General features: G+C 44.0%; 5 protein-coding genes, 1 long non-coding RNA gene and 1 pseudogene across 25 annotated transcripts; 2 read left to right on the top strand and 5 right to left on the bottom strand.

Moving 5' to 3' along the window:
• Positions 1–30928: 30928 nt before the first annotated feature.
• On the bottom strand, positions 30929–33516 carry LOC109750391 (hydroxyphenylpyruvate reductase-like; annotated as a pseudogene).
• Positions 33517–36219: 2703 nt separating this feature from the next.
• On the top strand, positions 36220–48872 carry LOC109750393 (uncharacterized). 20 transcript variants are annotated; one of them, XR_012182599.1, is made up of 16 exons: positions 36220–36667; positions 36946–37046; positions 37759–37862; positions 38070–39159; positions 39512–39582; positions 39832–39982; positions 40064–40135; positions 40414–42574; positions 42979–43050; positions 43298–43448; positions 43530–43601; positions 43880–44793; positions 46441–46511; positions 46779–46932; positions 47014–47085; positions 47364–48872. It is a non-coding gene; the product is annotated as an uncharacterized lncRNA (long non-coding RNA). The 20 variants fall into 20 exon arrangements; XR_012182613.1 differs by lacking the exons at positions 36220–36667; positions 36946–37046 and having other exon boundaries at positions 37053–37862; positions 38070–38709; positions 38799–38864; positions 39046–39107; XR_012182608.1 differs by lacking the exons at positions 36220–36667; positions 36946–37046 and having other exon boundaries at positions 37053–37862; positions 38070–38709; positions 38799–38864; positions 39046–39159.
• Positions 48873–49748: 876 nt separating this feature from the next.
• LOC109750392 (defensin Ec-AMP-D2-like) lies at positions 49749–50252 on the bottom strand. The gene has a single exon (XM_020309355.4). The coding sequence runs from the start codon at positions 50213–50215 to the stop codon at positions 49967–49969; it is 249 nt and encodes an 82-aa protein (XP_020164944.1). The 5' UTR covers positions 50216–50252; the 3' UTR covers positions 49749–49966.
• A 3289-nt stretch (positions 50253–53541) lies between these two features.
• Positions 53542–54074, bottom strand: LOC109750387 (defensin Ec-AMP-D2). Its single transcript, XM_020309350.4, has one exon. The coding sequence runs from the start codon at positions 53974–53976 to the stop codon at positions 53731–53733; it is 246 nt and encodes an 81-aa protein (XP_020164939.1). The 5' UTR covers positions 53977–54074; the 3' UTR covers positions 53542–53730.
• Positions 54075–55715: 1641 nt separating this feature from the next.
• Positions 55716–56469, bottom strand: LOC109750363 (defensin Ec-AMP-D2). The gene is made up of 2 exons (XM_020309329.3): positions 56288–56469; positions 55716–56186 (listed from the first exon to the last, which is right to left on the bottom strand). Exons 1-2 carry the CDS (start codon positions 56349–56351, stop codon positions 56002–56004), a joined length of 249 nt encoding a protein of 82 aa, XP_020164918.1. The 5' UTR covers positions 56352–56469; the 3' UTR covers positions 55716–56001.
• A 7801-nt stretch (positions 56470–64270) lies between these two features.
• On the top strand, positions 64271–66022 carry LOC120962612 (uncharacterized). The gene is made up of 4 exons (XM_045227264.2): positions 64271–64744; positions 64822–64887; positions 64978–65043; positions 65158–66022. Exons 1-4 carry the CDS (start codon positions 64400–64402, stop codon positions 65572–65574), a joined length of 894 nt encoding a protein of 297 aa, XP_045083199.1. The 5' UTR covers positions 64271–64399; the 3' UTR covers positions 65575–66022.
• Positions 66023–68349: 2327 nt separating this feature from the next.
• LOC109750389 (trans-cinnamate:CoA ligase, peroxisomal) lies at positions 68350–70582 on the bottom strand. The gene has a single exon (XM_020309352.4). It carries the CDS (start codon positions 70446–70448, stop codon positions 68697–68699), a length of 1752 nt encoding a protein of 583 aa, XP_020164941.1. The 5' UTR covers positions 70449–70582; the 3' UTR covers positions 68350–68696.
• Between the last annotated feature and the right edge of the window lie 972 nt (positions 70583–71554).

The raw sequence follows: 71554 nt of genomic DNA, 5'->3' as shown, positions 1-71554 counted from the left end.
GTGATGTGGTATAGTGGGGTGGTATCCTCCTTTGAATGATTTAAGTGACTCGACTTGGCACATGTTCACACATGTAGTTGAAACAAATCAACATAGCCTTCACGATATTTATGTTCATGGTGGATTATATCCTACTCATGCTCGTACTCAATGTCTATTAATTTTAATGCATGTTCATGACTGTTGTCGCTCTCTAGTTGGTCGCTTCCCAGTCTTTTGCTAGCCTTCACTTGTACTAAGCGGGAATACTGCTTGTGCATCCAATCCCTTAAACCCCAAAGTTATTCCATATGAGTCCACTATACCTTCCTATATGCGGTATCTACCTGCCGTTCCAAGTAAATTTGCATGTGCCAAACTCCAAACCTTCAAATGAAATTCTGTTTTGTATGCTCGAATAGCTCATGTATCAACTAGGGTTGTCCGTATCTTCCATGCTAGGCGGGTTATTCTCAAGAGGAGTGGACTCCGCTCCTCACTCACGAGAAAATGGCTAGTCACCAGGATGCCCAGTCCCATGCTTTATGCAAACTAAATCAAAATAATTGCAAACAAAACTCCCCCTGGGACTATTGCTAGTTGGAGGCACTCATTGTTTCGAGCAAGCAATGGATTGATGCTTGTTGGTGGAGGGCGAGTATAAACTTTACCATTCTGTTTGGGAACCGCCTATAATGTGAGTAGCATGGAAGATATTGCCATCTCTTGGTTGTTATGTTGACAATGAAAGTATGCCGCTCAAAATATTATTTATCTCTATTTCAAAATCGAGCTCTGGCACCTCTACAAATCCCTGCTTCCCTCTGCGAAGGGCCTATCTATTTACTTTTATGTTGAGTCATCACCCTCTTATTAAAAAGCACCAGCTGGAGAGCACTGCTGTCATTTGCATCCATTACTGTTAATTTATATTGGGTATGACTATGACTGGATCTCTTTTACCATGAATTACAATGTCTAGTCAGTCCTTGATCTTTAAAGGTGCTCTGCATTTATGTTTTGCGGTCTCAGAAAGGGCTAGTGAGATACCATCCTATTATATATATCATGATTGTTTTGAGAAAGTGTTGTCATCCGAGATTTATTATTGTTGCTCGCTAGTTGATTATGCCATTGATATGAGTAAACATGAGACCTAAGAGTTATTGTGAATGTGGTTAGTCATAATCTTTGCCGAAAACTTGAATGCTGGCTTTACATATTTGCAACAACAAGAGCAAACCGAGTTTGTAAAAGTTTTTCTTTATCACTTTCAGTTTATCAACTGAATTGCTTGAGGACAAGCAAAGGTTTAAGCTTGGGGGAGTTGATACGTCTCCGTCGTATCTACTTCTCCAAACACTTTTGCCCTTGTTTTGGACTCTAACTTGCATGATTTGAATGGAACTAACCCGGACTGACGTTGTTTTCAGCAGACTTTCCATGGTGTTATTTATGTGCAGAAACAAAAGTTCTCAGAATGACCTGAAACTCCACGGAACATCTTTTTCAAAAATATTAAAAATACTGAAAGAAAAATCCACGTCAGGGGGCCCACACCCTGTCCACGAGGGTGGGGGGCACGCCTGCCCCCCCAGGGCGCGCCCCCTGCCTCGTGGGCCCCCTGAAGCTCCACCGACCTCAACTCCAACTCCATATATTCACTTTCGGGGAGAAAAAAATCAGAGAGAAGGATTCATTGCGTTTTACGATACGGAGCCGCCGCCAAGCCCTAAAACCTCTCGGAGGGCTGATCTTGAGTCCGTTAGGGGCTCCGAAGAGGGGAATCCGTCGCCGTCGTCATCATCAACCATCCTCCATCACCAATTTCATGATGCTCACCGCCGTGCGTGACTAATTCCATCGTAGGCTTGCTGGACGGTGATGGGTTGGATGAGATCTATCATGTAATCGAGTTAGTTTTGTTAGGGTTTGATCCCTAGTATCCACTATGTTCTGAGATTGATGTTGCTATGACTTTGCTATGCTTAATGCTTGTCACTAGGGCCCGAGTGCCATGATTTCAGATCTGAACCTATTATGTTTCCATGAATATATGTGAGTTCTTGATCCTATCTTGCAAGTCTATAGTCACCTACTATGTGTTATGATCCGGCAACCCCGAAGTGACAATAATCGGGACCACGCCCGGTGATGACCGTAGTTTGAGGAGTTCATGTATTCACTATGTGCTAATGCTTTGTTCCGGTACTCTATGAAAAGGAGGCCTTAATATCCCTTAGTTTCCATTAGGACCCCGCTGCCACGGGAGGGTAGGACAAAAGATGTCATGCAAGTTCTTTTCCATAAGCACGTATGACTATATTCGGAATACATGCCTACATTACATTGATGAATTGGAGCTAGTTCTGTGTCACCCTATGTTATGATTGTTACATGATGAACCGCATCCGGCATAATTCTCCATCACCGATCCAATGCCTACGAGCTTTTCATATATTGTTCCTCGCTTATTTACTTTTCCGTTGCTACTGTTACAATCACTACAAAACCCAAAAATATTACTTTTGCTATCGTTACCGTTACTTCCATATTACTTTGCTACTAAATACTTTGCTGCAGATACTAAGTTATCTAGGTGTGGTTGAATTGACAACTGAACTGCTAATACTTGAGAATATTCTTTGGCTCCCCTTGTGTCGAATCAATAAATTTGGGTTGAATACTCTACCCTAAAAACTGTTGCGATCCCCTATACTTGTGGGTTATCACATAGCAACGAGTGGGAAGAGTGTGTCCATGTACCCTCATAGACCGAAAGCGGAAGCGTTTAGTAACGCGGTTGATGTAGTCGAACGTCTTCGCGATCCAACCGATCAAGTACCAAACGCACGGCACCTCCGCGATCTGCACATGTTCAGCTCGGTGACGTCCCTCGAACTCTTGATCCAGCCGAGGCCAAGGGAGAGTTTCGTCAGCACGACGGCGTAGTGACGGTGATGATGAAGTTACCGGCGCAGGGCTTCGCCTAAGCACTACGACGATATGACCGAGGTGTAAAACTGTGGAGGGGGGCACCGCACACGCCTAAAGATCAACTTGTGTGTCTATGGGGTGCCCCCTGGCCACGTATATAAAGGAGGGGGGAAGAGGAGGCCGGCCTAGGAGGGGCGCGCCTATAGGGGGAGTCCAACTAGGATTCCCAATCCTAGTTGGAGTCCCCTTCCTTTTCCAAGAGGGGAGAGAGGGAAGGAGTAGGAGAGGGAGAAGGAAAGAGGGGGGCACCGCCCCCTCCCTAGTCCAATTCGGACAAGTCATGGGGGGCGCGCGGCCTCCCCTTGTGGCCCTTCTCTCCTTTCCACTAAGGCCCATGAAGGCCCAATACTTCACCCGGCGAATTCCCGTAACTCTCCGGTACTCCGAAAAATACCCGAACCACTCAGAATCTTTCCGATGTCTGGATATAGCCTTCCAATATATCGATCTTTACGTCTCGACCATTTCGAGACTCCTCGTCATGTCCGTGATCTCATCCGGGACTCCGAACTACCTTCGGTACATCAAAACACATAAACTCATAATACCGATAGTTATCGAACGTTAAGCGTGCGGACCCTACGGGTTCGAGAACTATGTAGACATGACCGAGACTCATCTCCGGTCAATAACCAATAGCGGAACCTGGATGCTCATATTGGCTCCCACATATTCTACGAACATCTTTATCAGTCAAAACGCATAACAACATACGTTGTTCCCTTTGTCATCGGTATGTTACTTGCCCGGGATTCAATCGTCAATATCACTATACCTAGTCCAATCTCGTTACCGGAAAGTCTCTTTACTCGTTCCGTAATGCATCATCCCGTAACTAACTCATTAGTTACATTGCTTGCAAGGCTTATAGTGATGAGCATTACCGAGAGGGCCCAGAGATACCTCTCCGACAATCGGAGTGACAAATCCTTATCTCGATCTATGCCAACTCAACAAGCACCATCGGAGACACTTGTAGAGCATCTTTATAATCACCCAGTTACGTTGTGACGTTTGATAGCACACTAAGTGTTCCTCCGGTATTCGGGAGTTGCATAATCTCATAGTCATAGGAACATGTATAAGTCATGAAGAAAGCAATAGCAACAAACTAAACGATCATAGTGCTAAGCTAACGGATGGGTCTGCTACCTCTTGAGCACTGCGTTGGTTTCCCCTTGAAGAGGAAAGGGTGATGCAGTAAAGTAGCGTGAGTATTTCCCTTAGTTTTTGAGAACCAAGGTATCAATCCATTAGGAGACCACGCACGAGTCCCTCGCACGTACACAAACAAACAAGAACCTCGCAACCAACGCGATAAAGGGGTTGTTAATTCCTCTACGGTCACTTACGAGAGTGAGATCTGATAGATATGATAAGATAATATTTTTGGTATTTTTAGGATAAAGACTAAAAGTAAAGAAAGCAAAATAAACGGCGCAAGAAATAACTAAGTGTTGGAAGATTAATATGACGGAAAATAGACCCGGGGGCCATAGGTTTCACTAGTGGCTTCTCTCAAGAGCATAAATATTACGGTGGGTAAACAAATTACTGTTGAGCAATTGGTAGAATTGAGCATAGTTATGAGAGTATCTAGGTATGATCATGTATATAGGCATCACGTCCGAGACAAGTAGACCGACTCCTGCCTGCATCTACTACTATTACTCCACACATCGACCGCTATCCAGCATGCATCTAGAGTATTAAGTTCATACGAACAGAGTAACGCTTTAAGTAAGATGACATGATGTAGAGGGATAAACTCATGCAATAAGATATAAACCCCATTTTGTTATCCTCGATGGAAACAATACAATACGTGCCTTGCTGCCCGTGCTGTCACTGGGAAAGGACACCGCAAGATTGAACCCAAAGCTAAGCACTTCTCCCATTGCAAGAAAGATCAATCTAGTAGGCCAAACCAAACTGATAATTCGAAGAGACTTGCAAAGATAACCAATCATACATAAAAGAATTCAGAGAAGATTCAAATATTGTTCATAGATAAACTTGATCATAAACCCACAATTCATCGGTCTCAACGAACACACCGCAAAAGAAGATTACATCGATCTCCAAGAGAATCAGGGAGAACATGGTATTGAGATCCAAAGAGAGAGAAGAAGCCATCTAGCTAATAACTATGGACCCGAAGGTCTGAGGTAAACTACTCACACATCATCGGAGAGGCTATGGTGTTGATGTAGAAGCCCTCCGTGATCAATGCCCCCTCTGGCAGGACGCCGGAAAAGGCCCCAAGATGGGATCTCACGGGTACAGAAGGTTGCGGCGGTGGAATTAGGTTTTCGTGGATGCTTCTGTTGGTTTGGGGGTATGTAGGTATATATAGGAGGAAGAAGTACGTCGGTGGAGCAACATGGGCCCCACGAGGGTGGAGGGCGCGCCCTGGGGGGTAGGTGCCCCCTGCCTCGTGCTCTCCTGGTTGCCCTCTTGACATAGGGTCCAAGTCCTCTGGATCACGTTCATTCCGAAAATCACGTTCCCGAAGGTTTCATTCCGTTTGGACTCCGTTTGATATTCTTTTTCTGCGAATCACTGAAATAGGCAAAAAAAACAGCCATTTGGGCTGGGCCTCCGGTTAATAGGTTAGTCCCAAAAATGATATAAAAGTGTATAATAAAGCCCATTAAACATCCAAAACAGAATATAATATAGCATGGAACAATAAAAAATTATAGATACGTTGGAGACGTATCAAGCATCCCCAAGCTTAATTCCTGCTCGTCCTCGAGTAGGTAAATGATAAAAACAGAATTTTTGATGTGGAATGCTACTTTAGCATAATTTCAATGTAGTTCTTCTTATTGTGGCACGAATGTTCAGATTCGATATGATTCAAGATAAAAGTTTAATGTTGACATAAAAATAATAATACTTCAAGCATGCTAACCAAGCAATTATGTCTTATCAAAATAACATAGCCAAAGCAAGTTATCCCTACAAAATCATATAGTCTGGCTATGCTCCATCTTCCCCACACAAAATATTCATATCATGTACAACCCCGGTTTTAGCCAAGCATTTGGTTCATACTTTTTAATGCGCTTCAGCCTTTTCAACTTTTACGCAATACATGAGCGCAAGCCATGGATATAACACTATGGTGGAATAAGGTATAATGATGGGGGTTATGTGGGAAGACAAAAAAGGAGAAAGTCTAACATCGACAAGGCTAATCAACGGGCTATGGAGATGCCCATCAATTGATGTCAATGCAAGGAGTAGGGATTGCCATGCAACGGATGCACTAGAGCTATAAGTGTATGAAAGCTCAAAAAAGAAACTAAGTGGGTGTGCATCCAACTTGCTTGCTCATGAAGACCTCGGGCATTTGAGGAAGCCCATCATTGGAATATACAAGCCAAGTTCTATAATGAAATTTCCCACTAGTATATGAAAGTGACAAAATGAGAGACTCTCTATCATGAAGATCACGGTGCTACTTTGAAGCACAAGTGTGGTAAAAGGATAGTAACATTGTCCCTTCTCTCTTTTTTCTCATTTTTTATTTGGGCCTTTTCTCTCCTTTCTTTATGGGCTCTTTTTTTTAGTCCGGAGTCTCATCCCGACTTGTGGGGGAATCATGGTCTCCATCATCCTTTCCTCACTTGGGACAATGCTCTAATAATGATGATCATCACACTTTTATTTACTTACAACTCATGAATTACAACTCAATACTTGGAACAAGATATGACTCTATGTGAATGCCTCCAGCGGTGTACCGGGATATGCAATGAATCAAGAGCGACATGTATGAAAGAATTATGAACGGTGGCTTTGCCACAAATACGATGTCAACTACATGATCATGCGAAGCAATATGACAATGATGGAGCGTGTCATGATAAACGAAACGGTGGAAAGTTGCATGGCAATATATCTCGGAATGGCTATGGAAATGCCATAATAGGTAGGTATGGTGGCTGTTTTGAGGAAGATATAAGGAGGTTTATGTGTGATAGAGCGTATCATATCACGGGGGTTTGGATGCACCGGCGAAGTTTGCACCAACTCTCAAGGTGAGAAAGGGCAATGCACGGTACCGAAGAGGCTAGAAAATTGCGGAAAGGTAAGTGTGCGTATAATCCATGGACTCTCATTAGTCATAAAGAACTCATATACTTATTGCAAAAATTTATTAGCCCTCGAAGCAAAGTACTACTACGCATGCTCCTAGGGGAAGGGTTGGTAGGAGTTAACCATCGCGCGATCCCGACCGCCACACAAAGGATGACAATCAACAAATACCTCATGCTCCGACTTCGTTACATAACAGTTCACCATACGTGCATGCTACGGGAATCACAAACTCCAACAAAAGTATTTCTCAATTTCACAATTACTCAACTAGCACAACTATGATATTACCACCTTTATATCTCAAAACAATTATCAAGCATCAAATTTCTCATGATATTATAATTAAAGCAATTTGCCATGCTGTTTTAAGACTCTCAAAATAATATAAGTGAAGCATGAGAGATCAATAATTTCTATAAAATACAACCACCGCCGTGCTCTAAAAAGTATAAGTGAAGCACTAGAGCAAAAACTATATAGCTCAAAAGATATAAGTGAAGCACATAGAGTATTCTAATAAATTCCGATTTGTGTGTGTCTCTCTCAAAAGGTGTGTACAGCAAGGATGATTGTGGTAAACTAAAAAGCAAAGACTCAAATAATACAAGACGCTCCAAGCAAAACACATATCATGTGGTGAATAAAAATATAGCTCCAAGTAAAGTTACCGATGGAAGTAGACGAAAGAGGGGATGCCTTCCGGGGCATCCCCAAGCTTTGGCTTTTTGGTGTCCTTAGATTATCTTGGGGTTCCATGGGCATCCCCAAGCTTAGGCTCTTGCCACTCCTTGTTCCATAATCCATCAAATCTTCTACCCAAAACTTGAAAACTTCACAACACAAAACTTAGCAGAAAATCTCGTGAGCTCCGTTAGCGAAAGAAAACAAAACACCACTTCAAGGTACTGTAATGAACTCATTGTTTATTTATATTGGTGTTAAACCTACTGTATTCCAACTTCTCTATGGTTTATAAACTATTTTACTAGCCATAGATTCATCAAAATAAGCAAACAACACACGAAAAACAGAATCTGTCAAAAAGTCTGTAGTAATCTGTAACTAACGCAAAGTTCTGGAACTCCAAAAAATTCAGCCAAAATAGGACGACCTAGACAATTTGTTTATTGATAAGCAGCAATTGGAATCAATATTTACCACATTCTATTGATTTTTAACAATTATTTTCGTGAACATAAAGTTTCTGGAATTTTCAGCAAGATCAAATAACTATCATCCAAGAAGATCCTATAGGTTTAACTTGGCACAAACACTAATTAAAACATAAAAACAAATCTAACCAGAGGCTAGAACAAATATTTATTCCTAAACAGAAGCAAAAAGCAAAAACCTAAAAATAAAATTGGGTTGCCTCCCAACAAGCGCTATCGTTAAACACCCCTAGCTAGGCATAAAAGCAAGGATAGATCTAGGTATTGCCATCTTTGGTAGGCAATCCATAAGTGGCTCTCATAATAGATTCATAAGGTAATTTTATTTTCTTTCTAGGGGAGTGTTCCATGCCTTTCCTTAACAGAAATTGGAATCTAATATTCCCTTCCTTCATATCGATAATTGCACCAATCGTTCTAAGGAAAGGTCTACCAAGAATAATAGGACATGAAGGATTGCAATCTATATCAAGAACAATAAAATCTACGGGCACATATTCCTATTTGTGACAATAAGAACATCATTAATTCTTCCCATAGGTTTCTTGATAGTGGAATCCGCAAGGTGCAAGTTTAAAGAGCAATCATCAAAATCACGGAAACCTAGCAAATCACATAAAGTTTTTGGAATCGTGGAAACCACCCAAATCACACAAAGCATAGCATTCATGATCTTTAATTTTAATTTTAATAGTATGCTCCCACGCATCATAAAGTTTTCTAGGGATAGAAACTTCCAACTCAAGTTTTTCTTCATAAGATTGCATCAAAGCATCAACGATATGTTTAGTAAAAGCTTTATTTTGGCTATAAGCATGAGGAGAATTTAGCACAGATTGCAACAAGGAAATACAATCTATCAAAGAGAAATTATCATAATTAAATTCCTTGAAATCCAAAATAGTGGGTTCATTAATATCTAGAGTTCTGATCTTTTCAATCCCACTTTTACCAATTTTAGCATCAAGATCTAAAGACTCCGAATTTTTGGAATGCCTTCTAGGTAAAGGTGGTTCATATTCAGTCCCATCATTATCAGGATTCATATTGCAAAACAAAGATTTAATAGGGGACACATCAATAACTTTTAGATCTTCATCTTTATTTTCATAAAAGTTAGAAGAACACGCCTTCACAAAGCAATCTTTCTTAGCACGCATCCTAGCGGTTCTTTCTTTGCACTCATCAATGGAAATTCTCATGGCTTTGAGAGACTCATTGATACCATGCTTGGGTGGAATAGATCTAAGTTTCAAAGAATCAACATCAAGAAATTCTATCAACGTTCCTAGCCAATTCATCAACTTTGAGCAATTTTTCTTCAAGCAAAGCATTGGAATTCTTTTGCGAATTCATAAACTCCTTAACACTAGTCTCAAATTCAGAGGGCATCTTATTAAAATTTCCATAAGAGTTGTTGTAGGAATTACCATAATTATTAGAGGCATTACTAGGATATGGCCTAGGATTAAAGTTTCCTCTATACGCGTTGTTACCAAAATTATTCCTACCAACAAAATTCACATCCATAGATTCGTTATTATTCTCAATCAAAGTAGACAAAGGCATATCATTAGGATCAGAAGAAACACTTTTAATAGCAAATAATTTCATAAGTTCATCCATCTTTCCACTCAAAACATTAATTTCTTCTATCGCATGCACTTTTTTATTAGTAGATCTTTCGGTGTGCCATTGAGAATAATTAACCATAATATTATCTAGGAGTTTAGTAGCTTCTCCTAAAGTGATTTTCATAAAAGTGCCTCCCACGGCCGAATCTAAATGATTTCTAGAAGCAAAATTCAATCCGGCATAAATTTTTTGTATAATCATCCAAAGATTCAAACCATGTGTAGGGCAATTACGTATCATTAATTTAATCCTCTCTCAAGCTTGTGCAACATGTTCATGATCAAGTTGCTTAAAATTCATAATATCTTTTCTAAGAGAGATGATTTTAGCGGGAGGAAAATACTTAGAGATAAAAGCATCTTTGCACTTATTCCATGAATCAATACTATTTTTAGGCAAAGACGAAAACCAAGCTTAGCGCGATCTCTAAGCGAAAAAGGAAATAGCTTCGATTTAACAATATCATTGTCCACATCTTTCTTCTTTTGCATATCACACAAATCAACGAAGCTATTTAGATGGGTAGCGGCATCTTCACTAGGAAGGCCGGCGAATTGATCTTTCATGACAAGATTCAATAAAGCAGCATTAATTTCACAGGATTCAGGATCGGTAAGAGGAGCAATCGGGGTGCTAAGAAAATCATCGTTCTTGGTATTGATAAAGTCACACAATTTAGTATTATCTTGAGCCATCGTGACAAGCAAGCAATCCAACAAATGAGCAAAGAAGAAGCAAGCGAAAAAGAGGCGAATGGAAAAGAGAGGGCGAATAAAACTGCAAGGGTGAAGTGGGGGAGAGGAAAACGAGAGGCAAATGGCAAATAATGTAATGCGTGGGAGATGAGTTTGTGATGGGTACTTGGTATGTTGACTTTTGCATAGACTCCACGGCAACGGCGCCAGAAATCCTTCTTGCTACCTCTTGAGCACTGCGTTGGTTTTCCCTTGAAGAGGAAAGGGTGATGCAGTAAAGTAGCGTAAGTATTTCCCTCAGTTTTTGAGAACCAAGGTATCAATCCAGTAGGAGACCACGCACGAGTCCCTCGCACCTACACAAACAAACAAAAACCTCGCAACCAACGCGATAAAGGGGTTGTCAATCCCTCTACGGTCACTTACGAGAGTGAGATCTGATAGATATGATAAGATAATATTTTTGGTATTTTTAGGATAAAGATTAAAAGTAAAGAAAGCAAAATAAACGGCGCAAGAAATAACTAAGTGTTGGAAGATTAATATGATGGAAAATAGACCCGGGGGGCATAGGTTTCACTAGTGGCTTCTCTCAAGAGCATAAATATTACGGTGGGTAAACAAATTACTGTTGAGCAATTGATAGAATTGAGCATAGTTATGAGAATATCTAGGTATGATCATGTATATAGGCATCACGTCCGAGACAAGTAGACCGACTCCTGCCTGCATCTACTACTATTACTCCACACATCGACCGCTATCCAGCATGCATCTAGAGTATTAAGTTCATAAGAACAGAGTAATGCTTTAAGTAAGATGACATGATGTAGAGGGATAAACTCATGCAATATGATATAAACCCCATCTTGTTATCCTCGATGGCAACAATACAATACGTGCCTTGCTGCCCCTGCTGTCACTGGGAAAGGACACCGCAAGATTGAACCCAAAGCTAAGCACTTCTCCCATTGCAAGAAAGATCAATCTAGTAGGCCAAACCAAACTGATAATTCGAAGAGACTTGCAAAGATAACCAATCATACATAAAAGAATTCAGAGAAGATTCAAATATTGTTCATAGATAAACTTGATCATAAACCCACAATTCATCGGTCTCAACAAACACACCGCAAAAGAAGATTACATCGAATAGATCTCCACGATAATCGGGGAGAACATGGTATTGAGATCCAAAGAGAGAGAAGAAGCCATCTAGCTAATAACTATGGACCCGAAGGTCTGAGGTAAACTACTCACACATCATCGGAGAGGCTATGGTGTTGATGTAGAAGACCTCCGTGATCAATGCCCCCTCCGGCAGGACGCCGGAAAAGGCCCCAAGATGGGATCTCACGGGTACAGAAGGTTGCAGCGGTGGAATGAGGTTTTCGTGGATGCTTATGTTGGTTTGGGGGTACGTAGGTATATATAGGAGGAAGAAGTACGTCGGTGGAGCAACATGGGCCCCACGAGGGTGGAGGGTGCGCCCTGGGGGTAGGCGCGCCCCCCTACCTCGTGCTCTCCTGGTTGCTTTCTTGACGTAGGGTCCAAGTCCTCTGGATCACGTTCATTCCGAAAATCACGTTCCTGAAGGTTTCATTCCGTTTGGACTCCGTTTGATATTCTTTTTCTGCCAATCACTGAAATAGGCAAAAAACAGCAATTTGGGCTGGGCCTCCGGTTAATAGGTTAGTCCCAAAAATGATATAAAAGTGTATAATAAAGCCCATTAAACATCCAAAACAGAATATAATATAGCATGGAACAATAAAAAATTATAGATACGTTGGAGACGTATCAGGGTCTTGTCAATCACATCATTCTCTAATGATGTGATCCCATTCATCAAATGACAACTCATGTCTATGGCTAGGAAACTTAACCATCTTGGATTAACGAGCTAGTCAAATAGAGGCATACTAGTGACACTCTGTTTGTCTATGTATTCACACATGTACTAAGTTTCCGGTTAATACAATTCTAGCATGAATAATAAACATTTATCATGATATAAGGAAATATAAATAAAAACTTTATTATTGCCTCTAGGGCATATTTCCTTCATTTGTGCGATATATGTTTGGTATTAGGCTCGGACTATCGGCACACCTTCATCAAGTGGATAGGAGTAGAGACAACTATTGCTAAGATGGTGGCTTCAGACTACCTGATGTACTACTTTGTAAGGTCTTGGTGAATAATTAATAAAATGGCTGCATGCATCGTCCAGATGCAGAGGCTGGGGTAATCCTCCTTTTCTAAAAAAAATTGACGCTATCAGGAACTTTAGCACGATCTGACTCTTTTGGTAAACACGCAGCCTCCGGGCATTTCTACTCCAGCTAGACACACTAAAGTGAATTGTATTTCTGGCCTTGCCCACGACCTGGTCAAGTCACCATTGAACGCCTACGTGGCAGGGGAAACACCGAAGTGAAACGTGTTTTTGGAAACACTCCAGGCCTTGATATTTCTTCCGCAAATAGGCAAGTGTTTGCGGGTGGGACCCAACCCATTCGCAACCCCATGGGGTCGTCTTCCTCCCCGTCGCCATGAAGAACAGGGGCGACTTCGCCACGAAGAACAGAGGCGTCGCCCCTCTCTCCTCCATCAAATACCCCTAAAATCGAGGTGTTTGCCCGCCAAAACTTGTGGATTTGAGCCTCCCAACTTGTTGAGGTATTCTCCCCTATTCCTCCAATTCTCTGCGTTTCAAATATGCTATTTTAGGTGCATTTTTGTGTATTGGTGAAACGCTAAAAGTAGTTTCCCCCAAAATTGAAGATTATTTGGGCTAGATTTGGTTGAGAAGCAACAGATAGTTGAACTATCATGTATTTATCGTGGAATCCTTGCTTTAGAGCGAAAAATTTAGGGATTATCTATGTATATGGCTATGTTTTGGTGAAATATGTATGTGATTTAGAGAGAATTATCATTGGGATTGTATATGATTGTTCAAATGTATTTATGATTGTATATGATTCATCAAAAGTTAGTGGCATGTTAGTAGGATATAGGTATTGTTGGCTGTTTGTTGAGCACTAAAATAAATTATAAGTTTATGTTTAAATTTGTTTGAACTTTGTAATGTCTATGGATAAAAAACTTGTTGGCATATTTATGTGATTTTCATGAACTTCTAGGCATTGGATAAATATGATCACAAATAAATGGACATTTATGATATGGTAGCTTGTATTAATATACCTATATGTATTATGTAGGATGGCGGGGGTTAATAGGTACCCTAGACTTGATGGTTCTTATGAAGCGAAGCATCATGCAAGGGCCATCGAAAGAGGGCAGGTAATTAGATCTACTGTTCAATTGTTGTTATTGAGTAGGAAGGAAAGCAATAGGTTGTTTATTTTTTATAGGTTCCACCACTTCTTTGTATGAAGGGCCACAATCCTAATTGGGCTATGGAATACGACAGTCATACGAGTCTATTTCATGAGATTGGTGATGAGTGATGTTTTTACGCTCATCGCATCGTTGCTTAAAGCTGATAATCTCGAAATTTCGGACAAAATCACTCTGATATTGCCACTAATGACTAATGAATGCGAGATTAGTAAATCCTTTGTTTAATGTGCTTCTGCAGGAAAAGGGCATAAATATGGGAGGATATCATCATATACAAGGAAGTACGAAGTTTAGTGGAAGAGGCATGTCAATAGGAGGTGCAGTAGGCAAAACAGAGCGCAAGACAACACATGGTACAAGCACACCAGCTCGTACCGCCACTCGTACGACATAACACCAGCTTCAAATGGTTCACCTGACCAGCTTCTATAAAGAAGTTGACACCAAAATATCAACAGGGAGAGAACCATTCACTGAACAGAGAACTACTCCCTCCGTTCCAAATTACTCGTCGTGCTTTTAGTTCAAATTTGAACTAAAACCATGACGAGTAATTTGGAACGGAGGGAGTAGAACCCATCTTCCAACCCCTGCTGCCACCATTGCCCACCTCATCTCCATGGCCGACGTCACCATCATCACCACATCCATCCTCTCAAAGTTAGTCATACTTGTAATCGGTTTATCACATCCGACAGTTATTGCAAGCCATATTATCAATCAAACATTCATCTTTATGTCATCTTCAATGAGTTCATCTTGCGACTCGATCGCCATGTCTGAACCCCTATATAGTGTGCGAATAACTTTGAAAGATGGTCATTGGATGAAGCCAATCCGATAGTGCAAAGATGGCAAATCCGAGCACTACTGGCCGTTGGATATCATCTACATTCCACCAGATTCTTCCACATGTACAATCTAGAAGACTCCATGGTTGAACTTAAGCATAATGCACAAATCTCAAAACACACGCACTTCTCCTTTGTTCTAGACTCTTTCGTATCATAATTGCCCAAACTTTTTGTCTAGATGAATTGCCATTATTTGTTTTTACTTTATTCTTTACAACGCACAATTCCATGAATCTTAAAATAGATCAACTTTTTTATAAAAACTAATTGATTTTGAATGAGATGAACTATAAGAATTAAACGAACATCTACATCATGCATATATGACTCAAAGGTTACATGCTATAGTGTGGTATTTATCCATAATTTGGTTGCCAAATCTCATGCGTGCAATGCACGTGTACCTTACTAGTATGAGTAATTTTGTAAGGCAATGGGTTGAGGCAAGGCCTTGCAACCCTATGTATTTGTGCATGGGATTATTGGAATGACTTTTTGTACTTGACATTATTTGTATGTGTCCGATTGCAACAGAGATGTATCTTGTCTTCTTCTCATTCTAAGGCCCTATACAAGTGTTGGAAATATGCCCTAGAGGCAATAATAAAATGGTTATTATTATATTTCCTTATTCATGATAATTGTCTATTGTTCATGCTATAATTGTGTTATTCGGAAATCGTAATACATGTGTGCATACATAGACCACAACATGTCCCTAGTGAGCCTCTAGTTGACTAGCTCGTTGATCAATAGATGGTTACAGTTTCCTGACCATGGACATTGGATGTCGTTGATAACGGGATTACATCATTAGGAGAATGATGTGATGGACAAGACCCAATCCTAAGCATAGCACAAGATCATGTAGTTCGTCTGCTAAAGCTTTTCTAATGTCAAGTATCATTTCCTTAGACCATGAGATTGTGCAACTCCCGGATATCGTAGGAATGCTTTGGGTGTGCCAAACGTCACAACGTAACTGGGTGGCTATAAAGGTACACTACGGGTATCCCCGAAAGTATCTGTTGGGTTGGCACGAATCGAGACTGGGATTTGTCACTTCGTATGCCGGAGAGGTATCTCTGGGCCCACTCGGTAAGACATCATCGTAATGAGCTCAATGTGACTAAGGGGTTGGTCACGGGATGATGTGTTACGGAATGAGTAAAGAGACTTGCCGTAACGAGATTGAACAAGGTATCGGTATACTGACGATCGAATCTCGGGCAAGTGCTATACCGGTAGACAAAGCGAATCGTACACGGGATTGATTGAATCCTTGACATCGTGGTTCATCCGATGAGATCATTGTGGAACATGTGGGAGCCAACATGGGTATCCAGATCCCGCTGTTGGTTATTGGCCGGAGAGATGTCTCGGTCATGTCTGCATAATTCCCGAACCCGTAGGGTCTACACACTTAAGGTTCGATGACGCTAGGGTTATAGGGAATAGATGTACGTGGTTACCGAATGTTGTTCAGAGTCCCGGATGAGATCCCTGACGTCACGAGGAGTTCCGGAATGGTTCGGAGGTGAAGATTTATATATGGGAAGTCCAGTTTCAGTCACCGGAAAGGTTTTGGGGTTTATCGGTATTGTACCGGGACCACCGAAGGGGTTCCGGGGGTCCACCGGGAGGGTCCACCTGCCCCGAAGGACCTAATGGGCTGTAGTTGGGTGGGAACCAGCCCCTTAGTGGGCTGGTGCGCCCCCCCAAGGGCCCAAGGCGCCTAGGGTTGGAAACCCTAGGGGGGCCGCTGTCCCCCTTGGGGGCGGGCGCCCCCCTAGTTGGAAACCCTAAGGGGGCCGCTGCCCCCCCGAGGGGCCGCCGCCCCCCTCTAGATGGATCTAGGGGGCCGGCCCCCTCCCCTTCCCCTATATATAGTGGGGGTTTTGGGGCTGCCAGAAACACGAGTCTCCCTCTCTCTTGGCGCAGCCCTACCCCTCTCCCTCCTCGTCTCTCGCAGTGGTTGGCGAAGCCCTGCTGGAGTGCGACGCTCCTCCACCACCACCACGCCGTCGTGCTGCTGCTGGACGGAGTCTTCCCCAACCTCTCCCTCTCTCCTTGCTGATCAAGGCGCGGGAGACGTCACCGGGCTGCACGTGTGTTGAACGCGGAGGCACCGTTGTTCGGTGCTTAGATCGGAATCGGCCGTGATCTGAATCGCTTCGTGTATGACTCCACCGACCACTATCTTGCAACGCTTCCGCATCACGATCTTCAAAGGTATGAAGATGCACTCCCCTCTCGTTGCTAGTAAACTCCATAGATTGATCTTGGTGATGCGTAGAAAAATTTTTAATTTCTGCAACGATCCCCAACAGTGGCATCATGAGCTAGGTCTATGCGTAGTTTCTATGCACGAGTAGAACACAAGTTGTTGTGGGCGTCGATTTTGTCAATTTACTTGCCGTTACTAGTCTTATCTTGATTCGGCGGCACCGTGGGATGAAGCGGCCCGGACCGACCTTACACGTACGCTTACGTGAGACAGGTTCCACCGACTGACATGCACTAGTTGCATAAGGTGGCTAGCGGGTGTCTGTCTCTCCCACTTTAGTCGGATCGGATTCGATGAAAAGGGTCCTTACGAAGGGTAAATAGAAATTGGCATATCACGTTGTGGTTTTGGCGTAGGTAAGAAACGTTCTTGCTAGAAACCTATAGCAGCCACGTAAAATTTGCAACAACAATTAGAGGACGTCTAACTTGTTCTTGCAGCATATGCCGTGTGATGTGATATGGCCAAAAGGATGTGATGAATGATATATGTGATGCATGAGATTGACCATGTTCTTGTAATAGGAATCACGACTTGCATGTCGATGAGTATGACAACCGACAGGAGCCATAGGAGTTGTCTTAATTTATTTATGACCTGCGTGTCAACATAAACGTCATGTAATTACTTTACTTAATTGCTAACCGTTAGCCATAGTAGTAGAAGTAATAGTTGGCGAGACAACTTCATGAAGACACGATGATGGAGATCCTGGTGTCATGCCGGTGACGATGATGATCATGGCGCCCCGAAGATGGAGATCAAAAGGAGCAAAATGATATTGGCCATATCATGTCACTATTTGATTGCATGTGATGTTTATCATGTTTTACATCTTATTTGCTTAGAACGATGGTAGCTTAAATAAGATGATCCCTCACAATAATTTCAAGAAAGTGTTCCCCCTAACTGTGCACCATTGCGAAGGTTCATTGTTTCGAAGCACCACGTGATGATCGGGTGCGATAGATTCTAACGTTCGAATACAACGGGTGTAAGCCAGATTTACACACGCAATACACTTAGGTTGACTTGACGAGCCTAGCATGTACAGACATGGCCTCGGAACACGGAAGACCGAAAGGTCGAACATGAGTCATATAGAAGATACGATCAACATGAAGATGTTGACCGATGATGACTAGTCCGTCTCACGTGATGATCGGACACGGCCTAGTTGACTCGGATCATGTATCACTTAGATGACTAGAGGGATGTCTATCTGAGTGGGAGTTCATTAAATAATTTGATTAGATGAACTTAATTATCATGAACATAGTCTAAAACTTTGCAATATGTCTTGTAGATCAAATGTCCCACGCTAATGTTGCCCTCAACTTCAACGCGTTCCTAGAGAAAACCAAGCTGAAAGACGATGGTAGCAACTACACGGACTGGGTCCGTAACTTGAGGATTATCCTCATAGCTGCCAAGAAAGCATATGTCCTTGAAGCACCGCTTGGTGAGGCACCTGTTTTCCCAGCAACTCAAGACGTTATGAACGCCTGGCAGTCGCGTAGTGATGATTGCTCCCTGGTTCAGTGCGGCATGCTTTACAGGTTTGAACCGGGGCTCCAAAAGCGTTTTGAGCAACACGGAGCATATGAGATGTTCCAAGAGCTGAAAATGGTTTTCCAAGCTCATGCCCGGGTCGAGAGATATGAAGTCTCCGATAAGTTCTATAGTTGTAAGATGGAGGAGAATAGTTCTGTCAGCGAGCACATACTCAAAATGTCTGGGTTGCACAACCGCTTATGTCAGCTGGGAGTTAATCTCCCGGATGATGCGGTCGTTGACAGAATCCTTCAGTCGCTCCCACCTAGCTACAAGAGCTTTGTGATGAACTTCAATATGCAGGGGATGGAAAAGACCATTCCTGAGGTATATTCAATGCTGAAATCAGCGGAGGTGGAGATCAAAAAGGAACATCAAGTGTTGATGGTGAATAAAACCACTAAGTTCAAGAAAGGCAAGGGTAAAAAGAACTTCAAGAAGGACGGCAAGGGAGTTGCCGCGCCCGGTAAGCCAGTTACCAGGAAGAAGCCAAAGCATGGACCCAAGCCTGAAACAGAGTGCTTTTATTGCAAGGTAAACGGTCACTGGAAGCGAAACTGCCCCAAGTACTTAGCGGATAAGAAGGCCGGCAATACCAAAGGTATATGTGATATACATGTTATAGATGTGTACCTAACCAGCGCTCGTAGTAGCTCCTGGGTATTTGATACTGGTGCGGTTGCTCATATTTGTAACTCAAAACAGGAGCTGCGGAATAAGCGGAGACTGGCGAAGGACGAGGTGACGATGCGCGTCGGGAATGGTTCCAAGGTCGATGTGATCGCCGTCGGCATGCTACCTCTACATTTACCTACGGGATTAGTTTTAAACCTCAATAATTGTTATTTAGTGCCATCTTTGAGCATGAACATTGTATCTGGATCTCGTTTAATGCGAGATGGCTACTCATTTAAATCTGAGAATAATGGTTGTTCTATTTATATGAGAGATATGTTTTATGGTCATGCCCCGCTGGTCAATGGTTTATTCTTATTGAATCTCGAACGTGATGTTACACATATTCAAAGTGTGAATGCCAAAAGATGTAAGGTTGATAATGATAGTCCCACATACTTGTGGCACTGCCGCCTTGGTCACATTGGTGTCAAACGCATGAAGAAACTCCATGCAGATGAACTTTTGGAGTCTCTTGATTATGAATCATTTGACACGTGCAAACCATGCCTCATGGGCAAAATGACCAAGACTCCGTCCTCCGGAACAATGGAGCGAGCAACCAACTTATTGGAAATCATACATACTGATGTGTGCGGTCCAATGATCGTTGAAGCTCGCGGTGGTTATCGTTATGTTCTCACCCTCACTGATGACTTAAGTAGATATGGGTATGTCTACTTAATGAAACACAAGTCTGAGACCTTTGAAAAGTTCAAGGAATTTCAGAGTGAGGTTGAGAATCAACGTGACAGGAAAATAAAGTTCTTACGATCAGATCGTGGGGGAGAATATTTGAGTCACGAATTTGGCACACACTTAAGGAAATGTGGACTTGTTTCACAACTCACGCCGCCTGGAACACCTCAGCGTAATGGTGTGTCCGAACGTCGTAATCGCACTTTGTTGGACATGGTGCGATCTATGATGTCTCTTACCGACCTACCGCTATCATTTTGGGGATATGCTTTAGAGACAATCGCATTCACTTTAAATAGGGCTCCGTCGAAATCCGTTGAGACGACATCGTATGAATTATGGTTTGGGAAGAAACCTAAGCTGTCGTTTCTAAAAGTTTGGGGATGCGATGCTTATGTCAAGAAACTTCAACCTGAAAAGCTCGAACCCAAGTCGGGAAAATGCGTCTTCATAGGATACCCTAAGGAAACTATTGGGTATACCTTCTACCTCAGATCCGAAGGCAAGATCTTTGTTGCCAAGAATGGATCCTTTCTAGAGAAAGAGTTTCTCTCGAAAGAAGTAAGTGGGAGGAAAGTAGAACTTGATGAAGTACTGCCTCTTGAACCGGAAGGTAGCGCAGCTCAAGACGACTAGAGAGGAAGTTAATGATGATGATCAAGGAACTTCGGATCAAGTTACTACTGAACTTCGTAGGTCCACAAGGACACATTCCACGCCAGAATGGTATGGCAACCCTGTCCTAGAAATAATGTTGTTAGACAATGGTGAACCTTTGAACTATGAAGAAGCGATGGCGGGCCCAGATTCCAATAAATGGCTTGAAGCCATGAAATCCGAGATAGGATCCATGTATGAAAACAAAGTATGGACTTTGACGGACTTGCCCGATGATCGGCGAGCCATAGAAAACAAATGGATCTTTAAGAAGAAGACGGACGCGGATGGCAATGTGACCATCTATAAAGCTCGGCTTGTCGCTAAGGGTTATCGACAAGTTCAAGGGGTTGACTACGATGAGACCTTGTCACCCGTAGCGAAGCTAAAGTCTGTCCGAATCATGTTAGCAATTGCCGCATTCTATGATTATGAGATATGGCAAATGGACGTCAAGACGGCATTCCTTAATGGTTTCCTTAAGGAAGAATTGTATATGATGCAGCCGGAAGGTTTTGTCGATCCTAAGAATGCTGACAAGGTATGCAAGCTCCAACGCTCGATCTATGGGCTGGTGCAAGCATCTCGGAGTTGGAGCATTCGTTTTGATGAGATGATCAAAGCGTTTGGGTTTACGCGGATTTATGGAGAAGCCTGTGTTTACAAGAAAGTGAGTGGGAGCTCTGTAGCATTTCTCATATTGTATGTGGACGACATACTATTGATGGGAAATAATATAGAACTCTTGGAAAGCATAAAGGCCTACTTGAATAAGTGTTTTTCAATGAAGGACCTTGGAGAAGCTGCTTATATATTGGGCATCATGATCTATAGAGATAGATTGAAATGCCTCATTGGTCTTTCACAAAGCACATACCTTGACAAGATATTGAAGAAGTTCAATATGGATCAGTCCAAGAAGGGGTTCTTGCCTGTATTACAAGGTGTGAGATTGAGCACGGCTCAATGCCCGACCACGGCAGAAGATAGAGAAAAGATGAGTGTCATCCCCTATGCCTCGGCCATAGGGTCTATTATGTATGCCATGCTGTGTACCAGACCTGATGTAAACCTTGCCGTAAGTTTGGTAGGAAGGTACCAAAGTAATCCCGGCATGGAACACTGGACAGCGGTCAAGAATATCCTGAAGTACCTGAAAAGGACTAAGGATATGTTTCTCGTTTATGGAGGTGACGAAGAGCTCGTCGTAAAGGGTTACGTCGATGCTAGTTTCGACACAGATCTGGATGACTCCAAGTCACAAACCGGATATGTGTATATTTTGAATGGTGGGGCAGTCAGCTGGTGCCGTTGCAAGCAAAGCGTCGTGGCAGGATCTACATGTGAAGCGGAGTACATGGCAGCCTCGGAGGCAGCACATGAAGCAATCTAGATGAAGGAGTTCATTACCGACCTAGGAGTTATTCCCAATGTGTCGGGCCCGATGACTCTCTTCTGTGACAACACTGGAGCAATTGCCCTTGCCAAGGAGCCCAGGTTTCACAAGAAGACCAGGCATATCAAGCGTCGCTTCAACTCCATTCGTGAAAATGTTCAAGATGGAGACATAGAGATTTGTAAAGTGCATACGGACCTGAATGTCGCAGATCCGTTGACTGAACCTCTTCCACGTGCAAAGCATGATCAAAACCAGAACTCTATGGGTGTTCGATTCATCACAATGTAACTAGATTATTGACTCTAGTGCAAGTGGGAGACTGTTGGAAATATGCCCTAGAGGCAATAATAAAATGGTTATTATTATATTTCCTTGTTCATGATAATTGTCTATTGTTCATGCTATAATTGTGTTATTCGGAAATCGTAATACATGTGTGAATACATAGACCACAACATGTCCCTAGTGAGCCTCTAGTTGACTAGCTCGTTGATCAATAGATGGTTACAGTTTCCTGACCATGGACATTGGATGTCGTTGATAACGGGATTACATCATTAGGAGAATGATGTGATGGACAAGACCCAATCCTAAGCATAGCACAAGATCGTGTAGTTCGTCTGCTAAAGCTTTTCTAATGTCAAGTATCATTTCCTTAGACCATGAGATTGTGCAACTCCCGGATACCGTAGGAATGCTTTGGGTGTGCCAAACGTCACAACGTAACTGGGTGGCTATAAAGGTACACTACGGGTATCCCCGAAAGTATCTGTTGGGTTGGCACGAATCGAGACTGGGATTTGTCACTCCGTATAACGAAGGGGTGTCTCTGGGCCCACTCGGTAAGACATCATCGTAATGAGCTCAATGTGACTAAGGGGTTGGTCACGGGATGATGTGTTACGGAACGATTAAAGAGACTTGCCGTAACGAGATTGAACAAGGTATCGGTACACCGACGATCGAATCTCGGGCAAGTGCTATACCGGTAGACAAAGGGAATCGTATACGGGATTGATTGAATCCTTGACATCGTGGTTCATCCGATGAGATCATCGTGGAACATGTGGGAGCCAACATGGGTATCCAGATCCCGCTGTTGGTTATTGGCCGGAGAGATGTCTCGGTCATGTCTGCATAATTCCCGAACCCGTAGGGTCTACACACTTAAGGTTCGATGACGCTAGGGTTATAGGGAATAGATGTACGTGGTTACCGAATGTTGTTCAGAGTCCCGGATGAGATCCCTGACGTCACGAGGAGTTCCGGAATGGTCCAGAGGTGAAGATTTATATATGGGAAGTCCAGTTTCAGTCACCGGAAAGGTTTCGGGGTTTATCGGTATTGTACCAGGACCACCGAAGGGGTTCCGGGGGTCCACCGGGAGGGTCCACCTGCCCCGAAGGACCTAACGGGTTGTAGTTGGGTGGGAATCAGCCCCTTAGTGGGCTGGTGCGCCCCCCAAGGGCCCATGGTGCCTAGGGTTGGAAACCCTAGGGGGCCGCTGCCCCCCGGGGGGCGGGCGCCCCCTAGTTGGAAACCCTAAGGGGGCCGCCGCCCCCCCTCTAGATGGATCTAGGGGGCCGGCCCCCCTCCCCTTGCCCTATATATAGTGGGGGTTTTGGGGCTGCCAGAAACACGAGTCTCCCTCTCTCTTGGCGCAGCCCTACCCCTCTCCCTCCTCGTCTCTCGCAGTGCTTGGCGAAGCCCTGCTGGAGTGCCACGCTCCTCCACCACCACCACGCCGTCGTGCTACTACTGGACGGAGTCTTCCCCAACCTCTCGCTCTCTCCTTGCTGATCAAGGCGCGGGAGATGTCACCGGGCTGCACGTGTGTTGAACGCGGAGGCACCGTTGTTCTGTGCTTAGATCGGAATCGGCCGCGATCTGAATCGCTTCGTGTACGACTCCACCGACCGCTATCTTGCAACGCTTCCGCATCGCGATCTTCAAAGTTATGAAGATGCACTCCCCTCTCGTTGCTAGTAAACTCCATAGATTGATCTTGGTGATGCGTAGAATTTTTTTTAATTTCTGCAACGATCCCCAACAACAAGGACCCAGGATCCGTAGATAGATCAAGAAGAATGTAAAGAGCAAGCCAGGAGTGGAACACTATCCGGAATAGCACTGAGAGAAGGGGTTAGTATGGTAGTGAAAAGCAATTCCCCGGGGACAAAATAGGTGTGGTCATTAAACATTCAATGCTTTTTGGGATACTTTTTCTTAATAACCGAGGTAACCCCGCGCGACTTTCAGGCCCATCGGTTGGACAACTGACTCTTGATGCAGGTTGCGCACCCGGTCCAGACGTGCTTTGTCCACCCCCCCCCCCTACTTCATTGCATCACATGCACATCATAGTGGCTACGTTTATTATCAAGATGAGATCCCACACATAAATATAAGGTCATAAGAGTAAGACATCGTACCCATGCATGTTTTCATAACAACGTTTACACCTAAAAAGGTTGTTAATATCTGGTTGAAGTACTGGAATTTTATTTGCTAACAATAAATTGTCAGACCCTTTGCCGTAGTGCCCATCCACTCCTGGGTTCAATAACCTACGGTCACTCCTTGGGGAAAAGGCACGGGAACCTTCTGCTATCCAAACTGTATCTCAAAGGGCATCATGGGTCGTCTCCCATTTGTCCTCAACTTTAAAGGCACTCTGCTTTTTCTCAACTCCATGGCCCTTACCGCCCTTTTGGACCATTGGAGGCCCGAGACGCACTCCTCCTAGTTGCCCCTTGACAAGATGACGGTCACTTTGGAGGACTTTGCGATGATCAGCGCTCTTTTGATCGAGGGAAGGGATCTTACTGGGAAAATATGTTGCATAATTGATTGGTGTTGAACCTACATTGTGGACTGACCCAACCAAGAATGATCCTAGGCTAGCTAGTGTATTGTACTCGTGGCTACGAGAACATATAGATGGGTTTGTCTAAGAATGTCGGTGATGCGAGTGTGGAGAAGTACGCATGGGCATATTTGTGGCACCTCTTGACTTTGGTTGTGTTTCCAGATGGTTAAGGGGACATAGCCTCATGGATGTACTTGGACGCGCTACTTGACTGGGACATGAAGTCGAGTTGGAGGCTAGTCGGACTGGCTTTCTTATATCGGCAGGTAAAACCTAGAGGCATCAATGTTCAAGGTATGAACTTAATGATTGGGTATCATGGTATAACTTGTCCTTGAATGTACAGATGGATGAGGCATATCGGAGGCGGAAGCCGACCTCCTACGTTGGCGGTTTTGTGTGGGCCCTGTAGGTTTGCATGTCGGAACATATCCATGTTGGGTCATGAACTGATAATTGCTCCACGAGTCCACCAAAACAATGGCAGTGGTCTTATGATGGGGATCTGATCGCGTCCCCACTGTCGTGTACACATGGGCTATTGTGGAGGTGTCCACATCGGCCTCGATGGGGTGATACAAGTCATACATCAACGAGCTCGACACATTGACTCACCATAATCTAATTGTTCATGAATAATAGCCCTCATTGTTCATAAAATACTTTGTGCATAAGTAAAATGATGTGGTGTAGCTCAATTGGAGGTCGTACAAAGTCATGGGACACATCCCTTTGAACGCGATGTGCCTCCACGACCAGCACCTTTGGCGGGTGTAGTACCCAAGATATGTGTTTAATAAACGAGGTGACTCTGTGAGGTGGTAAGGATCATCGGTTGGTGATGACCCACAAGTATATGGGATCAATTGTAGTTCTTTCGATAAGTAAGATTGTCGAAACCAACGAGGAGTAGAAGGAATGATAAGCGGTTTTCAGCAAGGTATTCTCTGCAAGCACTTAAAGTAGTAGTAACGTGTAGTTTGATAACAACATAATCCGTAACAAGTAACAAGTGACAATAGTAACAAGGTGCAGCAAGATGGCCCAATCCTTTATATAGCAAAGGCAAGCCTGGAGTACTTCTTATAGTGAGCAAAATGTTCTCGAGGACACATGGGAATTCTCATCTAGCCGCGTTCATTATGTTTAGTTGATCCGCATTCACTACTATGTTAATTTGATATGTGGGTGGACCAGTGCTAGGATGATTGATATGTCTCCAACATATCTATAATTTTTTATTATTCTATGCTATTATAGTATCAATCTTGGATGCTTTATATGCAATTATATATCATTTTCTGGGACAAGAGAGACCCAAGAAGCTTCGGGAGGAGGCCATAAGGCAAACAAGTTGATGGCAAGGCAGTAGGGCACGCCTAGGGGGTGGCCACGTCCTAGTACATTGTGGGCCCCTCTTGGGTCCGACGGACCTAGTTCCACCTCTATAAATTCTCTAAAATCGGGAAACCAACAGGGAGCCACCCAAAATACTTTTTCCGCCACTGCAAGTCCCTGTTCTTCCACGGTCCCATCCGAAGGCCTTTTTCAGCACTCTGTCGGAGGGGGAATCGATCACGGAGGGCCTTACATCAACCTTTCTGCCCTTCCAATGATGTGTGAGTAGTTTACCACAGACCTACGGGTCCATAGCTAGTAGCTAGATGATTTCTTCTCTCTCTCTCTTTGGTCTTCAATACAATGTTCTCCTCGATGTTCTTGGAGTTCTATCCGATGTAGTCTTCTTTACGGTGTGTTTGTTGGGATCAGATGAATTTTGGGTTGATGATCAGATTATTCATGAATATTATTTGAGTCTTCTCTAAACTCTTTTATGCACGATTGTTATAGCTTTGTATTTCTCTTCAATCTTCCGTTTGGTTTGGCCAACTAGATTGATTTATCTTGCAATGGGAGATGTGCTTTGTAATGGGCTCAATATTGCGGTGTTCTATATCCCAGTGACGGAAGGGGACAAGACACGTATTTGTATTGTTGCCATTAAGGGGAAAACGATGGGGTTTATTCATATTGGTTGGATTTACTTTGTCTACATCATGTCATGTTGCTTAAGGCGTTACTCCGTTTTTATTAACTTAATACTCTAGATTCATGCTGGGTAGCGGTTGATGGGTGGAGTAATAGTAGTAGATGCAGGCAGGACTCCGTCTATTGTCTCACACGTGATGCCTATATACATGATCATTGCCTTGAATATCGTCATAACTATGCGTTTTTCTATCAATTGTCCAACAGTAATTTGTTTACCCACTGTATGCTTTTTGTTCGAGAGATAAGCCTCTAGTGCAAACTATGGCCCCGGGGTCTACTTTTATCATATATAAAATCCAAAAATACCTTACTTCAATTTATATACCATTATTTTATTTTGTGTTTAAATCTATCTATCTATCACTACCAAATTTGATCCTTGCAATTAACCGCCGAGGGGTTGACAACCCCCTTGTTTGCGTTGGGTGCAAGTATTTGCCTTTGTGTGTGTAGGTGCTGCTAATTAACGAGGTTTCGCGTGGTTCTCCTACTGGATTGGTAACCTTGGTTCTTAATTGAGGGAAATACTTATCTCTATTGTACTGCAACATCCTCTCCTCTTCGGGGAAATCCCAACGCAACTCACAAGTAGCATTGATGTTCATACTTGAACAAGCAACCCACTTATGATTACCCCCTCTCACAAGCATCCGTAACTACGAAAGAAGAATTAATATAAATCTAACCATAGCATGAAACATATGGATCCAAATTAGCCCTTATGAAATAACTCATAAATTAGGGTTTAAGCTTCTGGCACTCTCGCAACCCATCATCTACTTATTACTCCCCTATGTCTTCCCCTAGGCCCAAACATGGTGAAGAGTCATGTAGTCGACGTTCAGATGACACCACTACAGGAAGAACAACATACACATCATCAAAATATTGAACGAGTACCAACTTCACATAATTACTTATAACAAGACTTCTCCCATGTCCTCAAGAACAAACGGACCTACTCACAAATCATATTCATGTTCAAGATCAGAGGAGTATTGTATATGATTAAGGATCTGAACATATAATCTTCCACCAAATAAACCAACTAGCATCAACTACAACATGCAATCAACACTACTAGCAACCCACAAGTACCAATATGAGGTTTTGAGACAAAGATTGAATACAAGAGATGAACTAGGGTTTGAGAGGAGATGTTGTTGGTGAATATGTTGATGAAGATTAGTCCTCCTACGATGAGAGGATCGTTGGTGATGTCGATGGCTTCGATTTTCCCCACCCGGAGGGGAAGTATCCCTAGCAGAATCGCTCCGCGAGAGAGCAAAACTGCTCCTGCCCAGGTTCCGCCTCAAGACGGCGGCGCTTCATCCCGAATGTCCTCTCTTTATTTTTTTCTAGTGAAAATGACATCATATAGGAGAAGGAGGGCCACGAAGGCCTGCTGGTGGGCCCACAAGCTCACATGGCGTGCCCCAGGGGAGCGCCACCTGAGCTTGTGGCTCACTGGTGGGGCCCTCCTGGTGATTCTTCTTCCTGTATTTTTCTATTAGTTCCAAATAAATCTTCGTAAATTTTCAGGTCATTTGGAGCTTCGGAGAATAGCTATCTCTGCTGTAGCTCGTTTCAGGTCCAGAATTACAGCTGTCAGCAATTTTCCTCTTCATATAAATCTTGCATAATAAGAGAGAAAAGACATTAGAATTACCTCATGAAGTGAAATATTGACCCAAAACTATATAAATAATAGTAGGAAAACATGATGCAAAATGATGTATCAGTTGGACAACTAACTCTTGATGCAGGTTGTGACCAGTCAAGACGTACTTTGAACACATCCCTACTTCATCACGTAGCAAGCACATCATGGCAGTTGTGTTCAGAGCTATGTTTATTAGTAAGATGAGATCCCACAGGTATGTACACTCTTTGTCCCAAAATGTAAGAGGATTTTTGACACCATGATAGTGTAAAATATCCTTTTACATTTTGAGACAGAGGGAATGTATGGTTGTGAGAGTAAGACCACATATACTCATGCCTATTTTCATACCAGTGTTTACGTCCAAAAAAGTTGTGAGAAAGGTCTGATTAAAAAACTAGAATTTAATTCGATAGCAATCACTTGTTTGCCTCTTTGTCATGGTGCACATCCTCTAGTGGGTTTGATACCCAGAGTCACTCCTTGGGGAAAAGGTACGGGAACCTTCTGCTATCCAAACCGGATCTCAAGGGGCATCACTGACGCCGGCCATCTCCTGAAGCCACTGTTCGCCTGTGCCGCCCCACCACGATCCCACTCATGAGATTGGGCTGCCAGTTCTGCTAGATCGGGAGGCTGGAGATGGTGGTGGTGGTTAGTTATGGAGCTGGAGGCTAGAGGAGGAGCATGGGAGAGGGGGAAAAGGAGGACAAGGAGGTTGGAACGGCGACGGCCATGGAGTGGGACGGGTGAGGGGAGCGGCTCGAGTGCATTGGTCTACTATCTGCCTAAGTGTGAAAATGGACATCGATCAACTATCTCCCCAAGTGTGAAATGGATTTAATATTTTCTGATAAAAGGGGCATTCATTCACGTGCCTCCCTAGGTGTGTTGCTATTGGACCTGCATAGCATGGTGCATAAATCAACTCCAGGCCTGGCTTCGCAGGAATGCTCGAATCGTCCATTTTCTCAAAGCAACGCGAGCGATGCAACTTGAGCATAAGTGGTGGCTCCGGTGGTGCGAGCGTGTAGGTGAGGTTTGCACATGTTATATTGCACTCACCCTCTTTGATCTACTTCACACACAATGGTGATTTGACTCGAAATATGGTCTACATGAAAAATATGCAAATATTTCATTCAGACCGTCGGTTTCTAATTTTATGGACTGTAAGTCTTCAATTTCATGCTAATGTTTGGAGGTTTTTTAGATGAATTTCAGCAAAATCTTCACACCAAGTCGACCACTAGCTTCTTTTCGCTGTATCCATGACTTTTGTGTTGGACGTTTTCTAGGCGAGTAGATCTGCATCTCTTACTGGACCACACAAACATGTTCATGTGTCCATGTTATGAAACGATGAAGTTTGAGAAAATCTTCGCACCCGAACGACCGTTTGAAATTTCTGTAGACCAGTAACTTCATCTTGCTGTTTCACACAGCTTTTGTGTTACGTTTTCTATTTCGATGGTCATAGACGAGTAGATATACATTTTCCTACTGATTGTGCAAACGTATCACACTTGGGCATCTGTCTCATAAAAAAATATTCGCGCCCATCCGATTTCATGACCATTGAATGAGCATCCAAGGGCTGCCACTCCTCCTACCTCGAGTCATCCCGTTGGATGAGCATCCGAAGGATGCCATACCTTTTTCTAGCTCGAGCCGGCCTTTCTCTTCTTCCTTCAGCAACCGTTTCTATCTGAGGTAAGTTTACCACTTGGATAAAAGGCGAGATTAATCATCAGTGTGAATGTAATGAAATAGCAGAACGTTCCATCTAGGACTTAGGCTGAGGAACATGCAGGCTACCAAACTATATGCACAACATGCATAGCCAGGCCCAACTCAGCCAAGCTACCGAAAAGCGCAAAAAGCTTGCAAGCTACCAAACCATCCATACTAAATGGCAACATTTACTCAACCAAGAAAATCAGGCATATTACATAGCATGACATTTGCGTCGACAAAACATAAACCACGAAAACCAGATATGAGACGATCCCAAAAGAAATCAAACTTGTCAATAGGTCTCACAAACTGCTTACCGATAAGAAGCTACATATGTCAAAGAGATATTGAAAGGGAAAACATCTTATCGTGCTTCTTCAAAATAAAATGGAAAAGGGGAAGAACCTCGGACTCTCCGTCGATTGATGCATACGACCATATATTATTAATTATTGATAAAGCCAAACAAACGGGCTTTCGAAGAGAGAAATTATTTTTGAGGCCATCCACATAGAACATTCCTTGAGACAACAACTTCAAATGGTACGACCAAACATGATGACATATTAGCACACAAATGCATATAAAACACATTATAATGCTTGTTCGTGCTTGCGATCAGAGATCATCATATCAGATAACAGGACTCAACAGCGGTTTCTTTAGAACATGCGCCTCCAGGTTACCGAGAACCAGGTCAGCCATCGCCTTGCGCGTCTCGTGTGTCCCGCTCCCCATGTGTGGTGCCAGGACAACATTGTCAAGCGTGAAGAGCGACTCAGGCACATCGGGCTCATCCTCAAACACGTCGAGGCCTGCCCCACCAAGGCGCCCCTCAACGAGCGCAGAGACAAGCTCAGGCCTTGTACAATGGGAGGTGCTTAGGAGAGGTGCTTAGAGAAATAAACCAGGATTTTCTTAAGCACCGGTGCTTATTTGTACATGGTAGACGCTTAACTAAGCGTCTCTTCTATAGAAATAGGCACCGGTGCTTCAGAAAAACCCGGTTTATTTTTCTAAGCACCTCCCTAAGCATCTCCCATTGTACAAGGCCTCAGGCTCGTCAACATGAGGGCCGCGCCCGATGTTTATGAGCACGCCCTTGGGTCCGAGTGCCTCCATCACCTCACGGTTGACAATGTGGCGGGTCTGTTCACTCAATGGGCAAGCCACCACGAGGACGTCGCTGTTTGCTGCCAATTCAAGTACAGAAGGGTAATAGGTGTAATTGGGGTAGTCCTTCTTTGTTCTCTGGTAGTAGTTGACTGGGCAATCAAAGGCCTCCACTCGAGTGGCAATAGCAAGCCCTATCCTGCCCAGCCCAATAATGCCCACTGTTTTGCCACTGAACTGCAAATGGATAAACAAAATCCATGAGAAAGTGAAATCACAAATCATGCTATATTTGCGTAAACAAGGAAATCACTTTACACGAAGATAAGAATGAAAGCATCCAAAACGAAATGCTGAGATTGCACACCTTGACCACACAGACAGATGCACATATCCCTGTAAATAGACAGCTCAAAGCATGTGCTTCTAAATTCTTTCGAGACAGATCAACCATTGCAATGCATGTTTCTTCCGTGTCACTTCCTACTGAGGGGCCAAAACAACATTATCTAAACCAAGATGCTCTGGGGCAAAGGGCTTCTCGGTATGAGCAGATACAAACTCAGATCGATCAGCATGTGCTCCATGGCCAATGTCTATGAGCACACCTACTGGTCCTACTCCATCCATGATTGTACAACTAACAATGAAATTGGCCTCTGCATTAAGGGAAAATGCTACAATAAGCGCATAACAGTTGCCTGCCAGGTCAACACCATTTGTGAAGAACTTGTAGTTTGGAAAATGGTTTATGCGATTCTGAATAATAACTGATTGAGCAACCAAATGCCTTAGCTCCTTTTCTTACTGCAAAAAAAATAATGAGAGTGGATTGTTTCTTTTCTTTGAGAAGATCAAATCTGATCCTAGGATTGCATGGAATGGCAAACCAGCATCCTCAACTACTCCATGCTTTTACAAGAGTTTCGTTTGCTGATAACTCATCATTATAATAAGTACCAGATCAATCTTGCTAAGTACTCCCGCTGTAAACTAATATAAGATCTTTTAGATCAAGATCTTATATTAGTTTACAGAGGGAGAACATTCTATCCTTCAGATAGGTGCCCCTGACCATTTTTCACAATGTACAGGTGCTATCCTCTGGTCCCTGCATCAATTCTAACGGGATTCCGCTCATAAGAAAGTCTTTCAATGCACAAACTGTAGGCTTAGCCTAGCCATAAAGGAAATGGAAAGCATGACAAAATGCGTTGCAATTGATTTCCTATTTATGCTACTACGAAGCTATGGTCAGGGAGGAACAAAATCGTGATTTTCATGCTTTTCTGATCATCCATCAGCCTTAGTATTACCACGATTCCAAGTGACACACAGCACAACATCCAAAAAAGAGCCGGCAATTCCCTAGCCTAGTAGTATGAGGTTGATATTGTAGGAGGGAAAATACGAACCACATCGCCATATATGAGCTATCGTATATAAATCAAAATCACCTAGGAGGCAGTGGATTATTGGACTGCAAAAATACTACAAACGGAAGTCAACGCTAGCCAAGCATATAGGAAACCAACTCGCGTGGTGAGTGCGTAGTCTCCCTTGGCCTTCCACAGGCCGGTGCGCACGAAGCGGTCGGCCTGCGGGATCCTCCGTAGCGCGGCGATGGCGAGGCCGACGGCGAGGTCGGCGACGTCGTCCGTGAGGACGTCCCGCGCTCGCGGCACTTGGGGAGGTCGACGTGGTCGATCCCCACGGAGAAGGACGCCACGATCTCGAGCGACGGCAGCGCGTCGATGAGCTCAGCGAGGGTGCCGTAGCCGGGGTAGACAACGACGGCGCGGATGGCGGAGGCGTTGGCGCGGAGGAACTCGGCGCTGCCGTCGGGAGGGGCGTCCCAAAGGCGGATGAGGCGGAAGCGGCGGTCGAGCTCTTGCTCCAGGTAGGCGTTCACGGGGTACAGCAGCAGCACGCCCACGGACTCCATCGCCGTCGCCCGGTCGCCGTCGCGAACGCCGAGAGCAGCAGCGGCGGCAGGCGGGTGGGTGGGTGGGGGCAAAAAATCTAGTAATAGAAACTGGTACGCCTTCCATAAAGGGCAGTGATAGGCTCCGGCAGTCCGGCCGAACAGTTCGGCCGGACTAGCCCCAGCCACCCGATGCGCGGGATTAGAGCCGTTCGATCCCTCCTCTCCCACGTCATCATCTTCTTCCCCCTTCCCTCTGCTTCAGATCCGCCGTGCGCTCACCCCCGGCCGCCGCGCGCTCGCCCCCGGCCGTCGTTGGATGTGTTGCTACAGCCGCGACACTGCAAAAGCCGCCCCCCGCAGCTCTCGCCCTCCATAGCCACGACGCCATCGTTCGCGGTCGCAGCGCTGGTGGTCGACGCTCACCGGGGTCCCTTAGTCGTCGCCGTCACGGTCATCGGCAACATCAGTTGCAGCCCGCCGGCTTGTCGAGTCGAAAACTCGCCACGGTCATCATCGTACATGGTGAAAGCTTCTGCAAGCGCTGGTTGTAGCTTTGCCATAGCCGGTTGCAGCTTTCGTCCTCCGACCATAGCTTCTGTCACCTCCAGTTGAAGGATTCTTGTTTGCCGGTTGGAGCTTTTCCCATCAACAGTTGTACCTTCTCAGGTGCCGATTGCAGCTTCCATGGCGCCCCGCCTCAGTTTCCATGTATCTCTGGTTGGAGCTTTTTTTCTCAGCGGTGGTAGCATTCCCGTGTGCCGGTTGTAGCAATTTGAAGTGCTGGTTGTAGCACGGCGTGACAACATTGTAGCAAAAATTCCCGACGCCGGCTATGGTAATGTCGCAAAATGAGACACTGGTTGTAGCGAAATTCTACACCAGTTGTAGAAAAATTCGCTGGATCATAGTGGCTACAAACTCCGGCGAACTCGGGTTGCAGCTCTAACGAACGTGGTTGTAACTTTTTTGTTGAACGGTTGTAGCATTTGTCGACACACGTTGCCGATTGCAGCTCCGTTGTGCACACGTTATAGCATCTTTGCAAGCCGATTGTAGCTTTGTGGTACGTGGTTGTAGCATTCGCGACACCATCGTCGGCAGGTCTCTCGTGCAGCAACCTAATGGGGTCCGCCGGTGGTGGCCTCGCCGAAGAAGCCGCGGCCCTCGGTGGCAACGCCTGAGGTCGCGGAGGGGGGAGTGGGGGTGGGGATGAAAGGTGGATGGAGGTTGAGTGGTAGAAGGAAGAAGAAGATAAGGGGTCCGCCGGTGGTGGCCTCGCCGGAGAAGCCGCGGCGCTTGGCGGCAGCGCCTGAGGTGGAGGGAGGTTGAGTGGTGGAAGGAAGAAGAAGATAAGGCAAAAGAAAAAAATTGGGAGAAGGACGCGCGAGAGACATTGGATCCATGTGGATCGAGCGCACGTGACGCGACCGGCCGAACGTTTCGGCCGACGCGTTGGCGTAAAACGTTCCCCTTCCATAAACTCTCTTCTGCCCCCTGAATTCATCTGGGGTGAGGCCCAGCAACTAATCTTGGCCCAATTGCGTTGCTCCACATCACCCCGTAACATAAGAGAGCAACTAGTTAACGAGCGCTCCTTCGGGAGCCTCGCAACGATCAACGCCACTTGGCGCGCTCTCAGCCATTCGCCACGTGTCGCGCTCTGGGCGCTCCCTCCGGATTTTATTTTTTTATTTTTCCACACACGTTTTTGGCTTTTTAAACGGTTTTTTTCGACGTTTTGGTTTTTCAACGGTCTTCCTTACCTTTTCAATCAAAAAAAATTTGAAAAAAAAAATTTTGCGCGAAAAAATGCGTTTTCTTTTTTCCCTTTCGCGAGAGTCACGGTCGTGCCTCTCGAAAACGAAAAAAACGCGTTTTCTGTTTTTCTTTTGCTTTCGCGAGAGTCACGGTTTTGCTTTCGCGAGAGCCACGGGTGTGCTTTCGCGAGAGTCACGGCCGTGCCTCTCGGAAACGAAAAAAACGCGTTTTTTGTCTTTTTTTCCTTTCGCGAGAGTCACGGTTTTGCTTCCGCGAGAGGCACGGTTGTGCTTTCGCGAGAGTCACGGCCGTGCCTCTCGGAAAGGGAAAAAATGCGTTTTCCGTTCTTTTTGTCCTTTCGCGAGAGTCACGATTTTGCTTCCGCAAAAAGGCACGGTTGTGCTTTCACGAGAGTCACGGCCGTGCCTCCTCGGAAAAGAAAAAAAATACAGGCTTTCTCTCTTTTTTCCTTCCGCGAGAGTCACGGTTTTGCTTCCGCGAGAGGCACGGTTGTGGTTTCCTGAGAGCCACGGGCGTGCTTCTTTCAGAAAGGGAAAAAACCCGTGCTCCCGGTTCGGTTTTTTCGTCCGGTTTTTTTCATGAAAAAAAAGTTCGTCAAAACCTATCAACATGGGATCTAGTTTTGAAGATCTCGGCGCGAGGAATCCAACTGTGAAAGCGGTTCAAGATTTGGATGCACGGTTTGCGAGATAAAACATTTTGAATAAACGGATCTATGGAAAAAGGGAAAACTACCATGTTGCGACAAGTGGCGCGTTGCATGTGCGCCACTTGTTACAACCAAGGGAGTTGGAGTGATCTTTGCAACGAGTCTCTACTCCTAATGGACGAGTTGGTGAATAGTCTCCGCGGTTTATTTTCGCTGTTTTTTTTCGGTCAATCCTCCCACCTCCCTCGCACCCAAGCACGATGCCCCCTCGCGCGAGAAAAAAAACGGACGACGACCGCACTCGTGAAAAAGAACCGTACGACGACCCCTCACACGAAGAAAAAAACTAACGATCTCTCCCTGCGCCTGGGAACTCGATCTGGATCACGGCGGCGGCGACTCCTCTCTCTCTCTCTCCGCGCACCGACGCATCCCCCGGAGCCCTGCCCACCTCCTCCCTTTTCAGCGCCCACATCGCGACCCCTGTGGCTACTCCACACTTGAAGCATCGTGGAGGTTACGGAAACCCGATGGCGTTGGCTTGCCGGAGATGAAGAAGACAGCCAGGTGATGCGGTACTCGGGAGGTGGAATTGGCAACGGAGGTGGCTCCATATGGATGTCGCGGACCTCCCACTGGATGGAATCGAAGTGGGACGATGTGCTCTTTCCTTTTTTTGTATTTTTGCCGAGTCGCTGGATCTGATTAGAGCTTTTATCAGGGTGTTTCAATTGGTGGGGGAATCGGAAGCATCTCAGACATTTTAAATGCATGACTGCTGATTGCTGAAAATGTTCGTACCCACAGTCACTACAATTTGTTTTATTCTCATTCTTTTCCTTTTCGTTGATGAAGATAAGATCGATGGTCTATCATGCATGCATGTAGGAGCAGATTTCCTAATCTGTTGGGCTAATATTGTTAGTTCAGATTTGGAGACCCATATTTTTTGCTCACAGAGATGTCTAGAACATTATTGTATCTAGCAGATATTAATAATTTTATCTCCAGAGTAAAGCCATATATACAAGATGGCTATGCTAATTAAACATTATTTGATGAATTTATTAGGAAATATGCAGTTATGGATTCATTCTATAGTTGGAATATGAGACTCCATATGTGTGTGTATGTTTATTCTTGCTTGAATCTGGTGCTGAAGGTGTGAACAGGTGAGTCCTGCTTACAAGTTCGTCTAAAGAATTTTCATGTTTTAAAGCCATTGAGACATTTATCACTCCACCTTCTATATCTATTTATCGTCAATTAGTGCAATAGTGGTCGCTGGTGTATTACCCATTCCACACTAGCTTGTTTCCTTTTCGTTTTGGGGGTTATTTGCAGTGGAAACTATTGTTTGTGCTTGCCACTCATTAAATCGTCTTTGAAAATCTAACGAGCGGAAACAGAATAGCTCATTTTATACCATTGGTTGCAGTTTTACATCCACATTGCCAATTTGTATTTTTTTTAAGCACAAGCAATAGTTATGTGCATCAATCGCATATTCTTCTGATAATACTATCTGTAGCACGTGTTAACACAATCTCAATTATCTGCATGGTATATATATCTCTAATCATTGTCTTTTCCAGAATGAAGAGAAGGTATGAGAAAGATAATACTAATATTCCCTATACATTTGACATTTAACTTTTACCAGATTCTTGGATTCCTCAAAATCATGTCTATTAGTGTTTCTTCTATATATATATATGCCTGATCTTTCCTTTTGAAATTGTCATTATGTACATGACTTTTGCTACTGCTGGCCTTGAATTGGCACTGATTTGGGCCACCTTGTTGAATGATTTGTGCACGGATGTGTTTCGTTGGTCTTTTGCGGCATGTGGGGAGCGTAAACTGGAAGAACGTGTGCCGCAGGCATCGCTGTTGCGCTGGACGACGTTGTGCGAGGGCATGGCCATGGACGATGTGCTGTTGGAGAACGACGCAGGACTAAGGTAGTCGATGTGAACGACCACTGGGTATGTAATGGTTTAGTCCTCCTGAATTTGCACTCTGTTTTTTAGTCCTCTGTAGTGTTGTTCAATTTGGGCAGGGCTTACACTCTCTCATAGGATCAGACCAAACAAAGTCTCATAAGCTTTGTCGTTGTTTTGTTCGAAACATAAAAACAGCCATTATCGAGGAAAGAGTCGTTCTCACATAGCGATTTGTTTGCCTCCTTGCAGAATTCCAATTGCTTATGGATTCGTATGATGCAGCCTACATGTTCCCATCACCCAGTAAAATATAGACATCAATTATTGTATCTGGGTTTATATTATGCATCCCCGCTGCCAGTTTCAATTGTTAAGTAGGAACGAAGATTACATTTATAAATGAGATATGTATGTAATTGTGTGCTGCATTCTTGTTGCTTCCAGTAGATGTACTATCTTTTCAGCGTTGACTTTTAAAGCGTTTTTGCTGACAAGAAGCTTATCAGTCATAATGTTCAGCACCTACATTACCTGATGGTCATGTAGTGCTAGGGAAATAGATATTAATGCGGGAAATAGATATACAATATGTTATAAAGGATAAGACAAATAATTATTGGGTGTGAAAGATCCGGATGGAAGCATTTTTTTTGCTAGCATATGAATTATTGAATACAATCTCATATGCAACCCCTCAAAATTAGATTTAATTCATGCTCGTACACCATCACTTAAGTAGGAAAAGAGAAGTATTTCTAAGGTTACTCTATATCTTATTTTTCTTTCACAGCATATATATTATTAGTTATATGTTTGCCTGGGTAAGAAAGAAACAATCAATCCCTCAAAATAAAAGGAAACTAATGATCAAGACCTTAGCTGGCTGACGGTAACTCCATTCATTCTCTTCCAATTATTATTATTTTAGTTATTTTTCTATTCTCATGGGTAGGTTTCTTCTGTGTTGTTTTGCTTTAGTTTCGTAGTTGTCACTCCCATGTATTTCTTCGACGAGGAGGCGTGGACACGAGGCCTAACTATCCGGTATAAATTGGTTTTCCCACTGTAGCTGTGAGATTGGATTGTTGTTCCCTTTTCTGCACATGATTGTTCCACTTGTGATTTATCATATATGAATTGCTACTTGACATCCTTTTGATCCAGCGTGATTTCCTGCTTCTTCTCATCTTGTTGACTACTGGTTGTGTTTGTTCTCTCGCCAAAGGCCGGGACTTTGAGTTGTCTGCCATGGTGGAGCTCGGGATGTTGGCAGATCTGACCGGACTGGTCAGCACTCTGCCCACACCTGCCGAGGTCGCCCTGCTCTGTGCCATGCTCGGTAACTCACGCACGCTGATGGGAATGTTATGCACAAAATGCTGATGAAGTTGTGTACTGATTCAATGAACTGAATTTTAATTAGCTGATGGTGATGATATATTTTTCGTGAACTAAAAAAAGTGTATCCCCATATTGGTGCTTTTAGGAAATGGCGAATTTACGTATCCTTATCAGCCTTATACTAATACATGTATCTGTATCGGTGCATTCTTGGATTTCATGTATAAGCCTCTCAAGAGAAATTTAAATAAGGTTGTTATGTTTCAGCATACTATACATGCTTTCCCGTAGACAATGTTGCAATACTGTCATGTGATAACTGGTACTGATATAAGGACCCTTATCTTCAGTGCCATTTGGAGTAACAGTCTACAATGCCACAACACTTTGTTGGACCTATTTTTGGCGTTTCTTCTGCCAGGTATCTCTATGATTTAAGTAGATAGAAGTTATTAATTACACGTTCATTGTGGTAGACCGATTGTCTCTCTTCTACAATTGGAAATCTGTTATGTTCTGATGAGATGCTATCATATGACTAATATGTAACTGGTGATGTTTTATGTCTCATAGTTAAACTTTGTTTCATATTTCAAATTGGTTATTGAACATTTTTGTTTCCATGACAGTAGATCTATATCGGGATTTATAGCATATGCTCTATGTGCAGCTGATGAGTCTTTTAGGGATGCAAATTGTCTGCCTTCGGAAAATCAGAAGAATGAAAGAATGGGATTTATAGCATATATGCTCTATGTGCAGCTGATGAAGCTTTGAGAGATCAAAATTGGTTGCCTTCGGAAAATAGGAAGGAAAGAACGGTACCAATTGCTTTTAGTGGAAGCTCTTTCCCTTTTTTGTATTTTTGCCGAGTCGCTGGATCTGATTAGAGCTTTTATCAGGGTGTTTCAATTGGTGGGGGAATCGGAAGCATCTCAGACATTTTAAATGCATGACTGCTGATTGCTGAAAATGTTCGTACCCACAGTCACTACAATTTGTTTTATTCTCATTCTTTTCCTTTTCGTTGATGAAGATAAGATCGATGGTCTATCATGCATGCATGTAGGAGCAGATTTCCTAATCTGTTGGGCTAATATTGTTAGTTCAGATTTGGAGACCCATATTTTTTGCTCACAGCGATGTCTAGAACATTATTGTATCTAGCAGATATTAATAATTTTATCTCCAGAGTAAAGCCACATATACAAGATGGCTATGCTAATTAAACATTATTTGATGAATTTATTAGGAAATATGCAGTTATGGATCCATTCTATAGTTGGAATATGAGACTCCATATGTGTGTGTATGTTTATTCTTGCTTGAATCTGGTGCTGAAGGTGTGAACAGGTGAGTCCTGCTTACAAGTTCGTCTAAAGAACTTTCATGTTTTAAAGCCATTGAGACATTTATCCCTCCACCTTCTATATCTATTTATCGTCAATTAGTGCAATAGTGGTCGCTGGTGTATTACCCATTCCACACTAGCTTGTTTCCTTTTCGTTTTGGGGGTTATTTGCAGTGGAAACTATTGTTTGTGCTTGCCACTCTTTAAATCGTCTTTGAAAATCTAACGAGCGGAAGCAGAATAGCTCATTTTATACCATTGGTTGCAGTTTTACATCCACATTGCCAATTTGTATTTTTTTTAAGCACAAGCAATAGTTATGTGCATCAATCGCATATTCTTCTGATAATACTATGTGTAGCACGTGTTAACAAAATGTCAATTATCTGCATGGTATATATATCTCTAATCATTGTCTTTTCCAGAATGAAGAGAAGGTATGAGAAAGATAATACTAATATTCCCTATACATTTGACATTTAACTTTTACCAGATTCTTGGATTCCTCAAAATCATGTGTATTAGTGTTTCTTCTATATATATATATGCATGATCTTTCCTTTTGAAATTCTCATTATGTACATGATTTTTGCTACTGCTGGCCTTGAATTGGCACTGATTTGGGCCACCTTGTTGAATGATTTGTGCACGGATGTGTTTCGTTGGTCTTTTGCGGCCTGTGGGGAGCGTAAACTGGAAGAACGTGTGCAGCAGGCATCGCTGCTGCGCTGGACGACGTTGTGCGAGGTCATGGCCATGGACGATGTGCTGTTGGAGAACGACGCGGGACTAAGGTAGTCGACGTGAACGACCACTAGGTATGTAATGGTTTAGTCCTCCTGAATTTGCACTCTGTTTTTTAGTCCTCTGTAGTGTTGTTCAATTTGGGCAGGGCTTACATTCTCTCATAGGATCAGACCAAACAAGGTCTCATAAGCTTTGCTGTTGTTTTGTTCGAAACATAAAAACAGCCATTATCGAGGAAAGAGTCGTTCTCACATAGCGATTTGTTTGCCTCCTTGCAGAATTCCAATTGCTTATGGATTCGTATGATGCAGCCTACATGTTCCCATCATCCAGTAAAATATAGACATCAATTATTGCATCTGGGTTTATATTATGCATCCCCGCTGCCAGTTTCATTGTTAAGTAGGAACGAAGATTACATTTATAAATGATATATGTCTGTAATTGTGTGCTGCATTCTTGTTGCTTCCAGTAGATGTATTATCTTTTCAGCGTTGACTTTTAAAGCGTTTTTGCTGACAAGAAGCTTATCAGTCGTAATGTTCAGCACCTACATTACATGATGGTCATGTAGTGCTAGGGAAATAGATATTAATGTGGGAAATAGATATACAATATGTTATAAAGGATAAGAAAAATAATTATTGGGTGTGAAAGATCAGGATGGAAGCATTTTTTTTGCTATCATATAAATTATTGAATACAACCTCGTATGCAACTCCTCAAAATTAGATTTAATTCATGCTCGTACACCATCACTTAAGTAGGAAAAGAGAAGTATTTCTAAGGCTACTCTATATCTTATTTTTCTTTCACAACATATATATTATTAGTTATATGTTTTCCTGGGTAGGAAAGTCACAATCAATCCCTCAAAATGAAAGGAAACTAATGATCAAGACCTTAGCTGGCTGACGGTAACTCCATTCATTCTCTTCCAATTATTATTATTTTAGTTATTTTTCTATTCTCATGGGTAGGTTTCTTCTGTGTTGTTTTGCTTTAGTTTCGTAGTTGTCACTCCCATGTATTTCTTCGACGAGGAGGCGTGGACACGAGGCCTAACTATCCGGTATCAATTGGTTTTCCCACTGTAGCTGTGAGATTGGATTGTTGTTCCCTTTTCTGCACATGATTGTTCCACTTGTGATTTATCATATATGAATTGCTACTTGACATCCTTTTGATCCAGCGTGATTTCTTGCTTCCTCTCATCTTGTTGACTACTGGTTGTGTTTGTTCTCTCGCCAAAGGCCGGGACTTTGAGTTGCCTGCCATGGTGGAGCTCGGGATGTTGGCAGATCTGACCGGACTGGTCAGCACTCTGCCCACACCTACCGAGGTCGCCCTGCTCTATGCCATGCTCAGTAACTCACCCTCGCTGATGGGAATGTTATGCACAAAATGCTGATGAAGTTGTGTACTGATTCAATGAACTGAATTTTAATTAGCTGATGGTGATGATATATTTTTTGTGAACTAAAAAAAGCGTATCCCCATATTGGTGCTTTTAGGAAATGGAGAATTTACGTATCCTTATCAGCCTTATACTAATACATGTATCTGTATCGGTGCATTCTTGGATTTCATATATAAGCCGCTCAAGAGAAATTTAAATAAGGTTGTTATGTTTCAGCATACTATACATGCTTTCCCGTAGACAATGCTGCAATATTGTCATGTGATAACTGGTACTGATATAAGGACCCTTATCTTCAGTGCCATTTGGAGTAACAGTCTACAATGCCACAACACTTTGTTGGACCTATTTTTTGGCGTTTCTTCTGCCAGGTATCTCTATGATTTAAGTAGATAGAAGTTATTAATTACACGTTCATTGTGGTAGACCGATTGTCTCTCTTCTACAATTGGAAATCTGTTAAGTTCTGATGAGATGCTATCATATGACTAATATGTAACTGGTGATGTTTTGGGTCTCATAGTTAAACTTTGTTTCATATTTCGAATTGGTTATTGAACATTTTTTTCCATGACAGTAGATCTATATCGGCATTTATAGCATATGCTCTATGTGCAGCTGATGAGTCTTTTAGGGATGCAAATTGTCTGCCTTCGGAAAATCAGAAGAATTAAAGAATGGGATTTATAGCATATATGCTCTATGTGCAGCTGATGAAGCTTTGAGAGATCAAAATTGGTTGCCTTCGGAAAATAAGAAGGAAAGAACGGTACCAATTGCTTTTAGTGGAAGCTCTTTCCCTTTTTTGTATTTTTGCCATGTCGCTGGATCTGATTAGAGCTTTTATCAGGGTGTTTCAATTGGTGGGGGAATCGGAAGCATCTGAGACATTTTAAATGCATGACTGCTGATTGCTGAAAATGTTCGTACCCACAGTCACTAAAATTTGTTTTATTCTCATTCTTTTCCTTTTCGTTGATGAAGATAAGATCGATGGTCTATCATGCATGCATGTAGGAGCAGATTTCCTAATCTGTTGGGCTAATATTGTTAGTTCAGATTTGGAGACCCATATTTTTTGCTCACAGAGATGTCTAGAACATTATTGTATCTAGCAGATATTAATAATTTTATCTCCAGAGTAAAGCCATATATACAAGATGGCTATGCTAATTAAACATTATTTGATGAATTTATTAGGAAATATGCAGTTATGGATTCATTCTATAGTTGGAATATGAGACTCCATATGTGTGTGTATGTTTATTCTTGCTTGAATCTGGTGCTGATGGTGTGAACAGGTGAGTCCTGCTTACAAGTTCGTCTAAAGAATTTTCATGTTTTAAAGCCATTGAGACATTTATCACTCCACCTTCTATATCTATCTATCGTCAATTAGTGCAATAGTGGTCGCTGGTGTATTACCCATTCCACACTAGCTTGTTTCCTTTTCGTTTTGGGGGTTATTTGCAGTGGAAACTATTGTTTGTGATTGCCACTCATTAAATCATCTTTGAAAATCTAACGAGCGGAAGCAGAATAGCTCATTTTATACCATTGGTTGCAGTTTTACATCCACATTGCCAATTTGTATTTTTTTAAGCACAAGCAATAGTTATGTGCATCAATCGCATATTCTTCTGATAATACTATCTGTAGCACGTGTTAACACAATCTCAATTATCTGCATGGTATATATATCTCTAATCACTGTCTTTTCCAGAATGAAGAGAAGGTATGAGAAAGATAATACTAATATTCCCTATACATTTGACATTTAACTTTTACCAGATTCTTGGATTCCTCAAAATCATGTCTATTAGTGTTTCTTTTATATATATATGCCTGATCTTTCCTTTTGAAATTGTCATTATGTACATGATTTTTGCTACTGCTGGCCTTGAATTGGCACTGATTTGGGCCACCTTGTTGAATGATTTGTGCACGGATGTGTTTCGTTGGTCTTTTGCGGCATGTGGGGAGCGTAAACTGGAAGAACGTGTGCCGCGGGCATCGCTGTTGCGCTGGACGACCTTGTGTGAGGGCATGGCCATGGACGATGTGCTGTTGGAGAACGACGCAGGACTAAGGTAGTCGATGTGAACGGCCACCGGGTATGTAATGGTTTAGTCCTCCTGAATTTGCACTCTGTTTTTTAGTCCTCTGTAGTGTTGTTCAATTTGGGCAGGGCTTACACTCTCTCATAGGATCAGACCAAACAAAGTCTCATAAGCTTTGTCGTTGTTTTGTTCGAAACATAAAAACAGCCATTATCGAGGAAAGAGTCGTTCTCACATAGCGATTTGTTTGCCTCCTTGCAAAATTCCAATTGCTTATGGATTCGTATGATGCAGCCTACATGTTCCCATCACCCAGTAAAATATAGACATCAATTATTGCATCTGGGTTTATATTATGCATCCCCGCTGCCAGTTTCATTGTTAAGTAGGAACGAAGATTACATTTATAAATGATATATGTATGTAATTGTGTGCTGCATTCTTGTTGCTTCCAGTAGATGTACTATCTTTTCAGCGTTGACTTTTAAAGCGTTTTTGCTGACAAGAAGCTTATCAGTCGTAATGTTCAGCACCTACATTACCTGATGGTCATGTAGTGCTAGGGAAATAGATATTAATGTGGGAAATAGATATACAATATGTTATAAAGGATAAGACAAATAATTATTGGGTGTGAAAGATCCGGATGGAAGCATTTTTTTGCTATCATATGAATTATTCAATACAATCTCGTATGCAACCCCTCAAAATTAGATTTAATTCATGCTCGTACACCATCACTTAAGTAGGAAAAGAGAAGTATTTCTAAGGCTACTCTATATCTTATTTTTCTTTCACAGCATATATATTATTAGTTATATGTTTGCCTGGGTAGGAAAGAAACAATCAATCCCTCAAAATAAAAGGAAACTAATGATCACGACCTTAGCTGGCTGACGGTAACTCCATTCATTCTCTTCCAATTATTATTATTTTAGTTATTTTTCTATTCTCATGGGTACGTTTCTTCTGTGTTGTTTTGCTTTAGTTTCGTAGTTGTCACTCCCATGTATTTCTTCGACGAGGAGGCCTGGACACGAGGCCTAACTATCCGGTATAAATTGGTTTTCGCACTGTAGCTGTGAGATTGGATTGTTGTTCCCTTTTCTGCACATGATTGTTCCACTTGTGATTTATCATATATGAATTGCTACTTGACATCCTTTTGATCCAGCATGATTTCTTGCTTCTTCTCATCTTGTTGACTACTGGTTGTGTTTGTTCTCTCGCCAAAGGCCGAGACTTTGAGTTGCCTGCCATGGTGGAGCTCGGGATGTTGGCAGATCTGACCGGACTGGTCAGCACTCTGCCCACACCTGCCGAGGTCGCCCTGCTCTATGCCATGCTCGGTAACTCACCCTCGCTGATGGGAATGTTATGCACAAAATGCTGATGAAGTTGTGTACTGATTCAATGAACTGAATTTTAATTAGCTCATGGTGATGATATATTTTTTGTGAACTAAAAAAAGTGTATCCCCATATTGGTGCTTTTAGGAAATGGCGAATTTACGTATCCTTATCAGCCTTATACTAGTACATGTATCTGTATCGGTGCATTCTTGGATTTCATGTATAAGCCGCTCAAGAGAAATTTAAATAAGGTTGTTATGTTTCAGCATACTATACATGCTTTCCCGTAGACAATGCTGCAATACTGTCATGTGATAACTGGTACTGATATAAGGACCCTTATCTTCAGTGCCATTTGGAGTAACAATCTACAATGCCACAACACTTTGTTGGACCTATTTTTGGCGTTTCTTCTGCCAGGTATCTCTATGATTTAAGTAGATAGAATGATTTAAGTAGATAGAAGTTATTATTTACACGTTCATTGTGGTAGACCGATTGTCTCTCTTCTACAATTGGAAATCTGTTATGTTCTGATGAGATGCTATCATATGACTAATATGTAACTGGTGATGTTTTATGTCTCATAGTTAAACTTTGTTTCATATTTCGAATTGGTTATTGAACATTTTTGTTTCCATGACAGTAGATCTATATCGGGATTTATAGCATATGCTCTATGTGCAGCTGATGAGTCTTTTAGGGATGCAAATTGTCTGCCTTCGGAAAATCAGAAGAATGAAAGAATGGGATTTATAGCATATATGCTCTATGTGCAGCTGATGAAGCTTTGAGAGATCAAAATTGGTTGCCTTCGGAAAATAAGAAGAAGGAAAGAACGGTACCAATTGCTTTTAGTGGAAGCTCTTTTCCTTTTTTGTATTTTTGTCGAGTCGCTGGATCTGATTAGAGCTTTTATCAGGGTGTTTCAATTGGTGGGGGAATCGGAAGCATCTCAGACATTTTAAATGCATGACTGCTGATTGCTGAAAATGTTCGTACCCACAGTCACTACAATTTGTTTTATTCTCATTCTTTTCCTTTTCGTTGATGAAGATAAGATCGATGGTCTATCATGCATGCATGTAGGAGCAGATTTCCTAATCTGTTGGGCTAATATTGGTAGTTCAGATTTGGAGACCCATATTTTTTGCTCACAGCGATGTCTAGAACATTATTGTATCTAGCAGATATTAATAATTTTATCTCCAGAGTAAAGCCATATATACAAGATGGCTATGCTAATTAAACATTATTTGATGATTTTATTAGGAAATATGCAGTTATGGATCCATTCTATAGTTGGAATATGAGACTCCATATGTGTGTGTATGTTTATTCTTGCTTGAATCTGGTGCTGAAGGTGTGAACAGGTGAGTCCTGCTTACAAGTTCGTCTAAAGAATTTTCATGTTTTAAAGCCATTGAGACATTTATCCCTCCACCTTCTATATCTATTTATCGTCAATTAGTGCAATAGTGGTCGCTGGTGTATTACCCATTCCACACTAGCTTGTTTCCTTTTTGTTTTGGGGGTTATTTGCAGTGGAAACTATTGTTTGTGCTTGCCACTCATTAAATCATCTTTGAAAATCTAACGAGCGGAAGCAGAATAGCTCATTTTATACCATTGGTTGCAGTTTTGCATCCACATTGCCAATTTGTATTTTTTTAAGCACAAGCAATAGTTATGTGCATCAATTGCATATTCTTCTGATAATACTAAATTCAATATGCGGATCAATCTTTATATATGTATAAGATACCAATTGGTGATCCTTTGTACATAGAATAATCAGGGTCCGATCCACTTGGATGTACCTCAATTTGCTGTTATATGATTTACTGTTTTAGGTTGTAGTGGTAGCATAAAAAGTCATAATAGGGAATAATAAGTAACAGTTGACTCAGATAGTGTTTGAGTATGTTTCTCCTAAAGCTAATTGATTTTATTAAGCATTCATAAGTTCTTAGAAATTCAGATAGCCATTTTCTCTAGGTTGCAATATGTGTGGATCAGTTGATGCTCAATATTTTCTGGATATTACATGAACTCTGAAATACATTTTTTTTCTCTCTTAGGTTTTAACCTTTGGGTGGGGGTATTTTTTGTAACATGGAATAGTGATGAAAATCATTTCTAGAATTTATAATGAGCAGTTATGTTCTAACTTTCTCTGGCTGTAGAATTACTGGAGATGGGTTAGTAGTTTTACCCTTTCAATTAGCATGAATTTATATAGAAGGTTGGTTTTGAACTAAATTGATGCCCTCTTGTTCACTGATTATCTATGAACTGAAATGATGTCCGGCTATAGTACATTGGTCTTTCATATGTTGGTTGTGCATACATGGCCTTAGCTTATCCTTCTCTACTTTCATTTCACTAAAAATGGAAATATCGCCTGAAACTTTTATGCATGTGCTACTGCTACTACATGACCGACTTGACCAAGCCCACTCTTCCAAGACTATCAATTTACCGCAACCTCCAAGTTACGGCGACGCATGGGCGGGGCAGCCACCCCCTAGATCCCGTTAGCACAATGTCATAAAAATATATTTATACTGATTGTTGCGCAAAGTAGAAGGCTATTGTTTGTAGTTATTAGTTTATTTCCTCTATATAGAATGACACGGTTTATTGTGTGTCCAAGAGGAAGGAAAAATAGATTTATAGGTGTTATGTGACTTACCTTTTAAAAGGAATAACTTCATGCTATTGAGTCTTCACTATTTGCTTCACAGAATTATGGCTATAATAAGAAAGTCCATCATGGAGTATATATAACATCGTTTTCTATTATTCTGCAACTCTATCTACCCCCAATAAGAAGTCCATCTATTTTAGATGGGGAGTTGATGAAATTTGTTCCCTAAAATGTATGCGGTAATTTGGGTTGTACCCAAATAGCTCCTTTTCCTTCAAATAAATTATCCCCGGAACTATCTGTTTTGAGTAAACATTTCTTAAACGTAGGACGTTTCAACCGCTAACCAAGCCCGGTCACCATCACATGTTTAGTGCGTGGATTCTGCTAGTGTCACAATAATTTTTTTTTTGAGGTTTGCCAGAGTCATAATATTGGCATAATCACCACGTGTGCGGGGGAATATCATATATCCATAAACCTCATATGTTTTTTCCAGTGGAACATTATCATGACAAACCGGTCAATTTTTTAAAATGCCCGTGGCAACGCACGGGCATTCTACTAGTACTCCTTAATTAGTTAGGTTTGTCTAAAATAACTGTACGTAGGTGTAGCATTGCTCATAGCCTGTTACATAAACCTTCCCCTGATTTTGCAGTCCTATGAATCAAAGAAGCCCTAATTCTCTTCCGTCCCCCTGATTTTAACTGCAGGCCCTGCCCCATGATTTCCTACTAACCAATCACCAGTTGCCAAGTTGATTTCCTAAAGAGTTTACGTAAAACAATTACGTAAGTGTAGCAAAGCTCCTCTGTCGGCTTCCCCGCATGCCAGGATTTTGCGTGACCTATGCCTTGCGGCCTTGCGCTGTCTGAAGTAGTGCGCAACATCGACCCCTGTTTCTCTCAACTGGTAGAAGCCCTGTAATCTGTCGGTTTGCCATTCTTGGGCTTGAAATGAAAATTCAGGTGGGCAGTTCAAAAATGAAAATTTGAACCCACATATCCAACGGGGAAATCGACGACTCAAGGAATGATTATTAACACAGAGTAAAAGGGAACCTGCGTTTCTTATACCCATCTCAGCATGCCATGACAGACAGGCCGAGGTTTATTCATGGACACACACAGTACTACAATACACGCAGAAGGTGCGAGCAAGCCAGCATGCACGCAGGCAGGCTGCAGCTAGGCGGACGTACGAAGTAGAGGTAGTGGGTTGGTTACTGGCGGCAGTGGGTGGTGCAGAAGCAGCGATGGCGGAAGCCGCGGCACTTGCCGCCGGGGAAGCCCTCGGTCTTGCAGACGTTGGCGCAGTTGCGGTGGCGCACGCAGGGGCCCCTGAACCTGTGGCTCTTCGCCTCGCACGTCCGCGCCTCCGCCACCGCCACCGGGCCTCCCATCTCCCCGGTGCCCGCCAGCAGCAGCACCAGGAGGATCGCCGCCGAGAGGAGCTTGCGTGAAGCCTCCATTGTACGAGGGTGGCGGTGGAGTGATGGAGCTGCTGGGAGAGCACACCAGCTTATGTAGCGGCACGCACAAGCTGCCGAAGCCATGGGGTCAAACCGAACGCGATGCAGCTGCATCCAAATGAAAAAGGCGACAAATATGTGCCGCAAGTAGATCGGTGGGAGTACGTGCAACGAGCCAAAGGTCGATCCGGCGACGCCATGGATTGCTACAAGAAAACTCACGTGGTCTGTGACGACGACGACGACGACTGGATTGCCGTGAGCTTAGCAAGGGTAGGGAGCGGCGAGCGGTTTATCAGAAACGCATCGATACGGCCGGTGGACACGAACACGATTTTTCTGGGGTGCCCACCCGGTAGGTAACAGCAAAGAATCCAGCGTCGGGGAAAGCTTTGAGATGTGTGCTACCCTTACCATTTATGGCCATACATTTTAATTTTAACTACCACCTATTGTGTGTTTTGTAGATCTGTACATATGCTCCCGTAAAAAAATAGATTTGTCATATGCTAAAGCAGTATACTCTGCCGGATGCTTACAGATTTTCTTCCATAAAAATATGCCGCTAAGGGCTAGTGCTGGTTGATCTCGTTTTAAAAATATCACAGCTCTCAAGGTATTTTTTTTTTCCGAACAGTCCGTGTGGCCCCTACAAGTTCTTGAATTTATAGTTTTAGTCCTTGCTTCATTTGTTTTTGGGTGATGGTGGTTCTTGATGTTTACGCTCCTTCAATGTTTTTAGTTTGGAATGCCTGGCTCTGATACTTAGGCCGATCTATATTTGTTGCATATGTGAGGATTAGACATATAGGAGGGAGTGATTTTTCACTCTTTCAATCTTATTTAGTGAAAATTCATTATAGTTGAAGCTAATTTTTGTGATCATTATTATGTATCACAGCAAAAAAGTCAAAGAAAAATATTGAGTCGTGCGTGGCATAGTAAAATTCGAGGGACGAAACACATAGGCAAAAAGCTAGTGTTTGGTTTGGTGACAGCTAGATGCATGTAGACATATTTAATTGGTATAATAAGATTGCAATACTTTGTCACACAACCAGTTTTGCAAGCTCGTTAGAGTTGCCACATGTTTGATTTGCAGCTACCCCCCTAATCTAAGCCAAACGATTTAGAAAAATGCAGCAACTAATAGAATCATGTTTTCTTTGGTAAATCAATAAGTATTGATTCAATTGCGACATTTAGTATGTAACTATAATAAAACAATAAAATGTTCAATAAATCACAACGGTTGGGTAGAAAATATTGTGCCCCATTACAATGCACGAGCTACTATCTAGTTTACTTTATATGTGGCAATATATGGACCAATTTTTATCGGCAGACATAAGTAGCAGATGAAATCGTGACAATACTGACAAAGTTAATATATGAACCGCAATCCTCCCCTGGAGGGGGTCCATAGGTGAAATAGGGGCCTCTTGGGCTTAGATTTCTTCAAAAGGGGTCATTTTGTGCAAATTCGTCACTAAGAGAGAAGCCAGCTATGGTATTTGCCGTCAAAGCTCCTAGTTAGCACTCGTTGCGCTTGGTAGCGAGGCAGCGCTCACGCGCCCCCTTGTGTGGGCTGGGCTAGCTATGCGAGCGAGCAGCTCGCTCATCAAGCGCACACGCCTAGTCACTCTTCATGGTTGACCTGGTCGGACGGTTGACCGTTGACTTTTGGACTAAAGATAGTTTTTTTTCATATTTGAAAAACTATTGTGGCTCGAAAAAAAGTCATGAATTAAAAAAATCACAAATTAAAAAAAACAATGATTGTAAAAATAATTCAGATTTCGAAAAGTTCATGAATCTGAAAAATATTTTAAATATGTTCACGGATTTATAAAAAAATCACCAATTTGAAAAATGCTCATGGATTTCAAAAAGTTCTTGAATTGTTTTTGAAAATGTGAGTTTAAAATACATTAAATGCAAAATGAAGAAAAAAGGAAAATAAAAAATAAAAATAAAAAACCAAGAAAAGAAAAAAAATCGGTCAGAAGCTTCCCAAAAATTGTTCGGTGCTTCTAGAAGCTTCTTAGAATTGGCCACAAAGCTGCACAAAAATCAGGAATGTTTCAATGCATTATAGGCCGGCCCAGTTGGTTTACGTGCGGGGACACGTTTAACCAGCGCTGGTGAAACACCAAAAAATTGGAATTTTTTGTAAACACAGTCACATGTATATTATGTATGTGCAAAATTTCACAACATTTTACTTTCGCATGTGGATACTTAAGAGTTTCACAAGACATGGCTGTCTACTACGTAGTATAATTACTTGGTTGGTGTCTTCTACTACTAACGAGGCCGTCCTTGTCCTTGTCTGGCCTAAACGGTAATCATAACGCCCAGCCCATCGTGTTCTGGAAGGTTGCTGACGAGCCTGACAGTATGCGTCTGTTAGGGCAGTGACGCTCAATTATGGCACTCCACTGGCTAAACCAGAGGCCCCATGAGCCACCTAATTCGCATCAACGAATTGATTACTCTGCCGAGGCATGAGTCCTTCATCATGTTGCTCAAGACCCTACCATGATCTCGGTGTGATGATGTGGGGATTCCTCATCAACGGTAGTATGAAACACACATGGGGCCGATGCATAACTCTCAAACCAAAATGCCCTTTGTAACTTGCAGAAACAGCCTAGCGATATTCAGACAGTATACAGAACTCTGCTCATAGGACACTCGTGTTTGACTTTACTAATTAGGCCATAATAACTGCACGGACTTGCAACTTGGCTTCATCTGGGTCACTACCCATGCAGTTTGTAGCTAGGGAGATGCAAAATCACTCCTCCAAGCAATTCTTTTCTCCTCCATGGCAACAAGTCAAGTCTTGCTTAACGCACGATCATAATGGTTTAGATCGAATATACAGAATATATACGAGGTTTTCAACGATGGAACAAAGTCAATCAGTATATGGCCAGATTATGTTTTACAGCTTACACATTACATTTTTTCAAAACAAAATTTCATGGATCCGTAGTGCACACATACATGTTTCCACAGATAATTTTTTTACTTCTTAATATGTTTTTTTTTAATAAAGGGGACCATGGTGCCCGTGACCATAACTTCCCACTCCTAGAGGCCGGGACCTTTTACGCGTGGCCAGTCCATCGTGCATGAGCATTGAGCAGCGCCGGGTGGCAGCTGTCAAGTTCCTTGCTGCACACATGCCTCGATCACACTTTTCTCAAACAAACAAAAAAACATGCTTTCGATCACACGGAAGTAGCATGCGACATGCACGTCGTTTCGTGTACAGAGCAAGTGAGAGGGAGAACACGCTTACACGCACACAACACACGTGAAAGGAAACATGGGACCTCGCTGCAACTTTGAGGACGAACCCAAACATCGAACGGACACAAGGAGAAGTTGCTTCTTATACCCAGCTCGGCCTGCATGCCAAGATAGTAGACAAGCTGAGGTTTATTCATGGACACGGACACGGTACACGCACAAAGGTGCCAGCATGCATGCATGCAGCTAGGCTACTAGCGGCAGTGGGTGGTGCAGAAGCAGCGGCGGCTGGCGCCGCGGCACTTGCCGCCGGGGAAGCCCTCGGTCCGGCAGACGTTGGCGCAGTTGTGGCCGCGCAGGCAGAGGCCCGCGAACCTGTGGCTCAGCGACTCGCACTTCCGAGCTTCCGCCACCGCCACCGGGCCTCCCATCTCTCCTGTGGCCGCGAGCAGCAGCACGAGGAGGAGCGCGGCGGAGACGAGCTTGCGTGGAGCCTCCATCGATGACTGCTTGTTTGTTACGAGGGTATCAGGGTGGGATGAGTGACGGAGCTGCTGTGCGAGCACCCCCAGCTTATATAGAACCGATGCCAATGGGGTCACACGAGTCACAACCAACGATCGATGCAGCAGTCGGAGTGCACGTCTTCTCAAAGAGGAAAAGGCCGCAACCCGCAAGTAGGGTAGGGTAGGGTAGGGTAGTATCCCTCCCACGTATGCGCGTGCTTCAATTGCCACCGTCCGTTGCTCCAGGACACGGCGCTGGAAGCTCGCTAACAGAACTTTGTGTCCAAGCAAGGTGGATGGATTGCTACAACAAATCCGCGTGGTCTGCGACGCCGATGACTGGACGGATGGCCGCTTCCTCCCTCCCGAACGCATCGATACGGCCGGTGGACACGAGCACGATTTTTCTAGCGTGCCCACCCGGTGAAGTTTGGCCTGCATGTTTGCATAGCAGTTTGCCCGGGAACATGTGCAGATCCCAGCAATGCCCGGGAACAGTTTGGCCTCAAGTGGAGTCAGGCTCTCAACTTATGGTCGCGCCATGCACACCTGCTTGCTGATGTTAGAGATACTGCGGCTGAACTTTCTGAATTTCGGTTCAGGTTTGTGAAACAGAGGAAGACACAGAGCAGCTCACCAACTTGCATGAGCTGCTAGTGCTAGGAGCGGGTGTAGAGGCTAATGTTTGGCTGCTTGAGGCCCCTTTGTTTGTTGCTGAGTTGCTCAATCATGATTGTAAATATATTACTGTACATTAATAATTCCCATGTTCCTGCGAAATGAAAGAGGTCCACCGTCGAACACCTGTTTTGAGTTGTTGTTGTAGTACTTTTATCATTTACAAATACCTTGTACGTATTTTGTAGATTCGTACGTACACTTAACCGTATTTCAGTTTCAAAAAATTATGAAAACAAATTCACGTATACCTATATACACAATGTACATGTGTGCAAATTTTCCGGTCAAAATAGGTTAAAATGAGAACTACAGAAAAAAAAAGACAAATCTAGGGCTTTTTAGCATATGTATTGTTCATCCTCATAGTCCATAAAAAAAATTGCAGCTCGTAAATCAAGAAATTTCATACTGAAATTTTACACACATACACATTACATCCTTGCATACTTGTGTATGTTTTTCAGAATTTTCTGAAACTGAAAAAATAGGATATTTAAATTTTCAAAATAAAGGCCTCCATGGCTCTTTTAGTAGTTTGTATCTTGTAAGGACATGCGGGGGTTTCGTTAATGAAATGGAAATCAATATCTTTCTTAAAAAATGTTGGCACACATGGGTTTTTTCTATTGGGAAATTGCCACATATATAGTGATTGTGAGCTTCTGAGCCTACATTGTGGTTCTAAGAAACTAAAAATAAGGTTTCATTAAAAATCATACTCATGTGTTAATATATATTAATTTCAATAGGAAGATAAGTACTATTCATTACCCGAAAAGGGGATAGAAAAAAATAGAATAGTGTTCGCTTATTCAGGACCGGGCATGGCTCAGGCTTAGATTTGTGGGGTTCGGCCTTTTAAAGCCCGGCCCAAGAAATGCTCAGGTCTCGCAGCGGTCCTTGCGCATGCGTAGCGCCGGGTGTCAGCTGCCACTGCACACATGGCGCATCGATCATATCGATCGATCTCGATCACACGGAGGTACAGCGTGCACATCACAACTACAGGCACCATGTGACATGCATGTCCAATTGTATACACAACGAGTGAGTTACTGAGGGAACACGCATACAACACTCATGATTTGCCGAAAATAAAAATTTTACATGAGAGAAGGATTGACTGGGATAATCCCATAAACCTCACAGCAACTCTGAGGACGAACCCAACAAGAAACAACAACGCGTGCACACAGGTTCGGTAATAATCATACAAAAAACAAAGAAGGACTCGCACCCAGCTCGCCGAGACAAGCTGAGATTTATTCATGGACACGCACGCATGGACGATCGCAGAAAGGCCACCCGAAAGAAGGCATCACCCGGAGGAGAGGCTTGTTAATGGTGGCAGTGGGTGGTGCAGAAGCAGCGGCGGCGGAACCCGCGGCACTTGCCGTCGGAGAAGCCCTCGGTCCTGCAGACGTTGGCGCAGTTGGACCTGCGCACGCAGGGTCCCCTGAACCTGTGGCTCCTCGACTCACACGTCCGCGCCTCCGCCACCATCACCGGGCCTCCCAGCTCCCCTGCAACCCCACTCAGATCAGAACTCCAGAAGTTCAGACCCAAACCAAATGCCACACACACATCGGCACATAGCACCGCTGCTATATCTATATGTACGTACCTGTGGCGGCGAGCAGCAGCACGAGGAGGAGCGCCGCCGAGAGGAGCCTGCGTGAAGCCTCCATGGATCGGTCCACTACAGCTTGGAAGTCAGGGTGCTGTGGGAGGGATAGAGCTGGTGTGTTGTGTGTGAGCAGCCCAGCCCGGGAGCCTGCCTTATATAGAGGCACGGCGCCGCACGCACAAGCGATGCCATGGCCATCGGGTGGTCACGCACACCGATGCGCGCGGCAGTCAGAGGAGCAAGTGTGCGCCTCAAAGGAAAAGGCGACAAAGCGCCAAGCAACGTGGACGGCTGCCGTGCTTTGCTACCGTCCGCTGCGGCCACGCTCCAGCGCCTCGGCGATTACAGTGCGGAGCTAGCCAGCAACTAGCCGTTACTGAAACTGCTACGAGCGTTTGTCCTCGAGCTAAGGTGAGCCGCTACAGCAAATTCACGTGACCTACGGCGCCGAGGATTACTGGTTGGCTCGCCGTGAGAGCGGCGAACGGTTTTGTCGCCAACGCCTCCGGTCCGGTGAACACGGAACGCTAGCTACGGCGGCCCCGCTGCGCACGCCTCGGTCCGGTGACCGGCGAACGTATCTACAGTAGCATTCTTGCTAGGGTGCGCGGTGCAGCGGCGGCGCTTTACCCTTTTACCGTTTGATGCTCGTTCCATCGAGAGAGATCGATCCGACCAGTCCGCATCACACGCGCGAATCGATCTCGATCGAGGTCGACGGATTTCTGAGGCAAAAGCGTATCGCGAATAAAGCGGAAAGGGCGCGAAATAGGTAAAAGCTGGGCTAGTCGCGTCGGTGCCGACGTGCGGAATGTCAGCAAGGGATCGCCGCAGCGGAGGTGCAAGGGAAGGGATCGCCAGGTGCGTGCCTGTGACAAGGATTGGAGCGGGAAAGCGGGACAAAGCTAGCTCGTTTTCAGAAAAGGAAAGCGGGGCAAAGTAACAGATTTCAACGTGTTCATCTCAGCTTTTCTTCTTGAGCACTCGGCTTTTGTTCTTATAAACAAGCTTTTTTAAGCTAGATTCCGTTTAGCTCACGGTAATAATAAAAGCATCTCCAACGGACGCGCTACACAAGCCTCGCGCTGAAAAAGATGCCTATATAGCGCGCGTGAGACCAAAAATAGCGCTCCAGCAGAAGCTGTAAAATAGAGCGCGCACAAAAACGAAGCTGTAACTTTAGCGCATGCGGGCTGGCTGCAAATTTGGGGCGCCGGCTTGTGCCGCGGGCTGCTGCATGTGGGGCCGTCGAATTGGGCGCCGTGTTTTTGTGCGTCTGCTAAACCTCCCACGCGCAAAAACACTATTTTAGTGGTGCTGAACTTTTTAGCGCGTCGCGGTACCGCGCGTCTGTTGGGGATGCTCTAACACGTCAGGAGTTAGTCTGATGGGCATAGCCCCACGCAAAAAGAGTTGACTGTTGTTGGATTGAGCCCATCTCTTGGATTCCTCAAAAATACAACCCATCACTTTGGCGCGGTGACTATATCTCGCATTAAGCTAGACAATAGGAACTCTCGCTGTAACCTTCAACGGTAAAGGACCGGCCCCACTGACGCACACTTTAAAATAAAATGGTGAGGAAAAAAGAGCACGAATGAAGTAGGGGGGGGGGATATACTTGAGGCGAATTGAGCCCGGTTTTCATTGATTTTTTCCGGTTGCCCTTTTTTATTTGTTTTCTCTTATCTTTCTTTTTGCTTCACTTTTATTCAGTTTTCTCAAGGTTTTTTCCATTTTCCGTTTCCTTTTGTTCTTTGTTTGGTTTCCTTTTTCTTCCCGAGTTTTTTATTTTTTTATTTTTGTTATCCTTTGTTTCTTTCACTGTTTTTATTGGTTTTTCTTTTCTTATCCATTTTCCTTTTTTTCTGATACATGGTCAACATTTTTCCTATACACATTTATCATTTTTCAAAGCCAAGTTTAACATTCTTTGATTACATCATCAACATTTTTTCTATAAAAAATTAACATTTTCCAAAGACAAGTTTAATATTGTCTGAATACATGATCAACATTTTTTTCGACACACACTTACCATTTTTCAAAGACAAGTTTAACATTTTTTAATACATATCCAATTTTTTTCTATGCACATTTAACATTTTTCAAAGACAAGTCTAATTTTTTTAATACATGGTCAACAGTTTTACCGTACACATTTAACATTTTCAAATGCAAGTCTAACATTCTTTGAATACATGGTAAACATTTTTTCCACATATTTGACATTTTTCAAAGTCAAGTTTAAAATGTATTGAATACATGGTAAACATTTCTTCTATACACAATTAACATTTTTTAGTTACAAATTTTTAAAAAAATACATGGTCAATATTTTTTCTATACACATTTTAAAAATTTCAATACAAGTTTAACATTTTTCTAGTACATTGTCAATATTTTCTCTATACATGTTCAACATTTCCAAAGACAAGTTTAACATTCTTTGAATACATGGTCAACATTTTTTCTATACACATTTAACATTTATCAAAGACAAGTTTAAATTCTTTGAATACATGGTAAACATGTTTTCTGGACACATTTAACCTTTTTCAAAACAAGTCTACATTTTTTTAAATATATGGTCAATATTTTTGCTATACACATTTAACATTTTTCAAACCCAAGTTAAATATTTTTGGAATACATGGTGAATCTTTTTATGTACACATTTTAATCTTTTTCAATTACAAGTTTAACATTTTTCGTACACTTATTCAAAACAAATAAAATAACTGGATTACCATTTTTTAATTACATGGACAACATCTTTTCTATACACATTTCACGTTGTGTACATGATAAAAAAATATCTATACACATTGTACATTTTTAAAATGCTTGATTAATATTTATTGAAATGTTTTATGTAAAGTATTTTTTGTAGTACAGAATATCTGGAAATATAAATAATGTAAAAGAAAGTGAAAAGGGGAACAAAAAACATAAAAAAATGATAGAGAAACCATAAAAATAACGAGAATATGGCATGTGGCCTCTGGTCAGCGACGCGGTCAGCCAGCCCATATGGAACTCGCCTTGAACGAAATGCTCGCTATAGGCAAGACATCAGCGCCCTCACTTTAGAGGGGTGATTCCTATTCCCCGTGTATGTAGACAGGCACTTGACCACCCCCCCCCCCCCTCGCAAAGGACGTATTTGGTTACATTCTCAGAGGAGCATGGCCTAGTGGAGCCTGTTTTACCGTATAAAAGATCTAGGCCATGATCTGCATGTCGTTTTCTAGGCTACATCAAGCCCATCTCACATCTTCCTCATAGTGTAAATTACACTAGGCCGAGCCTGCAACTGGAAAAACGGTCGATCTGAGCATTCCCTACGGGCCTTGCTGAGAGTGCTTTAAGTTTCGTGCGAGCCAGTTTCTGCGTGCAGGCCAAGCAACCAAACAGTTGAGTACTTAGCCCGCTAGAGCCTGCTTGGGCTTGATGTAGCCTACCGAACGCGTCCTAAGTGAATGGGGTTGGCCCAGCGCAGGATCCATCTCTCGGTTTTTGTTGTTCTAGAACCTTCCCCCAATAGTTTTTTTCTTTTTTCTCATGTTTTTAACCTTATTTTTTATTTTTCAAATTTTTTGTTTTATTTTTTATTTTTCATTATTTTTTCTATTTCATTCGCGAACATTTTTTGGATTAGCAAACATTTCTTTCAAATTGAGAATATTTTGTGTTCATCAAATTCAAATATTGTTTAAAAAATTCAAAAAATGCTCATTGAATTCAATTTTTGTTTTATCAAATTCACAAGTTGTTCACAAAATTCCAAATATACTCATTGAGATTGAAATTTTGATCACAAAATTAGAAAATAATCATAAAATTCAAAAAATGTCCATTGAATTATCAGTTTCAAAACTTGTTCACTAAATTTTAAAAAAGTCATCCAATTCAAAAATTGTTCATTGAATTCTATATTGTTCATCAAAAAGAAAAAATATTCGTTTTTAGAATTTCATGAATATTGTTTGACTCGACCAAAAATTCATGAAACAATGAAGATTTTCACTCAATGAACAATTTTTTTCAAATTAGCGAAAAATCGATTCTTAAAATCCATAAACAACTTTTAAAATTCGTGTACATTTGTAAATTTTAGGGTTTTCTCAAAAAATATGAATATTTCTTGCAAATCTTAAATATGATTTCAATAAGCACAAAAATTAAAAAGAAAAAACAAGAGAGAAAAATGAAAAAAGGGTGCCTGCCTTATAGATGAGTTAGCCCAAAAGGGAACGCGGGGAGATGGGGGTGCATGCTTCAGCGCTTCGCATCCCGCTTGTCCATAAATTGGAGGTCCCTTTTGGAGGGAGCTGCTGTTTCTACCTTAGTTTCTAAAAAAAAAATCTATTTCTACCTTCTTGCAAGTCCTAATAATGCTCGTGGCCCAAAAACAATATGACTATAGCGCATGTGCCTGTTCGTAGCTACCAACATACTTCTTTCTATTCGAGCTTGGGTATTTTCCCAAGGACAAGCCGAGGGTGGTATTGCATGTTCCAGTCAATTACGAGCAACCCTGGATCTGCCCCCCCCCCCCCCTCTGAGAGGGCCAAAACTTAACGTTGATGTTGTGGCGACACTTGAAAATAGAGGACAAGTGGCAAGAATTTGTCGAGACGAGGACGGTCGTTATCTTGGCTCTTCTTCGATCACAGTACGAGGTGTCTGTGATGCTCCATCTCTTGAATCATTGGCCTGCAGAGAGGTGATGGCCTTGGCAAATGACCTCATCCTCACGACGATCCTTATATCTTCGGATTGCAGAACGGTGGAGAACGGCATTTGTTGTGACATGGGCGGGAAACATGGTGCATCGTTAAGGAAATCAAGAAGAGCAGAGAGAGCTTGAAGGTTGTAATTTTATTCATGAGACTAGAAGTAGGAATTTTGAAGCGGACAGCGTAGATCAAATTTTGCTTTCTTTGGCCTCGATTAGACATGTCTGGTTGCTGCAGCCACATGATATTGTAATAGTTCCTTTGGACCTCATTAATCAGTAAAGCAACATCGTTTCCCCTAAAAACTCCCTTCCACTAAAAAACGCACATCCATGTAAAAGCAACACACTTCCTCTAGAAGAAAAAAGAGGCGAGCAACTACTATGTTCACAAAACGAAAGATGGACATGACAAACGCTCAATGGTTTTTCTCTTCCGTTTTCTCTTTTTTTTGGGGGGTAGGGGGGGGGGGGTTCCACTATTTCGGGTAAACTAGCGTGTTTGAAAAAAAAGATGTTCATGTACGTAAAAAAATGCTTAAGTGTATTAAAATGGTTGTTTGTTTCAAAATAAATGTCCGTCACATTTAAGAGAAATGTTCAACAGTTTCGAAAAATGTTCTTGAAAATTAAGGCAAATGATTATGCAGTATAAGAAAATCTATGCATATTTAAAAAATATGATAGCATTACAATTGTGTATGTGTCGTTTAAAGATCATTCAAGCATTAAAAAGAATGTTTGTCTCATTTCAAAAAAATATGAGTATGTAGTGTAACAAAAAATGTTGTACCCTTCAAAAAAATGTTCACGCATTGAAAAAAATGTTTGTGTCATTTCTAGAAAATTTTAATACAATATAAGGAAAATGTATCCATACTTCAAAAAAATGTTTCATACCATTCAAAACAAATGTACCTATCATTTAAAAAATATTCATGCATTCAAAAAATATATACATAATTTTTTTTAAATGTTTACGTAGTTCCAGAAAAATGTTTATGCCATTAAAATATGTTCAACATGTATTTAAAAAATGTTTAACATATATTTGAAAAAAGTTCAAAACATGTATTTTAAAAATGTTCAACATGTATATGAAAAATATAAATTGTGTAATGAAAAAAGTAGATATATCTTGGACAAAAGAAAAAGGATAAAGATAAAAAAAGGAAAGACGAAAGAAGAAACACAGAAAACCGAAACCCGATAGGACCCTTAGTATGTGTGTTACTAGTGGCATGCAGAGGGCACGCCGCCTACCACATGAATGATACTAACTGCATGATTTTTCTTGTTAGTGACGCATGGATGACACATCACTCATAGGCTTCCCTGCACCGGTGAACTTAGAAAGGTAGTGTTGCCCAAGTAGGGGGCCTTTTTGAACCTTGAAATTCTAAAAACGCAAGGATAGAAAGAATATATGATTTAAATGTCATTTTCATTTCAATCCTACAGGATTTTGGTTGTTTGGTTGCATCATAAAAAAGGCAAAGGATTATTTCAAATAAGTTTTAGTAGATGCTAGAAAACCTATGGGAAATAGTAAAAAAAATCCTTAGGAAACTTTCTATAGGATTAAATTCTATGAATAATTAACAAACAACATAGAAAAATTTCCTAAGGATTCTAATCCTATGAAATTCCTGTAAAAATATTTGGATCAAAGTTAGACCTTGAAAACTTTTGGGGGTGGGGTTGTGGTTATGAAGAGTGTTTGGCGGAAACAAAATTTTGAAGGTGGGACATTTTCGCCCTCGCAGAAGTAGATGACATGGCTGGGCACTAGGTACGTACTTTAGTCAAAAAGGTACTCCCTCTGTCCCAAAATATAAGAACTTTTTTAATACTATATTAGTGTCAAAAACGTTCTTATATTATGGGACGGAGGGAGTAGCTAGTATGCAACGCTGGCATGCAAAGAATGCATGCACCAGCGGCGCACGTAAGTACCATGCAGAGCACACACAGTGAGAGTGCGCAGTTCCATGCATGCTTATCGGCCGAACGATCGTGGTTTCACGTGACATGCGCATATGGGAAACCACTACCGATGGAGCAGACGCGCAAGTCGGCAAGGAATGATGGAAACGTCTGGAACCTACCCATGGATGCATGCATCCGTACGCTCTAGCCCGAGAGCGTCTAGGTAAGTGATATACCCCTATACTCCAACTATTGGGAGTACCTTGTTTTCTATCAATAGGAATCGGCGAAGGAGCTCTTTTCCCTTTTAAAAGGAGAGCTACAAGTAGGATACTTGGATGGGCTTTTTCTCCTTTATAGGAAAGAAATGGCATAGATGGGTTACGGTCCGTGCAGCTGGTAGGTATATATATAGACATCACAAAACATCGTTCGTATACGATACCTCCTGGAAGCTACCAGAAGGCCAGAAGCAAGTGCTCAATCAGTACTCTCGGGCGGGCATCGATGACAACCTGCTCCGGCGACTACCGCGGCGAGGCCATCGTCCCCGCCTCCCGCGCCGGCAACTTCCTCGAGCAGTCCGGCGACTGCCCGTACTCCAAGTACACACGCTATCTACTCGCTCCTTAACTTATACGTGCATGCATGCATACAAGCTAGCCCTGCGTGTGCGTTGATCTAGGGGTGTGCAAAAGGGTGTGCTTTTCCCCTTGCCCCTTGTAAGCGTGGTAGCGTATGGCTCTTTAAAACTTCAGTAGCGGTGCATACGGCAGGTTGGCCACCTCTCCTGTGGGGTGGTAACGTGGGGTGGGGGTGTTTCGTTGCTTGGTAGCTTACCTTTTTATGTTTTTCTCTTGCGCCAAGACGCTATGGTACTCTGTGACTTGTTTTGTTATCTTTTATTTGTGAATAATTTAGATTGCTTATTACATGTGTCACGTGGTACTTGTTCCGTTATCTGATGATAGTGGAACCAGATCCAATCTGGATCGTATGAAAAAAAAAATCCATGTGTATTGCATCGACTCGATTGTAAGATGTTGTACGTGTTACAAGTCTTTTCTTGATATTGTAACGCACTGCATACTTGTTGGAGACTTCGTTTAATAATATGGTTGCATACGCACCATTGCGATACAGAGGCTGGGGGCAATGCCCCTTTTCGAAAGAAAAAAAGATGTTGTACGTGTACCCCATCTATACTTGTCTGCAAACTTTCATGGTTTCCGAACTTTGGAGCTCGCCCCTTTAACCATGTAGCGCCATGATTTTTTCTGATTTTATGCAGGGCTTAAATGGTCGTATTTTTTTTATGATTTTCCTAGAAGTGACTATATATTCGCCCCTATGCATCACCGTTTTTTTGGGGACAAATTTTGGAAACTTGCAAGGCAAAAACCACAGAGGGGTGGATGTGAGTGTAGGTGCATGGTATCATGGCATTTCTCCTAGACAGCCTGTTAATAAATACCTGTTTATCATTTAAATTAGCCCGCATGCATATCTTGCTTTGCAGCGGGGATCTCTACGAGTTGGCGTGGAAAGGAGGAGGCATCACCATCTCATCATGTTCGCGTAGGCCTGAGGTGATGCATGTGCCACCTTCCGAGGACAAAATGGCGACGTGGCTCCACCCGATTATCACATGTGGTGGTCAAGATCGTGCTGGTGACAACGATATTGCCGGGCAGAGGTCGGATAATCGGGTGATAACATCGGAGGACTTGAACAAGCTGTTGAAGGAGAACAGCGGGAAGACAGTGGAAAATAATATGGCAACGGTACTTATGTGTCCTTCTCTTCTCAATATGGAAGATAATTTGTCTTTATTTTGAAAAATAACTGTTGTCTGACACAGGACACAGCAAGCGACTCCAGTGTAAGGAGGAAGGCCACAGGAGGAACACACAGCCAAACAGAAAAGGTACTAGCTCCATCGTGACAATCTGATCCCCTTAGTGATTACACATAGAAATGCATCCAAACATTATTGTTGGCATGCATATATGCGCAGAGACGAAGATCCAAGATAAACAAGTGTTTAAAGACCCTGCGGCGTCTCGTTCCAGGATGCGAGAAGGTACTATGCTCACGTCGCCATGCCTCATATTTAGTTGATGAACTTGAACAAAAATTATGGAAATACGAGTACCTACTAAGTTGTTGATCACGATCCACCGTCCGCACATTTCAGCGGTGTAGCCAAGCCTCGACACTAGACCTTACAATCAAGTACATCAAGTCACTGCAGCGTCAAGTCCAGGCGATGTCCGTCGCCGTCGGCAGCAGCATGACGCAGCCCGCGGGGGTTGCAGCCGTGGTGCCACCGGTGCCGGTCGCCGCCGCTGCTCCAGGGGTAATCCAAGTCCAACCGGGGCTGGTTCTTTGCGCGCCGCCTCCGATGATCCCGTTGGCGCCCATGGTTCCTACAGTGATGATGCCCGCACCATTGGTGTGTCGAGCAACTCCAAGCGTAGCAGGTCACGGTGGCTGTCGTCATGGCGCCGGTAGCAACAGGCGCGTAACAAACAACAGCCAGCTAGCGGGGCTTAATAGAGCCCAGCACGTTGGGAGTACCGGACACATAAACCAGGCAGCGAGGCTGGGCTGAGATCGATATTAGGACGAATTGGGCCTTCATTCGTCACGTGAGGGCCCATATCTCTGACTTTGAGTTCATCTCCTTCATCTTTTTTTGCGGGGGGTTTTTTTTTGGGAGACTGAAAGGGTTCATCTGTCAACCATGAAAACGAGAGGATCATAAAGGAAGTGTTGTCTGGAACCCGTGTGTGGCTGTGGAATCCACCTCCAGGCGTTTGTATCCCATGTAATCTTAAACTTTCAATAAAGGGAAACAATTCGCTCAAACAAAGTGAATCATGTTTCCAAAGAATATTTGAAACATACAGCATTGTATTTCATGGCGTGACCATGCTCGATCTGCTTTAGTCCATGAAGGGAAAGTAGTATTTCATGGCGTGACCAAGAGCCAGCCAGACATGTTTGAGTCAGTCTCGATACGATACCTTGGCAAATCTTCAGGAAACCACAACATCACTCCACACTGCATCATCAATCCATGCGGCCAACAGGCAGGAGTATCACGAGGCAAACTCTGAGTCTGATGAGAGACGGTGCCGAAACAGTGCGCTACAGGAGCTGGGTATTTTGCTGTCCTGCCTGTTATTCCCATGCTATTTTCTGCAGAGAATACCAGATGTACGCACACGCACAGTGCTGGCCACGCACACGAAACACGACGGCGATCAGTTGACCCCAGGCGCCGCCGGTCCTTGTCCACGCCGCCGCTGGGATCGGAGACAGACATCCCTGTAATGCGATGCATAAGCGAGGCACTTCCTTCAGATTTTTGTTCTCTCTCTCTCTCTTTGCTGCGGGGCTGTATTATCTCGTCTGAATCGTGTCAACCTCACAAAGGTTTCCTCCCGTTTCGCACAAGGAAAGCCCTCGTTCCCCTTTTTGTTCGCCACTGCTCGATGTTTGTGGCGCGCGCACACACACCGCGGTGTCCATGTGATTTTTTTAGAAAAAGGAGGATGTACCCCTGGCCTCTGCATCTAGACGATGTATGCAGTCATTTTATTAATTATTCACAAGACCATACAAGGTGATACGTCAATAAGTCTGAAGCCACCGTCTTGGCAACGCCTGTTGCTACTCCTATCCCCTTGATGAAGGTGTGCCGAATGTCCGGGCCTAATACCAAACAGACATCGCACCAAAGCCTAACATCTAAAGCCAGATGCCCCATCCAAGCAACTATCTGAACTGGGTCACACACCGGTCCGGCACACTCCCAGTGAGCATCGCACGCTGCAAGGGCGTGACCTCCATATTCCATCGATCCATCCTCAAAGCAGAACTGATGCACCGACCTTGCCAGGCCTCTCTGCCGTCGACGCCACCACGACGCCAGACAGCGTCGCCCTCCTGCGCGAGTCCGTCAACCCGCATCGAACATCGAGCCTCCACTGCACCATTGCCGCCGAGATCCGTCGTCATCGATGCGGAAGATGGAACCCCGCTCCGCCTCTGGGCCCTTCCAAATAGCACCCGCTTTAAAACGATGCCCTCAAGAAGGAAAACGGCACCATAGTTCCCGTCATCGTCCGATCTGGGATACCCTAATCCCCCGAAGCAGATGCCCCCTGGAGGAAGAGGGGCACGCCAACTGCAACTGCCCACGAACACAAGCCGTGCCCAGCACCACTTAGCTCTCACGACGGCGCCTACGGCGCCTTCAAGAAGGACACGACGCCATGAGCGCCGTCGCCGCCCTAGGGTTTTCACAACGGTGTCCATGTGATAGCCAGATGAGAAGAAAAAAAAAACCGTGTGCGCCGCACACCCTGTTCCACTTTGCCACACGGACTGCTGTAAATCTGGGCATGGGCTCCTTCTGTTTTCTGCTCAACTGCTGCTTAATGCTGCTGCTGTTTTGTGCTGAACTGCTGCTTAATCTAGCTGCTGTTTTGGGCTGAACTGCCGCTTAATGCTGCTGCTGTTTTGTGCTGAATTTCTGCTCAATGCGGCTGCTGTTTTGTGTTGACTTGTTGCTGCTGAATGAATGAATGCTGCTGCTGCCTCTGTATGAATAGAAATAGAATGACTGCCATCAGCACAAAGCTCCCAATCCTTCTTCTTACCAATGCAACACGTGCCAAGATCGAAGGCAGTGCTTATAGCAGCAGAGGAATAAACTAAGAGCCAAGTGCTTGACTTGGAGCTCACACGCCGCACATGAGCTGCTTGGGGTCGTGGTCGCTCTCTTTTATCCAAACTGCCAACCGGACACGAGAGATGGTTGAGCAAGCAAATAGATTTAATCGAGTTCGTACAGCGCGTCACCCTCACAATGCGTTGAAACGAGAATCACGAGAGCTCTTGTCACTGTTCTCAACGAATATCCTGGTGTCCTCTGTGTCTTGCAGCTAGCGTAAACCGTGTGAGAGCAGGAGATGGTAATTTCTGGCGAGTAGTATCACTATCACTCTTCTCCGCAAAAACAAAAGAGGTATCACTATCACTCTTTGGAAAATGGCGTTCAGTAGGAGCGGTTAGTTGATCCCATTTTAATAAGACTTGTGTGGCCTTGCATGTTTACACGCAAATGGAAGCTAAGTGTGTGGTCTTTGCCGGTTTACCTTGATTAACCGTACCATGTATGGTTTTTTCGTCCGGTTTCCTTTATTAGCTGGACCAGCTCTTTTTTTTTTAATGCAATGCGGGAGCTTCCCACCTTTGACGAGGTTTCGTCAAATGGTAGCTAACGGCATAGGGGGCAGATTATACTTACTAGACTTTCGGTTAAGTTCTTACAGATGAATTTGACACGAAGATTTCCTTCACATTTCCACACTCGATATTTACAACGTATACATATATGAAAGTTCCAATTGATCATCAGAAAATAAGAGAAAAACAGAGTAAAAAACAGTTTGGTGCCACTGCACTAATACAGACTCGTTCCATCCTATACACAGAATAGAGCTTTCACAGCTCTCTTAAGTCTTAACCGCACTCCCTGCTTATTTCTGCAACGTTGGCACGCCTGCATGCATGGTGCCAAGTTCCTACACTTTTTACCAACACACGTAGATCTCTTAATTACCTGACCAAACCACCATGGTTTGAAACCGTACGACATCATCACGAAGAAATGCACGTAGGAACGTACGTATGCTTGTTGTTGGCAATGGCGCTCTGCATGCCCTATAGCCTTGACATGGCCATGACTTGCTCCACCGGGTGCTCGTCCCGGCGCCCTCCGCCGACCGTCTTCGTCGTCGGCTTCCCCTTCGTCTTCTGTGCCGGCGGCGCCACTGCCACGGCCGGCACCAGCTTCCGGGCCTCCTCCCGTAGCTTCACCTTCTCGACCTTGCCGAGCGCGTTCCTCGGGAGGACGTCCCAGACCACCACCTTCTTGGGCACCATGAAGCGCGACATGCGCTTGCGGCAGAAGGCCATCACGTCGTCCTCGCAGACCCCGGCCGCCTTGTCCTTGGCCACCACGAACGCGCACGGCGTCTCGCCCCAGTGCGCGTGCGGCATCGCGACCACCGCAGCGTCGGCCACGGCCGGGTGCCGGAACAGCGCCTCCTCCACCTCCTTGCTGCAGATGTTCTCGCCGCCGGAGATGATCACGTCCTTGGACCTGTCCTTGATCTCGATGTACCCGTCCGGGTGCACCACGCCGACGTCGCCCGTCATGAACCACCCGCCCCTGAACGCCTGCGCGTTCGCCTCCGGGTTGTTGAGGTACCCCTTCATGATGCTGCTGCCTCGGAGCACGATCTCGCCCAGCGTCTTCCCGTCGCGCGGCACCCTGGCCATCGCGTCGTCGTCGGTGACGACGTCGGCGTCGGCGAGTGACAGGACGCTGACGCCCTGCCGGGCCTTGAGGCGCGCGCGCTCCGAGATGGGCAGGTTGTCCCACTGGGCGCGCCACTCGCACGCCAGCGCGGGGCCCGTGGCCTCGGTGAGCCCGTAGGCGTGCGTTACGTTGAAGCCGATTTTCTCGACGCGCTCCAGCAGCGCGGCCGGCGGCGGGGCGCCGCCGGTGAGGACGTTGACGGGCTTCGCGAGCCGCGCGGTGGCGTCGCCACCCTCGAGGAGGATGTTGAAGACGACCGGCGCGCAGCACATGTGGGTGACGCCGTAGCGGGCGATGGCGCGGTAGACCTCGGCGGGGCGGTTCTCGCGGATGCAGACGTTGACGCCGCCGCGGGCCGCCATACCCCAGGTGAAGGTCCAGCCGTTGCAGTGGAACATGGGGAGCGTCCAGAGGTAGACCGGCTCGGTGCCGACCTCCCAGGACATGAGCAAACTGGTGGTGCTCAGGTACGCGCCGCGGTGGCTGTAGACCACGCCCTTGGGGGCGGACGTGGTGCCGGACGTATAGTTGAGCGTGACCGCGTCCCACTCGTCCTGGAGCTGCGGGAGCTCCACCGTGGGGTCACCGTGCGCGACAAGCGCCTCGTACTCGAGCTCGCCGAGGCGGACGCCGGTGGGGCGGTCGAGGTCGTCGATGACGGCGACGAGCGGGACGGGCGCGCCGGCAGCGGCGAGCAGCTGGAGCGCGTCGCTGGCGAGGCGCACGTAGTCGTAGTCGACGAAGAAGAGCTTGGCCTCGGCGTGGCGCAGGATGGCGGCGACGGCGGCGGCGTCGAGGCGGGTGTTGACGGTGTTGAGCACGGCGCCGGCCATGGGCACCGCGAAGTGCATCTCGTAGAGGGCGGGCACGTTGGGCGCGAGCACGGAGACCACGTCGTTCTTGCGGACGCCGAGGGTGAGGAGCAGGGAGGAGGCGAGGCGGCGGCAGCGCTCGTGGGTCTGGCTCCAGGTGAAGCGCACCCGGCCGTAGACGAGGGAGGCGCGGTCGCCGTAGACGGCATTGGCGCGCGGCAGGAAGCCCACCGGGCTGAGGGGCGCGTAGTTGGCCGCGAGCTTGGGGAGCTGGTCCATGTCCTCCGCGGCGAAAACGGCTGTGTCCTGAAACGGGTAGGGGTGTCGGGCTGCCGGCTCCGTATGGGTGCTGGCTAGTGGCAGCAGACAGCAGTGGCCTTGTGGGCTGGAGCAGTAGGCGGTGTGGGGGAGGGAGTGATTCGGACAGTGGAGGGCTGCCGCTGTTTATATAGTGGTTGGAGCAAATGTGATTTGCGTTTGGGGGTGGTGCAGAGGCAGAGGCAGGGCGGGGGCACGCGGTCCGGGGAGAAAAGAAAGGGAAATTGTTGGGGTCGGGGTCGGGGTTTGCGGGGAAAATGAAGTGAAGACACGGGCGCTTGACCACAGCTTTGACGAGCGAGCCACGATATTTCACACGCGCGCACGTCTCGCTCGGCCGGGCAGGTATTGGGAGCTTCGTTTTCCCGGGCCGGAACGCCAGACGCCAGGCCACCGGTGACCGGACTGTTCATGCTAGTGGGCAGGGAGTAGTGACCGGTCGATGCGGTGCGGCACACCGGGCTGGCTGGTGGCGGCACGATGGATCAGGTGACGTAGCACTCCTGTGGTTATTAGGGCATCTCCAACGCCGACCCTCGTACCACCTCCATAAGTTCGCATCATACGGCCCGAACACGGTTTGCCATGCAGTGGGGGTCCGTATCGATCCGCCGACCAGTCTAGACATATTTTTTTCGACAAAATGGAGACAAACGTGAGAGACTTAACCGGAGTCCGGACAGCAGCCACGTACGCCTCCGACACTCCTGCCCTCTCAAAACCATTACCGGACTCGCGCTTCCATCCACCTTATTTTTTGTCCTTCTTTCTCTCTTGCTTTTGCCACTGCTCCACCACCCCCGCTGTCACGCCATACCCCTGTCGAAACGCTACGTCTCCGTCAGCTCCAGCGTTCTAGCCGGGCTCCACCCCACTTCCCCTCAGTCGCCGTTCAACCCCTCTCCTCCGACGGCTCTGCCAGGTACCATCCACTACTGCTAGACTCACCACGCTCGGCAATTGTTCGATGATTTGCCGAGCTAAAAAAGTTGTCCCTTCTTTCAAACAATGGGATTTGGAGATCTTGTGGGAGGTGATGACACGTTGTGTGATCAAGCAAAACATGA

The sequence above is a fragment of the Aegilops tauschii genome, chromosome 4 (genome assembly GCF_002575655.3).
Source record: "Aegilops tauschii subsp. strangulata cultivar AL8/78 chromosome 4, Aet v6.0, whole genome shotgun sequence".
NCBI lineage: Eukaryota > Viridiplantae > Streptophyta > Magnoliopsida > Poales > Poaceae > Aegilops > Aegilops tauschii.
This window is presented reverse-complemented; position numbering and strand designations above follow the sequence as displayed.

Bases quoted from the DNA above. Each gene is read 5' to 3' on its own strand.
- LOC109750392 (XM_020309355.4), bottom strand. From the start codon at position 50,215: ATGGAGGCTTCACGCAAGCTCCTCTCGGCGGCGATCCTCCTGGTGCTG.
- LOC109750387 (XM_020309350.4), bottom strand. From the start codon at position 53,976: ATGGAGGCTCCACGCAAGCTCGTCTCCGCCGCGCTCCTCCTCGTGCTG.
- LOC109750363 (XM_020309329.3), bottom strand. From the start codon at position 56,351: ATGGAGGCTTCACGCAGGCTCCTCTCGGCGGCGCTCCTCCTCGTGCTG. The intron at 56,187-56,287 runs GTACGTACATAT...GTGGGGTTGCAG, and splicing joins GCTGCTGCTCGCCGCCACAG to GGGAGCTGGGAGGCCCGGTG.
- LOC120962612 (XM_045227264.2), top strand. From the start codon at position 64,400: ATGGCATTTCTCCTAGACAGCCTGTTAATAAATACCTGTTTATCATTT. The intron at 64,745-64,821 runs GTACTTATGTGT...TGTCTGACACAG, and splicing joins TGGAAAATAATATGGCAACG to GACACAGCAAGCGACTCCAG. The intron at 65,044-65,157 runs GTACTATGCTCA...CGCACATTTCAG, and splicing joins TCGTTCCAGGATGCGAGAAG to CGGTGTAGCCAAGCCTCGAC.
- LOC109750389 (XM_020309352.4), bottom strand. From the start codon at position 70,448: ATGGACCAGCTCCCCAAGCTCGCGGCCAACTACGCGCCCCTCAGCCCG.